Raw genomic sequence first — 71,552 nt, 5'->3', positions numbered from 1 at the left:
AAAGAGAGCCAGGGCATTATATAAGCAGAGCCCTTGGCCAGCAGGGAAACCTGATCCGGTTTTTAAAAGACCCATTAGATAGGATCAGTAGGAGGAGATGGGCAGGCGCCAAGGCAAGAATTCACACAATAATCTGAAAAACAACATGAAAACACCAGAACCCAATGATATTACAACAGAAGTATTTGAACAACCTAACACAGAAGAAGTGGAAAAAATTGACTTTATGAAGGCAATAGAGTCCCTTAAACAACATGTAAAAAATGCCCTTATAGGAATGGATGAGAAGTATAACAAAAAGTTTGAAGAAATGAGTAAATACGTACATGATACCCTGGGAAACCAAGAAAAAACGATCAAACAGGTAATGGAAACAGTTCAAGAATTGTAAGAGGAAAGTTCATAGCACTAAGTGCCCACTTAAAGAAAACGGAGAATGCATATATTGGGGACTTAACAACACACCTGAAAGCTCTAGAAAAAAAAAAGAAGCAGACACGCCCAGGAGAAGTAGAAGACTGGAAATAATAAAACTGAGGGCTGAAATCAACAAAATAGAGACACAGAAAACAGTCCAAAAAATCAATGAAACAAAAAGCTGGTTCTTGGAGAAAATCAACAAGATCGACAAACCCCTATCCAAACTAATTAAACGACAGAGAGAGAACACGCAAATAAATAAGATCAGAAATGAAAAGGGGGACATAACCACAGACACAGAGGAAATTCAGAGAATTATTAGATCTTACTACAAAAGCCTGTATAACACAAAACTGGAAAATGTAAAAGAAATGGATACTTTTTTAGATAAATACCATATACCAAAGTTAAACCAGGACCAGGTGAACAATCTAAACAGACCTGTTGGTCGCGAAGAATTAGAAGCTGTTATCAAAAACCTCCCTACCAAAAAAAGCCCAGGACCAGATGGTTTCAATGCGGAATTCTACCAGAACTTCCAAGAAGAGCTAATACCTATACTCCTTAATGTATTCCACAATATAGAAACAGAAGGGTCATTACCAAATTCCTTTTATGAAGCTACAGTTACTCTGATACCAAAACCACACAAAGACTCAACCAGGAAAGAGAATTACAAGCCAATCTCACTCATGAACATCGACGCAAAAATCCTCAACAAAATACTGGCAAACCGAATCCAAGAACACATTAGAAAAATTATCCATTATGATCAAGTAGGCTTCATCCCAGAGATGCAGGGCTGGTTCAACATACGCAAATCTATCAATGTAATCCACCATATAAATAAACTGAAAGAAAAAAACCATATGATCATTTCATTAGATGCTGAAAAAGCATTCGACAAAATTCAACACCCCTTTATGATAAAGGGCTTGGAGCGAATAGGGATACAAGGATCCTACCTAAATATAATAAAAGCTATTTACAGCAAGCCAACAGCTAACATTAAATTGAACGGAGAAAAACTCAAAGCCATCCCACTAAAATCAGGAACACGACAAGGATGTCCACTCTCTCCATACCTCTTCAATATAGTCCTTGAAGTTCTAGAAATAGCAATAACACAACATAAGGAGATCAAGGGGATTCGTGTTGGAAAGGAAGAAGTTAAGCTTTCGTTATTTGCAGATGATATGATAGTATACATAAGTGACCCCAAAAATTCTACCAAAGAATTCCTACAGCTGATAAACACCTTTAGTAATGTGGCAGGATACAAGATCAACTCCAAAAAATCAGTTGCCTTCCTTTACACTAAGGATAAGGAAGCAGAGAGGGAAATCAGAGAAGCATCACCTTTCACGATAGCCACAAATAGCATAAAATATCTTGGGGTAACCCTGACCAAGGAAGTGAAAGATCTATTTGACAAGAACTATAAGTCTTTGAAGAAAGAAATTGAAGAAGACACCAAAAAATGGAAGGACCTCCCTTGCTCTTGGATTGGGAGGATCAACATAGTAAAAATGGCAATTCTATCAAAAGCAATCTATAGATTCAATGCAATCCCCATCAAAATCCCACCAAAATTCTTCACAGATCTGGAGAAGACAATAATCAACTTTATATGGAAGAACAAAAAACCCAGGATAGCCAGAACAATCTTATACAATAAAGGATTGTCTGGAGGCATTACCATCCCTGACTTCAAACTCTATTACAGAGCTGCAGTATTGAAAATAGCTTGGTATTGGCATAAAAACAGAGAAGTCGACCAATGGAATCAAATAGAAGACCCTGACATTAACCCACAAACCTATGAACACCTGATTTTCGATAAAGGAGCTAAAAGTATACAATGGAAAAAAGAGAGCATCTTCAACAAATTGTGCTGGCAAAACTGGATGTCAATCTGTAGAAGAATGAAAATAGATCCATATCTATCACCATGCACAAAACTCAAGTCCAAATGGATTAAAGACCTCAATATCAGTCCGAACACACTGAACCTGATAGAATAGAAAGCGGGAAGTACTCTACAACACATGGGCACAGGAGACCACTTCCTACGTATAACCCCAGCAGCACAGACACTAAGGGCATCATTGAATAAATGGGACCTCCTGAGACTGAGAAGCTTCTGTAAAGCAAAGGACACTATCATTAAGACACAAAGGCAACCCACTTACTGGGAGAAGATCTTCACCAACCCCGCAACTGACAAAGGTCTGATCTCCAAAATATATAAAGAAATCAAGAAACTAGACCGTAAAAGGCTAATCAACCCAATTATAAAATGGGGCACTGAGCTGAACGGAGAATTCTCAACAGAAGAACTTCAAATGGCCAAAAGACACTTAAGGTCATGCTCAACTTCCTTAGCGATCAGGGAAATGCAAAACAAGACAACTTTAAGATACCATCTTACACCTATCAGAATGGCTAAAATAAAAAACACCAATGATAGCCTTTGCTGGAGAGGTTGTGGAGAAAGGGGGACACTTACCCATTGCTGGTGGGAATGCAATCTTGTGCAACCACTCTGGAAAGCAGTGTTTTGGTTTCTCAGGAAATTCGGGATCAACCTACCTCTGGATCCAGCAATACCACTCTTGGGAATATACCCAAGAGAGGCCCTATCATACAACAAAAGTATATGCTCAACTATGTTCATAGCAGCATTGTGTGTAATAGCCAGAACCTGGAAACAACCTAGATGCCCTTCAACGGAAGAATGGATGAAGAAAGTATGGAATATATACATATTAGAATATTACTCAGCAGTAAAAAACAAGGACTTCTTGAATTTTGCATACAAATGGATGGAAATAGAAAACACTATCCTGAGTGAGGTAAGCCAGACCCAAAAAGAGGAACATGGGATGTACTCACTCATATTTGGTTTCTAGCCATAAATCAAGGACATTGAGCTTATAATTCATGTTCCTAGAGAAGCTAAATAAGAAGGTGAATCCAAAGACAAACACATAGGCATCCTCCTGAATATTAACCTTCATCAGGCGATGAAAGGAGACAGAGACAGAGACCCACATTGGAGCACTGGACAGAAATCTCAAGGTCCAAATCAGGAGCAGAAGGAGACGAAGCAGTAGCAAGGAACTCAGGACCGCGAGGGTTGCACCCACACACTGAGACAATGGGGATGTTCTATCAGGAACTCACCAAGGCCAGCTGGCCTGGGTCTGAAAAAGCATGGGATAAATTTGGACTAGCTGAACATAGCGGACAATGAGGAAGAATGGGAACTTAAGAACAATCGCAGTGGGTTTTTGATCCTACTGCACGTACTGGCTTTGGGGGAGCCTAGGCAGTTTGGATGCTCACCTTAGGAGACCTGGATAGAGGTGGGCGGTCCTTGGGCTTCCCACAGGTCAGGGAACCCTGACTGCTCTTTGAGCAGATGAGGGAGGGTGACTTGATCAGGGGAGGGGGAGGGAAATGGGAGGCGGTGGCGGGGAGGAGGCAGAAATCCTTAATAAATAAATAAATTAAAAAAGAAAGAAATAAGAAAAAAAAAGATCTAGAGTGTACACACAACTCAGAAGGCTAAATACCAAGAAATCAAAAGACTCAGTCGGTAAATCAGATACTGAGATGGACGGACTGGTCCCGGGAGCTGAAGTATACCTGTGTGCAGACCCAATACAAGATTGGGTGTGGAAATGGGTGCTGTGTGACGTCATTCATGTGCTTAGAAAACTTCGAAGTTCAGAACTTTGGATTTTAGATTTTGGGATTAGGAATGTTTGCTCTGTGGCCCACATGCCCTCACCAAAGACAGTCCCTAAGAGAGCCACCCTGGCTACAGGCAACGGCATGTGCCACCCTCCCCTCCCCCCCTCAGTCTTCCTGCTCTAGACCAGCGCTTCCTATCACTGTACGCTGGCAAATCAGTCACCCGGAAGCCTTTGCCTTGAGCTCTCAGTTCCTGGATACATCCAGCTGACATCTGAGCTAAGAAGACATAGCTCTGGGTCAGTTTTGCCCCTGGTCACTTAAAATACCATCATCACACAGTATTATTTAATAAATAAATATTTATGGATGTAAACTAAACCTGCCTCTGTCCTATCTACACTGTCATTTCACACACCACACACCACACACACACACACACACACACACACACACACACACACACACACACCAGTATAGATGCTATTCTTTTATTGCACTTTCCAGATGGGGACTCAGGCTCAGAAACATCAAGAAGCTTACCCAAGGTCACTCAGCTCAGGTCGCCAGTGCTGTGTTCAGATCTTACACCTGTCAACCTCTCATTCACAATAGATTATTCAAAGATTTTATTTCTATTTTTAGTTATGTATGTGGATCTGTGCAGATAAGTGAAGTGAACTCAGAAGCCAAAGACGATGCTGGATCCCTGGAGCTGGAGTTACGGGTGGTTGCGAGCTGTCTGATATGGGTGCTAGAAGCCAGCTGAGTTCAGGTCTTCCGAAAGAGCAGCAAGCACTGTTAACTGCCAAGCCACCTCCTGTCCGAGTCGCCTCCTTGCTTTCTTAAGTGTAGTCTGCAAACCTGACAATGGCCTGGAAGACAGCTCAGTGGAAAGGAGCTTCCCATACACGCATGGAGTTTGGTCACACATGAAAAAGCCAGGCATAGTGTCACTGACCTGTGGTCCTAGCACTGGGGCGTGGGAGCAGGGAGGGGGGAAGGGAGAGGGAACCAATCCAGAGCCCTCCCTGCTCTCCTTGGAGGTTGCTATTCTGAGACCCTCAGTCAAGCTTTCCAAGGCCTCCTACAACTTGCAGCCTGGGAGGCCTCAGACATGAAGATCAGGGTGTGAGAACGACCTGCTGGGAAAGCTGGTGCCTGGAGTTATTGTGAAGACCTACCCAGTTGAGTACGCCAGACGCTGCAGTTTCTGTCACAGACGCTGCTGTTGAAGGAGCCTCAGCTCTTCAGGGGAAATGCATGACTTTATCCCTGTGCAGAAGAATCTCCCACTATTAGCAGCTTTCCTCACCCAACGCCTGACTTCTAGACAGCTCTCAGCCAAGTCTGATAGCTGCCTGGCACAAGCAATGGTGGTGGTCACTGTCAAAGATGCAAGGAAACTTCGAGAACGGTGGCCAGTTTTATTGGGGGATGTGGTGTTTATGACATCCATTTTATTTTTGAAGGCAGGGTTTCTTACTGAGCCTGTTACTCACTGAATAGGCTAGGCTGCATGGTCAGTGAGTCCCAGATACCACATGTCTCAGCCTCTCCAGTACTGAGACTGCAAGTGCACAGGACACCCAGCTTTGTGGGTTGACACTGGGGACCTGACCTCAGCAACCTCACACTTGGGTGGAGCAGCAAACTCCCAGGGCTTTCTCCTCATCCCCTGTCAGCCTCAGAGAGCAACATATCTCTCAAGCATTCACTACTGAGGTGAACTGTGGCTTCCTGTGGTCACAGTGTTTCCTATGCATACCTTCCCTTCCGGCTTCTCATTCCCTGCAGTGTCCGATGACTCCACTGTCAGTCACCTCTCGGTGTCATCCCAGACCTCTCCTAAGAACTGGGGCAGACCCCCACGCACCGTCTTTACCTAGACAGAACCCCACGCTCTAAGTTGTGTCCACTGAACTCTGAACGTCACACATTGGCAGAAGAGGCTGGAGCCAATGTGGAGCCTATGGTGCTGAGCTGCTGAGCGGAAAGTTCTGAAGGGAGGAGGCTCTAGCACCTTGGTAAGTGTGGGAAGGCACTTCCCGTGTGAGAAGACTCAGGGAAGTGTTTCAGGAAGGAACATGGCTTGTGGCTAAGAGCTGCCATGCCCAGGGACCAAAAAGACTTTTCTCTTTAACCTGATGTGTTTAGACGAACCATTCCCATTCTGTCTGGGGTTTTCTGATTAGTTGGTTTGTTTTGCCATGTTTTTGCATTTTAAAAATATTTATTTTATTTTAAATGTGTGTGTGTGAGAGAGATTGGTGTGTGTGCCACATGGAGCAGGTACCCATCGAGGCCAGAAGAGGGTATGGATCCTTGCCGCTTGGTCCTCTGCAAGAGCTCTTGCCCACTAAGCCATCTCTCCAGCTGGTCTTTTATTATTATTATTATTATTATTATTATTTATTTTCATTTTGGAAACAAGATCGCACAGTCACAGCCCAGACTAGCCTTGAACTCAAAGCAATTCTCCAGCCTCTATTTTCCCAGCCCTGGGATTATAGCACCACCTTGCCCAGCTCCATTCTGATCTGCCTTCCCAGATAGTCTGCTTATAAAATAAGGAACTTGGACTTAGCCATAGGTGGGAAAGTCAAATGCTATCAGAAGCCAGGAGAGGAGAGCCAGCGGGTTTGGAAAGCAGGACCCAGAATCGAGGGCAGCCATCGCTGTGGACAGCGCTGGAACATGGGCCTAGCATGTGCAAGGCCCTGGGTTTCGTGCACAGTGTGGGTCTGTTTTCCTGGAGGGAGGCTGCATGGAGAGTCTAGAAAATTTTCGAGAGATCATGGATCACCCAAACAGCATGAAGATCCACATACCAACTTAAAATGAAATCTGTTTGTGCCTGTTGATAGGTGTGGGCATGGGTCTGTCATGGCACCGCAGGTGTGAAAGGGACAGAGGATGACAGCGGGTGTTAGGATCCCTGCCAGGCTGGCTGTCTCCTCTCCCATCCCACAGGAGGAGCAATGGGAGCACAGATCCCGGCTACCTGGGAGCTTTAGCTCAGGTCCTCTCATTGTGGGGCTGGGGCTTTATCCAGTAAGCAAACCCCTCGCTCCTGCCTCCACAATCAGGATCCAGAACTTGAGCTGAAGCGCTTTTCCCCTCCCCAACGCCCTCAGGGGGCAAATGTTAAACTTAAAGGTAAAACTTTACAATCCAAACTGAACAGCCACCAGTGCTCTAGAATGGGCCCCAGTGATGGTCTCCTCAACCTTCGAATGCAAAAGAACCAAAAGATCCATAAAGAAAATTTCAGAAAGGAACGAGATGAGTTTGATTGTTTTCTCTTACATTCTAAGAGGCTTGAACTTTCGCCGGGCCTCACAGCCGAGTTAGTACTACACCTTGAGGTCACGTAAGACTTAAGACTGCTGCCCTACTGTGAGCTCGGCCTGCCTGTTTAATATGTCTTTATGAAAGCAGTGTAATTGATGGATTTCCCATGGATCAACATGTGCAGTCTAAGCTAACGGAGAACTATAATCTTAAATTACATGCTCTTTCATGGCCCTGGCCTGGAGTAATACACCCAAGTTCTAGTAAGCGATTTGCTGAATGTGGCAAAAATAGAAGTTAAAATGAATGTCCACCATAAATGTTAAACATAACCCTTGAATATCAGTTCATCAACTGCTTATTAACAGTAATATTAACAGTGATAATTGTTATCTGGGTTAGTTGGGCTTAGTTGGACCCACTGATTTTTCCCTTGTAAAACACTGCTAAAGATTTCTAGAAAGTTTCCCATTCCTTCCCCACGGGATGCTTGCTTTACTGTAAATAAAGACAGAGTGAAGCCCTTCTTGAGGAACAGACACACAGACAGATTCTCAAACACACAGGGACAGATTCACAAGACAGCCTGAGGAACAAACGCACAGACAGATTTGCAGACACACAAACACAGGGACAAATTCACAAGACAGCCTTCAGGTAGGCACAGATTAAGACTCCTGCAACAGACAGGGAACAGAAAGAAGACACACAGAGAGCGAGGTAGAGAATTTCACAATCTGGGCTCAATCTTGGTTCAATGACCCTAAGGGAAAGAGCTTTGATTTCTTTTCTTAACATTATTGGCAACTCTTCAGTTTAGTGTAAATGCGTGGAAACCAACCAGGTTTTTCTTCAACAGTGACACTGAAGCACCCCCATGCCTCCCTTACAAAGTGATGAGGGTCACAATCAACTAAGACTCTCCACCACCTCCCTCCATGATATCCCTGCCCACCCCAGGACCCTCGGTTGTGACCCCATCAAGAGCGCCACACTTCTGCTTTCTCTGTAGCACACTTGGCAGGAACAGAAATGTTTCTATTCCCAAGATCCTCCCAGGTTCACCAGGGGACAATTCTCAGTGATGTCTACAGGTATTTCCCTGATCAGGGATGGGAAGTGGGTACCACAACCCACTGGCCAGATCTTGGCCATGTGTTCATCATGGAACAGAGGTAAAAATGTAGTAACAGTCCCTGAGGACTGAAAAGGGCAATTTACAAGAGAAAAATCTGGTTATTAGCAGAGTTGTGAGGTAGCACGTGAACCCACACTATCACATTAAAGGTCACATGCTACACTGCACAGTGTAGGCAGAATCCATTTAGGGACTGAAAGTGCAAGAGGCTGCAGAATCAAGAGCGTAGAAGAAGTCAGGAGGCAAATCCTAGCCAGTGACATTTACAAGGGATAAGTATAAGCTTGTATTTAGGCCTTTTAAATGGCACACTGTATAGATGGATTTACATCTACAGAATAAAAAAAAAGCACACCGAAATAAAATTAACAGATTCCTGTTGTAAGAAAATGAGATATGAATTGGAAGAGAACCTCCCAATCTTGTTCAAATCATATGAGGAGGTGTGGGGGGAGGTGTCCAGCTGAAAGAGGCAGTGCCATCAAACCTGGTGTTGAACCAGCTTTGTCTTCCCATTGCAAAGGAATGTGTACCGGTCAGAGGTGGGAGCTGGGGACAGTCTGTGAGGTGTGGTTGAGGAATGTGACATGTTGGTGGGAGCTGGGGACAGTCTGTGGGGTGTGGTTGAGGAATGTGACATGTTGGTGGGAGCTGGGGACAGTCTGTGAGGTGTGGTTGAGGAATGTGACATGTTGGTGGGAGCTGGGGACAGTCTGTGGGGTGTGGTTGAGGAATGTGACATGTTGGTGGGAACTGGGGACAGTCTGTGGGGTGTGGTTGAGGAATCTGACATGTTGGTGGGAGCTAGGGACAGTCTGTGGGGTGTGGTTGAGGAATCTGACATGTTGGTGGGAACTGGGGACAGTCTGTGGGGTGTGGTTGAGGAATCTGACATGTTGGTGGGAAGTGGGGACAGTCTGTGGGGTGTGGTTGAGGAATCTGACATGTTGGTGGGAGCTGGGGACAGTCTGTGAGGTGTGGTTGAGGAATGTGACATGTTGGTGGGAGCTGGGGACAGTCTGTGGGGTGTGGTTGAGGAATGTGACATGTTGGTGGGAACTGGGGACAGTCTGTGGGGTGTGGTTGAGGAATCTGACATGTTGGTGGGAGCTAGGGACAGTCTGTGGGGTGTAGTTGAGGAATCTGACATGTTGGTGGGAAGTGGGGACAGTCTGTGGGGTGTGGTTGAGGAATCTGACATGTTGGTGGGAGCTGGGGACAGTCTGTGGGGTGTGGTTGAGGAATCTGACATGTTGGTGGGAAGTGGGGACAGTCTGTGGGGTGTGGTTGAGGAATCTGACATGTTGGTGGGAACTGGGGACAGTCTGTGGGGTGTGGTTGAGGAATCTGACATGTTGGTGGGAACTGGGGACAGTCTGTGGGGTGTGGTTGAGGAATCTGACATGTTGGTGGGAACTGGGGACAGTCTGTGGGGTGTGGTTGAGGAATCTGACATGTTGGTGGGAACTGGGGACAGTCTGTGGGGTGTGGTTGAGGAATCTGACATGTTGGTGGGAGCTGGGGACAGTCTGTGGGGTGTGGTTGAGGAATCTGACATGTTGGTGGGAAGCGGGGACAGTGTGTGGGGTGTGGTTGAGGAATGTGACATGTTGGTGGGAACTGGGGACAGTCTGTGGGGTGTGGTTGAGGAATGTGACATGTTGGTGGGAAGTGGGGACAGTCTGTGGGGTGTGGTTGAGGAATGTGACATGTTGGTGGGAAGTGGGGACAGTCTGTGGGGTGTGGTTGAGGAATGTGACATGTTGGTGGGAAGTGGGGACAGTCTGTGGGGTGTGGTTGAGGAATCTGACATGTTGGTGGGAGCTGGGGACAGTCTGTGGGGTGTGGTTGAGGAATCTGACATGTTGGTGGGAAGTGGGGACAGTCTGTGGGGTGTGGTTGAGGAATGTGACATGTTGGTGGGAGCTGGGGACAGTCTGTGGGGTGTGGTTGAGGAATGTGACATGTTGGTGGGAGCTGGGGACAGTCTGTGGGGTGTGGTTGAGGAATGTGACATGTTGGTGGGAACTGGGGACAGTCTGTGGGGTGTAGTTGAGGAATCTGACATGTTTGGTGGGAGCTAGGGACAGTCTGTGGGGTGTGGTTGAGGAATCTGACATGTTGGTGGGAACTGGGGACAGTCTGTGGGGTGTGGTTGAGGAATGTGACATGTTGGTGGGAGCTGGGGACATCTGTGGGGTGTGGTTGAGGAATGTGACATGTTGGTGGGAGCTGGGGACAGTCTGTGGGGTGTGGTTGAGGAATCTGACATGTTGGTGGGAGCTGGGGACAGTCTGTGGGGTGTGGTTGAGGAATCTGACATGTTGGTGGGAGCTGGGGACAGTCTGTGAGGTGTAGTTGAGGAATGTGACATGTTGGTGGGAGCTGGGGACAGTCTGTGAGGTGTGGTTGAGGAATGTGACATGTTGGTGGGAGCTGGGGACAGTCTGTGAGGTGTGGTTGAGGAATGTGACATGTTAGTGGGAGCTGGGGACAGTCTGTGGGGTGTAGTTGAGGAATCTGACATGTTGGTGGGAGCTGGGGACAGTCTGTGAGGTGTAGTTGAGGAATGTGACATGTTGGTGGGAGCTGGGGACAGTCTGTGGGGTGTGGTTGAGGAATGTGACATGTTGGTGGGACCTGGGGACAGTCTGTGGGGTGTGGTTGAGGAATCTGACATGTTTTGCTTGCAACATAGACGCTTAGACCCTGTGAAGCAGGAGTTAGAGTGACTGTCAGATCCACTGTGTAAGAGAATGAGGGCTGGAGAGATGATTCAGCAGGCAAGAGCACTGGCTGCTTCCATATGAATGGGGTTCAATTCCCAACACCCATGTGGCAGCTCAAAACCAGCTGTAATCTAGTTCCAGAGGATCTGGCGTCCTCTTCTGGCCCCTGAGGGTGTGGCACACATGTGGTGCACAGACAGACAAGCAGGCAAAATACCCACACACTTAAAAACTGAATAACATGTTTAAAGAGAAGTTGGGTCCACTAAGGGGTCCAGCTGTTGACTGCATTAATGACGGTCCCACCAGTCATCTGAGCAGACGACTCCCAGCAGAGAGTCAGGGTGGCCCAACCACTTCCGAGAACAACACAGATGGACCCACATTCCAGCAGGATACAGCCTTCTCCAAAGTGCATCTGTCTCAGTCAGGGTTACTATTGCTGCAACGAGACACCATGACCAAAAGCAACTCGGGGAGGAAAGGGTTTATTTCACTCACAGTTCCCCATGACAGTTCATCATCAGAAGCAGTGAGGGCAGGAACTCGGGCAGGGCAGGAACCTGGAGGCAGGAGCTGATGCAGAGGCCGTGGAGGGTGATGCTTATTGGCTTGCTCCCCATGGTTCTCGGCCTGCTTTCTTATAGAACCCAGGAACCAAGGATACAGAGCAGTTACAGGGCACAAGCGCTCAGGTGGCCAAAGAGCCTCATCAGTTGAGCACCCTGAAAAAGAAAGTTCCAGAAATGCAGCAGAGTGTGCCTCTCAGAGCGCTACTCTGTAAGACCCACAGGCAGGGGCCAGTGCCTTAGCCCCTCTCCACTGTTTCATTGCTGACTCAAAATACTTGTCAAAGGCACCTAAAGGAAGGTGGTTTCTGTGGCTCACGGTTTCAGGGCAGAGTGACCTGGGGGAAGGCACGGTGGCAGGAACGAGGCAGCTACTCATGTGCCATCACAGTCAGGACGCAGAGCGAGACTACGCAGGTGCCCACTCAGTTTGATTCCCTTTCTTATTTGGCCCAGGCCCCAGGCCCAGAGATAGTGCAACTCACAATAAGGGCGGATCTTGTCTCTGCAGTTAAGCCTTCCCGGAAACCCCCTCTCAGTCACAGCCAGTGTCTCCTAGGTGACCCCAAATCCAGTAGGTTACTACGTTAACCAATTGTCACCATGTACACAAGGTCAGTATTGCCAACTTCAAGTCTCCACAGAGAGAGTCTGAACTACCCCTGTGTATGGCAGACAGACTCCTGTGTTCCCATGCGTGGTAGCCTGGCAGGGCGCCAAGTCAGAGTTCCAGAAGTCAGCTTCACCCACTGTTGCTTCCATTTCAGCTTTTTGGGCCATTGCATCTTAGAACAGGGCCTGGGGCCAGAGGCTCCACTAGTGACTGGTGCTCTGCAACCCCTTTGGAGATGGGAGACACAGTTCAGAGGGTACCCTGGAACGGAGGGAGGCAAGCTCCGCCTCCAGCTCTGCCCTTGACCTAGGGCTTGGAGGCGCCCTTTCTGTTCTCTTTGGAGCGAGCGCACTCAGCAGGGCTTTGATGGCCCAGAGTCAGACAAACGCAAATGCCTCCAGCTCAGGCCAGTTAAAAACCAGGCCACATGCTTTGTTGGGCGGGCACCAGAGAGGGCAGTGGAAGAAACTGTGAGCCTGGTCGGGCTTTCTGGGCAAACAGAAAGGGAAGGGCATGCCAGACAGAGGGCACAACCTTCCCAAGGGCACTGAGGCAGAAAACTGTAGCGGTGGCAAGAGAAGGTGCAGGGAGGAATGGGGATAGGAACCCAGGGCCAGGATTGTAAGGGGTCCTGGGTGCCCCACAGTCAAGCTCACCCGCTTCCTGGGAGTCTCAGGAAGAGTCCAGAAGGCATTAGGTGGAGGCTGGAGGCAGTCTAGGGTTGAAGCAAATAGAGGCAAACTCTGGTGCAGAAGGTTTTGGGGTTGAGGGGGCGAGAAAGGACTGTGCTGAGATGTTGGTGCCCACCTAGGGGGGGCTGTGGCACATGGGTGGGGTCGCTCCTCTGATCTAGAAACTCCAGCCCAGTGTGCAGCCCTCAGAGCTCACACAGGCCCGGAGCCAAGCCTGCCCTGTCGTCTATGGTTTCATCACTTTCCTATTTGTCCCAGATGACACCTCCTCCAGCTCAGACAGAATGGAAGCCACTGAGAAGTGGGACATCCAGCATTCCCCAGGGGAAGAAGGAGCTGAGGGGGGCACAGCTCTTCACACACAAGCACTTAACTTCCCCAACACAGGCACAATACCATGCCCACACACACAGGCACACACATGCACACACAGGCACATAGCCCCCCCCAACACAGGCACACAGAGGCACACAGAGGCACACAGAGGCACATAGCGTCTCTCTCTCTCTCTCTCTCACACACACACACACACACACACACAGGCACACACATGCACACACAGGCACATAGCCCCCACCCAACACAGGCACACAGATGCACACACAGGCACATAGCATCTCTCTCTCTCTCTCTCTCTCTCTCTCTCTCTCTCTCTCTCTCTCACACACACACACACACACACACACACAGAGGCACACAATACCCCCCACAGGAAAACACATGCACACAGAGCCTCCACTAGGCACATATCCTCACACACACACAAGACACACAGCCCCCCTGACATCACATAGCCACCACACACAGGCACATGTACCCCTCATACAAACATACAAGCACAATTCCCCCCTGTGGGTACAGGAAGGATACACACATACACAGTCATATACATGCCTACACAGGTGCACACACCGGCATATAGACATGCACATGCAGGCACACAGGTACACATACAGGCATACACACATGCACATACAGGCACACAGGTGCACACACAGGCATATACAAGGCTTACATATGCACACAAGTGCACACACAGGCATATACACATGCACATACAGGCACACATGTACACACAGGCATACATATGCACACACGTGCACACACAAGCATACACACATACACATGCAGACACACATGTATACACAGAATATGCATATACAAGCACACATAGGTGCATACACAGGCATATACATAAGCACATACAAACACACATCCCCCTATGGGTGCAGGCAGGATATACACATACACAGGCATATACATGCACACATAGGTGCACACAGGCATATATACATGCGCATGCAGGCACACACACATGCACATACAGGCACACATATACATATGCAGCCATACACATCACACAGGTGCACACACAAACATACACACATACACATGCAGGCACACATGAACACACAGAATATGCACATATACAAGCACACATGTCCACATAGACACACATGCACATACATAGGCACAGACACAGGCACACAGATGCACTCAACATGCATGTTCACATACAGGCACACACGTACACATGTGCACATGCAATCACATACGTACACATAAGCACACACGTGCACAGAGGTGTACACACAGACAGACACACATGCACACAGGCACACAGCACATACATGGGCGCACACACAGGCCCACCTCCCTCCACCACCATCCAGTCTCCCAGCAGATCTGGTTTCCTCCCGGGGCCATCTGTCGCTGACTCCGCTCTAAATCTTGCTGTCTCCTTGCCATATTGCATAATTAATTACTTCAAAGCATGGAGGCCCCCACTGCTTGAAGGGCTAGGAGCCAGCTGGCTGGTGGAGAAGCGATTTGCCATGATAGGGCCAGGCCCTGCAGCTCCCACAGTGGGCAGCTTGGCTGAAGCCCTTGCCCCCCCACCCCAGTTTCCACAGAAGCATCTGCCACTAGCTTGGCAAGGGCCAGGCCCTTTCAGTGGCTCGGTGACATGGGTGGCACTTCCAGACAGTGAGGCCACATGTTGGCCTTTACCATAAAAGGGAGTGAACCTAGCCAGCTCAGCTGCGACCCGACATCATTTATCTTTGTCAGTAAGTCACTAAGTCTAGAAGTTGTTCATTCCACTCCCGCTGGGGTGACCAGACTCTATTTTGTGGGGAAAATGAAGAGTAATGCTTAAGTGGCTGTGTCAGGGGTGCAGCTCTGGGTGCAGGGCTTACCTAGCATTCACAAAGCACACGGTATAAAAACAAGTAAGACAGAGTGACTGAACACAGCCCAGGAGCCTGGGCCCAGGAATGCGCCCCGTGCCTTCTGAGGCGGGACCTCGCAAACAGTAAAGTCCACTAGAATTATTTGGCCAACCAACAAATTTACCCAATCAACAATCCCCTTCATACACTGGCCTGCAGGCATACAAGCAAACAGAATAATGTATACCTAATAAATAAATAAATAAATATTTCATTAAAAAATTTTTTAAAAATGCCCTGAACCCTAATATGCAGCTAGAACCTCTTCAATTGCAGGTGGCAGAAAACCTGAGCTTAGGAAAGGGGTTCATTAGCTTCTGTGAGGGCAGATCTTCAGCTGTGGCTCGGGCCAGGGGCCCCAGTGATGCTCCCATGAGCCTCTCTCATTTCCAGTTCACAGGTCCCAGTTGTGTGCCTGTAAAGAGCCCGTACTCCAGCGGAGCTCTGTCTCTATATCCATCCTTCCCTGACCATGGGGAGGAACCCAAGCTTGGCACACGCAGATTGCCCATACCTGGGGTGGTGAATGGCCAGGCCGATGGCTGTGGCAACTATGCCAGATGATCATGACATTCCACACTACATCCTGAGCATGAAGCCAGCTCCCTGGAAGTTTGGGGAATGAGCGTGAGTGAGAGGCTCTGCAGTCTCACAAATCAGAGGCTATGTTTCTAGATATAAAAAAGATAGCATTAATAAGCATGATGTAAAGAGGTGTGTGTGCACGGGACGTTTTACAAACATCCCAAACTTCTGGGCCTCTGAGAGCCAAGTGCCGAGGTTACAGATAGAAGAGAGAAACGGGATCCTGATGACCTTGGGTACTAAGCACAGACCTCAATCTTGGCACTTCCAAGGTAGTAGTAGCCTGGTTCCAGGTGCTCTTTCCTAAGTGGTGTTTGCCCTCCCTTTTCCTCTCTGAACTCTACTCCCTAGGTGCCTATTTGTTTTCTCAATGTCCAGGGTTGGAGGAGAAGTCAGTCACCCTGACAATGTTCCATTCAAATATCCTAGCCTGTTCCTCTCTCGTGGTGGCCATGAGGAACTACGCAGCTATTAACTGTGAACCCAAACTATCAGCACAAACTGACCATCCGTCCCTTCCCAACATGGGCAGAGAGGGCATCTCCTCCCATCGTGCCTTAAGGCATGGTTCTGGGAATGATGAGAACCCTTCCCTCAGGGGTAGGTGGAGGGAGCAGAGGACAAGCACCACAAGAATCCATCCCCATGCGGTCCCTGCCAGAGCTCATGCTCCTGTGCCTTCTCATCCCCACAATAGCCTCCCTGTTTGAAGGTGGCCTGAGCGAGGCTCTTTTTCCTCTGACAAAGAGAGGTGTATCTAAAATAGGCCAGGGCCTGGGCCTTTGGCCAAGTGTGGGTGAAAGTGGGTCAGGCTGGGGAGAAGGCAGGCAGGACGCTGCAGGAATGGGCAGACAGACAGCACCAGCGGACCACACTTCCTTTGTGCTGGGCACTCAGCTACATGTTCAATATCTGTGACCTCCCTGAGTCCTCCCTCATGCTGCCCTAGAATGAAAGCATTGGGATCTACACATTACAGAGGAGGAAACCGAGGCCCGAGGAGACAGAAGGCGGGGCTCCAGCTGAACAGGTTTCCAGACTACACCAAGGCAGCAGATAAGTTGGCCATCTGGCTTCTTGAGGGCAGGCACAGACCAAGCCAAGCCCGAGGGCCTGAAAACAAGTGTGTCTGTGACTTCCTTTGACACTTTAAAAAAATAATTATTTATTTGTTTTTTTTTTACTTTATGTGCATTGATGTGATATTAGATTCTCTGGAACTGGAGTCACAGACAGTTGTGAGCTGGGAATTGAACCCAGGTCCTCTGGAAGATCAGTCAGTGCTCTTAGCTGCTGAGCCATTTCTCCAGCCCCTCCTTCAGCAGTTTCTAAGTGAGATTAAGGGGTAAGAACAGCCAGAGATCACAGCTTCAGTGAAAATGGTCTCAAGCAAGATGCATAAATGTTACTTGCTTCAGGTACGGCTACATCTATGTGTTGACTCAATGTCCTTTCCTCTCTCTCCCTTTTCAGCCTCTATGAGACTCCATCTTCAGGGCAGTAAGAAGTGATGGGTGACTGGGTCCAGGCTGTTGTGCCCTCCTTCTTCCCCCTCTCTCTCCATATTTTTCTCCCTATGTACTTCTCTCTTCCTCTCTCAGCATCTACTAGGAATCCAAAGAAAGATTTGAATTAGCAACGTGTCACTGGTGACGGGGATACCAAGGAAGAGATGTTGCTGTCAAAGCCTGTGCCCCCACCAGGCTCAGGACAGTAGAGTGGGAAGGCTCCTAGCATGCTTTGCTTCCTAAGCATAGCCCTCGACGTGTGTAGCCCAGGCTACCCACTAGAGTTGGGAGGTTAGGATTTATTTCCGAACACACCATGAGAAAGAGACTGTGTTTGGCTTTTTATGTCAAAATGAGACGGGGCAGCTGAGCCAGGTTGAGGAAGATTCTTGCCTTTTAACCTTATCACACTCTGGAGTAGATGGCTTGGAACCATTTGCCTCATCCTAGAGACACTGTGAGTTCCCTGGATGAGAGATAAGGCATCAGGGTGGAGGTATGGTAAGCCCACACCCTGACTTCTACATGAGCAACTCTGCGGAAGACTCCAGGCTGTGAGAGCTGTCAACAGGCATCCTGCCCAGATTCCCAGTGAGGTCTACTGTGGCCTGTGAACACCATGCTGTCTCCAACCCCCTAGACCTGGCTACAAGCCCAAGTCTTAGAAGCCCAAGCCCCAGGCCCCAGCGCAGGGTCTCCAGAACCTGTTCCTGCGTGCTGCTGCACAAAACACTGGCAAAAGCAGCTTCAGGGGGCTTACTGCGGCTCACAGATGAGGTGTAGTCTGTCACGGTGGGAAGGCATGGTGACAGGGTGTGATGCGGCTGTGACATTGCGTCTGTAGTCAGTAGACAGAGAGAGATGCAGGTTGGTTCTCAGCTTGCTTCTTCTTTTTCTTCAGTCCAGGTCACCACCATTCAGATTAATTCTGAGCCTCTCTGGAAACATCTTCATAGACATACCCAGAGCTGTGTCTTCTGGGTGATTCTATCCCAGTCCAGTTGATAAGGTCCATGTCTTCCAGGGTGTATGCTGTAGGATACATCAGGGTGTATGTCTTACAGCCAGTGGTTACCCTCCTCCTCCTACAAACTGGTGCCAACTGATGGACTAAATCCACTTAAAAACCTGAGAGAGCTTAATTCTAGACACAAAAATACAGAGTTTAGCACAGCTTCTTGCTGTTTGCTGGCAGCATGCCATAACTCCTTTAAGAGAGGTTTTCCTGACTCAGCCATAGCAAAAGAAAAAAGCCACACAGTTTTAAAATTCCGGCTTTCTGGGCTATGCTGCTACTGTGACCTCTGGCTCTTGCATTTGGGTGGGATTTGTGAGCAGACTGCTTCAGCTTGCTTAAGGAAAGTGACCATGGCCATGGCTCAGCTACCCTCCACCGCCTCAGCAGGTAAGCAGCAGGAACAGGACTGTTAGGAGTTCACAAGTGGGAGAGCATGGTGGATTCCTGCCACCATACACAGAGATGTTTCCAGGCTGCACAGTGCTTTGCGTGGCAGATTTGGCTGTTACTCAGATAAAAAGGGTTTATGTGCTGCATGCTTATTCTTGGGGTTGGAGTGCTGAGTGCAGCTCCTGCCTGGTGGCCCCACAGCTAACACTGGTGATGCTTCCACCGTTTTAAAATTGGAGAGAGGCAGAGCCAGCATCCAGAACAGCTGTAATCAAGCTTCTTGCCATTTTAAAAGCTCTTCAGGACAGTAAAGAATTACAGATAAGCAGTAAAGACCAGATGAGTCATAGGGTTTGATAAATGTATGTAGGCTTGGAAGAGAGAAGAAAAAGAGTATAGAGAGTCATAAAATGAAGTCAATGCTTTTACAAAAAGGTAAAGTCTTTAATGAGACAGAGTACAGATAGTCATAGACTAAAAGGAGTAAAGAAAAATAAGCCATGTAAAAATGAAAAATTCACAGAGAGTCCGAATTATGTATATTATTATGATTTCTTTGGATTTTTTGACTGTGAAGGAGCTAAGTACAGAAAGACATTTTATTGTATCGGCTGCCAAGCTAAACCAGCATGTATATTATAAAGATATCATGACTTCAGAATTTGGGTCTAAAAATATGGTGCTTTGGAAAAAGGGTTCTTCTTTTGTTTTCACAGAAGACAAGAACCTGTAGGTTGCTTCTAGACCAATATGGTTCAATAGACCATGTATCCCTGAAAGGTTGCCTTGAACACCCTCAAAAAATTACTTCGCCCAACTGCTGACTGAGATGAACCTAACACACAGGATACACCATGAAAGACCTGATTAACAGTGCCCCCAAACCAATATCTATGCCCATATTTTCAAATATTGTTTGCAAATGTTTCTTTAAATTTAAAGGGGGACATGCTATAGAGATGGACAATTTGCATTGGTATGGATCTTGGTTTATGGAGGCAAATTTAAGGTCAGTCTTGTTATATGTATATTTCTGATCTTGATTAAGGTATTATGTTTGTGTAGTTCATTTAAAATGTAATATATAATTAAGAAATATAGGTTAATAGATAGTCCTCTATAATAGTCAAGACTGTAGTTAGTTAGGTTTTCTAGATATTTAGAGCTATATTTCAGTTAGGTATTATTCGAATCTTTCAGAGACCTTCAGAAGATGGCATTTAAAATGTTTAAGAAATTAAGATTTTTCATGACAGTGAGACACGTCTGCTCCTGGCAGCACAAGCTACTTCAAGAAGAAGATGGGCATCGAAGAGGCTCCTTATGGAGTTGGTTAGCCATTTGGGCAAAAACCTGCTCTTGCCTGGACTGTAAAAACTGGACATGTAGAACCCACAGAGAAATGACTACTGAACTTGCCTAAAGGTAAGATGATCCTTTGGGGTTCCTGCTTCATGAAAGAGTCTGTGAGATATTCTACAGGATACAGAAGAAAGTGACTGGCAAAATGCCAATATAGGCAGAACTGTCTTTGAAATTTCCTGCTTCATGGAAAAGTCTGCTAGATACTATGGGCCTGTAGGCTGAAGATGGATGCCCCAACGGTATAAAAAACTTCGGGTGACTGTCCAGGCAAGTGAGATGTCTCTGTCACTTCTAGAGTTTTGGAAGTTGCTTACATTGCACTTCCTGTTTACTTAGGTACTATTATATCCTTCTGGAGTCTTTGAGGGAGTTGAAGAATTTATAGTTATAGATATAGTTTTCCTTAGTTTTGATAAAAAATAAAGTAAATAGAAACATTGTAACTGTAATTCTTGCTTGATACCTGTTTCTTTATATGTAATTTAACTATGTTAAAGTTAAAACCTTTTTTGTTTAAACAGAAAAAGGGAAATGATGAGGGAGGTCCTTCAGTCTTGGTTAATGAATAAAGAACTGCCTTTGCCTGTTGATAGGACAGGACTTAGATAGGTGGGGAAGATGGAACTGAATGCTGGGAGAAAGAAGGGTGGAGTCAGGAAGAAGCCATGGAGCCACCAGAGACAGATGCTGGGAATTTTACCTGGTAAGCTACTGCCATGTGGCAACACACAAATTACTAGAAATGGGTTAAATTAATGTAACAGTTAGCCAATAAGAAGCTGGAGCTGATGGGCCAAGCAGTGTTTTAATTAATACAGCTTCTGTGTAGTTATTTTGGGGCTAAGCTAGCTGGGTGGCTGGGACAAACAAGCGGGCCACCTCTTCCTACAGGTGTAAATATCCCAGGGTCACCAGCAGAGCCTGGGAACCTTGCATCTTCTTCTAACTCACCCCATTTATCTGTGCTCAGATTCTGCACCTCCTTGAGCTCCATAGAGGGACTCCAGCAATGGACTGAGTCTGCCTTGGTGCTTGCTGGCTTGGTCCCCATGCAGCTGTCCCTGTCTGCTAATCCTTTTCTTTCCTTTTGAGATCTGCCCACTCTGGGCCTTTGAGGAGCAGGTGTCCCCTAACAACTGCAGTTTACCAAGGGTATTTTTGGTCCCCCAATCTTAGGAAATTGCAGGGACACTGTTGGCAGCCTGATGAGGAGATGGAACAGCCCCCCTCAATCCTTTGCCAGTCGATGAAGGAATAGGACTCCTTGTCTGCGGCTGCTGTGCGTGAGATGCCTGCAGATGGCAGCTGCGAACAGTCCATAGAGACTAAGGAGTGGCTCAGGCCTGGGGCTCTGATCTGCGGGCTCCCCTGAAGGTGTAGTAGGGACTCCCAGCTTCACAGTGGCTAATACACAGCTGTCTGTGGCTGGAGGCTCCAGGTCCTTACTGTGTGGCCTCTCCATGGGTGCTTGAGTGTTCTCATGGGGTGGCATCCAGTCCTCTACAGGGAGCAAGCAAGGGGATGGGCTGCAGCCCGTGGAGCCTTAGGAGGCTGTGCTGAGTGTGAGGAAGTTGGGCCATAGGGGCAATGCCTCTGAAGGGAATACTGGGGCACACACATGTACATGCATATACATGCACTTGCGCACACGTGTGCACATACACATGCATACGCACACACTTCCTGGCTCCCCTCATCTATGTACTTTGCACCACAGCTTAAGAAGCACGGATAGAAACCTACAAAGCCTTGAGCCCAAACAAACTTTCCCTCTTACACTCTCTGTCTCCGGTGCTTTGTCAGGTTGGTAGAAAGTTGCTTGACAAAATGTCCTATCCCTAAAGTCCCTGCCATCTCCTAGCATGCTCTCTGCAGTCATCTCCACAGAGGACTGACAGTGGGACCCTGGCGGGAGTCCTGTGGTCCTTGTCACCTTCACAGTTAGAGGAAAAAAGTCCAAAATATTTGTAGTCATTATTTTTCTGTTGCCATGGTAAAATACCATGACCATGGCAACCTAGAAAAGGAAGGGTTTATCTGGGATTATGGTTTCAGAGGGATGAGGCCATCATGTCAGGGAAGCATGGTGGCAAGAAGTCATGCAGGAAGTCGAGAGATTCACCTAGAAGTCAAGCAAGGTCTTCAGTTCTCAAAGCCTACCGCCAGTGACGTACCTTCCCCCAGCAAGATTGTGCCCCTCCCCCAAAGCTCTCCAAAGAGAGCCACCTGGGAACCGAGTCTTCAAATGCCCCGGACTGGGTGGGGGATGACGGGGGACAATGACACACTTAGTTCAAACCACCGTAATGTTCAGTACAGATGTGACACTTTCTGTGCTTTGGACTCAACCATAGTTGATTCAGAGGGTATGGGGTCTCAGATACAGAGAGCCTCACAGGCACGGACGGCATCCGTACTCCACTGCAGCTGAAGGCCAGCTTCTCCCTCAGCTACCCTCCATGCCAACCATGGTCATGGATGTTGAGACCCCCACAATTAGAGGTATCTGGCCCCACGGGCAGTGCTCTAGACTCCAACTTTCCTCACGCATGCTTGACTTCTTCATATGTTACTTCACGTGGGCATAGCCAGGGAGCAACCTCTTTCTCAAATGAAGTCCCAAGACCATCAGATGGGACAATCCTCCACAGCTCTGCCTTCTGAGGTTCCATCAAGAAGGGCTACAGAACCACCAAGCTGAGACTCAGAGGTTCCTGGGGCTAAAGTTTATAGTTCAGAGACTGTCCAGCCCTTCCTAGATGCCCCCGCCCAGGTGTTCCCCACCACAGGTGCTCCCCACCACAGGTGCTCCCTACTACAGGTCCTCCCCAACACAGGTGCTCCCTATTGTTAAGGTTCTCACTTAGAGTGGCTCCCACTGAGATGCCACTATTCAGATGTTCCCTGCCTGAGGTGCTCCTGGCCCCCTGGGGATCCCAGTGCCTGCCTGCCCAGAGCCCATGCTCACAGGGACACTGTCTCCTATGCATTTTAAAATATGCTTCCCTGTTCTGGGCAGTCTGAGACAGTAAACACCTTTAGGGTGGGAATGCCTGAGACAGGATTCAGGTCACAGACTCAGGTGCTCCGGCCCCCACAGAGGGTCACTGTGAGGGTCATGGGGTCTAGGGAGTTCTGAGGCCTCTGCCTCCTTTTCCATCTTTCATTCCAAGTTTGTTTTGATCCTGTGGTTGCCAAGAGACCAGCACTTGGTGGCGGTTTCTGAGAAGCCATGTGGTCCAGTTTGTATGAGGTGCACCCCTGTCAGAAAACACAGTGAGGGCCAAGATTGGGGTTCAGGCCAGGGCAGAGGGACAGGGTGTATGGTGAAGACCACAGGATGAGGTGGGCAGGTCCCCTAGTGCTGTGACACTTAGCCCACAAGCAAAGCTCACCCAGTTAACAAATGTGAATGTTCTCTCAGCTCCTCTGAGCCTGTCTCTTTCCTCCTAGATGCCCACAGCACTTGCCCAAGGAGTCCAAGTTCAAGGCTAGCCTGCACAGCTTTCTCCTGTCTGCAAATGAGTTTTTGAAAGAGTAGAAATGGGGTTTAGGAATCTGACTACAGATAAGTTAGCAGTCGAGTGCTTGCCTGGCTTGTTCAAGGCTCTGGATTCAATCTCTAGCCTTGCAAAACAGTAGATAGATAGATGATTGATAGATAGACAGATAGATAGATTGATGATAGATAGATAGATAGATAGATAGATAGATAGATAGATAGATAGATGATGGATGGATAGATAGATGATAAATAGATAGATAGATGATGGATGGATAGATAGATAGATAGATGATAGATAGATAGATAGATAGATGATAGATAGATAGATAGATAGATAGATAGATAGATAGATAGATAGATGATAGATAGATAGATAGATAGATAGATAGATAGATAGATAGATAGATGAGAGATAGAAGATAGATGATAGATAGATTGATGATAGATAGATAGATAGATAGATAGATAGATAGATAGATAGATAGATAGATGATAGAGAAAGCTAACTGAAGCATCATATAGTTTCCCATAGATCACATCTGAGCCTGTTTTATATATCAGTTAACATACACACACACAAGCACAAGCGCACACACACTCAATGTTTTTCTGAACAAACAAAACTGATTACAACAGAACCGAGTATCTGTGGGAAGTCTGTAAATAAAATACCTGAAGCAGAAAACGGAAGAATGCATTCTGACTCACTGGTGCGTGTGCGGGTCAGGACCACAGGGCACAGCACGCTCACACAGGAAGCTCTCAGGTCTCCCACAGAAGCCCTTGAAGGTCTCATTCTGCACACTAGCATCCCCAGACACCACGGTGAAGTCTGTTGATATTTTCCACACAGTGGAGACTGTCCAGACTCAACCCCACCAAATTAGCCATCCTCAAGGCCACGGAATCAGGGGACAGTGTCATTTGAAATTTGTCCAGGGTTCCCGAGTACACAGCAGCCTGGGAAAGGTGGTTTCAAAGACAGGCAGGAGTGGATGTTGTCTTTGTCCCCCGGCACCTTCCTGGAGCCCCGTGTGTGTGTTAGTGTGCTTGTGTGTCCCCTGGCACCTTCCTGAAGCCTCACATGTGTGTTAGTGTGCCTGTGTGTCCCCCGGCACCTTTCTGGAGCCCCACATGTGTGTTAGTGTGCCTGTGTGTCCCCCGGCACCTTCCTGGAGCCCCACATGTGTGTTAGTGTGCTTGTGTGTCCCCCGGCACCTTCCTGAAGCCTCACATGTGTGTTAGTGTGCCTGTGTGCCCCCTGGCACCTTTCTGGAGCCCCACGTATGTGTTAGTGTGCTTGTGTGTCCCCCGGGACCTTCCTGGAGCCCCGTGTGTGTGTTAGTGTGCTTGTGTGTCCCCCGGCACCTTCCTGGAGCCCCACGTGTGTGTTAGTGTGCTTGTGTGTCCCCCGGGACCTTCCTGGAGCCCCACGTGTGTGTTAGTGTGCTTGTGTGTCCCCCGGGACCTTTCTGGAGCCCCACGTGTGTGTTAGTGTGCTTGTGTGTCCCCCGGCCCCTTCCTGGAGCCCCACGTGTGTGTTAGTGTGTTTGTGTGTCCCCCGGCACCTTCCTGGAGCCCCATGTGTGTGTTAGTGTGCTTGTGTGTCCCCCGGCACCTTCCTGGAGCCCCGTGTGTGTGTTAGTGTGCTTGTGTGTCCCCCGGCACCTTTCTGGAGCCCTGTGCATGTGTTGGTGTACTTGTTTATGCTTTTTAACAACTTCCTACATATATTAAGGCTAAAATCCAGTTTTTTCATTAAACAAACAAATAGAGCTGATGCCAAGGAAACAGTTAAGAGGCCAAATGGGCTATCACCGGTCCTCACAAATGTCCCCTTGCTGATGAAGGTGCCTGTTCCACAGATGCTCATCCCACTGCCCACAACGAAAGCTCCAAGGTCAACTATGTGGGCAGTGCCCAAATGAACCAATGGACAAAGGGATGGAGACTGGGGACTGGTGCAGGTGGGGGAGCACACGATGAGTGGCCTGTGTGGATGGGAGAATCAGAGAAAACAGTGGAGCTCCCTTCCGTTTCCTCTTTTTACTTCTTATTTACTTTTTAAAATATTAATTTATTTAACCTATTTTATGTGCATTGGTGTGAAGGTGTTGGATCCCCTGGAACTGGAGTTACAGACAACTGTGAGCTGCCATGTGGGTGCTGGGAACTGAACCCTGGTCCTCTGGAAGAGCAGCCTGTGCTCTTAACTGCTGAGCCATCTCTCTATTGTTTACTTTTTTAAAGACAGAATCTCAAACAATTCAGGTTGACCTTGAGCTACCTCTGTAGCCAAAGATGACCTTGAACTTCTGATTTTTCTGCCTCCAAGAGTCAAGTGCCTGGATTCCAGATACACATCACAATACCGGGTTGATGAATTAGTGGGCTAATATGGGTGGAACCCACGGCTTCCCTCATGTTATGAGTGAGTGATCCACCTGCCCCCTGAACTCCTCTACCTGGAAGCCCCACCCTCATGCACTTGTAAGAGTGGCTGTGTAAGTGCACATCAAACATATATCAAACACACGTGTACACCTAAAAGCATGGAGTGTGGAGGGCAGAGGTAAGACCTGCTGACCCGCCATGCCGGGCAGCACTCTGCCAGGAAGCTGCCCTGAAGCCCTGTCCAGAACATTTCCAGGTATCCAGTTCCCACAGCTCACATAATAACAAGGCTCTGGGCCTTAGTTTCCCCATCTTAGCATTGATAGTCTTGACCCTTGACCCTGCTATTCCAAACAGCTCATCTGAGTGCATACCACATAGAAGGTAGAAACAAGTGTGTGCCTCCTTTAACACGTCCTGAAGTGTCCCCTCCCTCCCTGTAAGCCTGCCTGAACCCTACCTAGTGTCATGCTTAAGTATTTACCCATCTGGCCTAACTACTCCTAACACAGACAGGTCTCGCCAGGATCACTTGTCTAGGGTCAAGTGTGGAGACATTCCAGTTTGCCACCCTGATTTGCAATGCAGGGGACAGGCCCACGACACACAGAGAGGCCCTGGAGTGAAGGATGTCCCTCTCTACACCCCTGGTCTGCCACCATACCCTGTCACCTGGGTTCAGTTTCCAGCACCCACACAGTAGCTCACAACCATCTGTAACTCCAGTGCCAGGAGAACTCATGCCCTCTTCTAGCCTTGGAGGGTTCCAGGCACGTACATGGTGCACAGCATACATCCAGGCAAACACTGACACACTTAAAAATAATGAAATAACTGAAAGGCGGTTGGTTGGTTTGCTTGTTTGCTTCCTATGCGGTCACTGAGTCAAGTCACCAAAATCTCTACAAGAGCTCTCAGAAGGCTTTGATCCCCATTATCCATCCTTCACCCAGTATCCTGCCCCATGCCAGAGGTGCCCAGGGGATGGAGGCTGCAAAGCACCAACGGGCAGTGGAAGAAAAGCTACCTTTCAGCTCTAACTCTGTGCTGTTCTGACCGGGGCGAGGCACCCACATCTGTGAAAAAGCTCTGATGGCTTCCTCAGTGCCTTGCTGGGAGCCTGTGGGTGTGGTGAAGGGTACCGAGGCTGCTAAGTGGAACCAACGTCCCACAAAAGCCATCAGCTCCTTGGGAGGCTGTCTCCACGCCAAAAGGGCGTGTACAGGTGGGAAGGAGAGAAACTAAGAGCAGACTCAGCAGAGGTCGAGGATCCCATCCAGCCAGGGCAGAGGGAGGTCCCTGGGATGTGAGTGAAGACACAACCCACTGCGGACCCTCGGTGGCTGAGAACGTCAACAGCACTCAAAGTCTGGAGGCCTGTGCCCAGGAGGAATGGAGTTCCATCTTCACACCTTTGCCCAGCTAGCAGCTGCCACACACCTGCTGTGTCTCGGGGGCTGTGTGACCAGCTGAGGATCCTGGAGTGAACTGACCTGGTTTAAGTTCACAGTCCAGTGGGGAAGACACAGTTACAGGGGGTGGGTGAGGGGTTGATGAACTCATGGGGTCTGGTGAGGATGGGCAAGCAAGGGTTAATAAGGATGATGTGAAAGCACCTACTGGAGTCTGGAGGAGGGAAAGATTGAGGGGCCGAGAAGATGGTTGCTTAAGGAACCCAAGTTCAATTCTTCTGACTTCCAAGGGAAACGTTTCGGAAGAGGTTAAGATCTAGCTGAGAGCTAAGAGTGCCGGCAGACATCTCCTGACACCTGTGGCAGAGCTGTCCCTGGTCCATGTTGTGAGGGAGAATTTCTGGAAAGAAGCTGTGTCTGGGCACTGCTAGTTTATGTCAACTTGACACAATCTGCAGTCATCTGAGAGCAGGGAACCCCAATTAAGAAAAGCTGTTTACCAACAGGCTGAGGGAGCTGAGAGTCGGCATCTGAGATGCAGCTATGATGACCTGACTTGGCTGTAACCCACCTCCCTGATGTCACCCCCAATATTTAAAAAATGCCTTGATTTGTGGTTTTCTTTTGTTCTGCGACTACAAAACTTTATGAAACCCTCGCCATGTGGGAACGTGGTGTTTAGTTGATGTGTTCCTAGGTCACAAGTCAACTTCTTTTGAACAACATTTTTATATTTTAAATGTTTGGGAGAGGGGAAGGAGTCAAAGAGAGTCATTTTTTTGTATAAGCGAGAATAAAATTAAAATTTCAGATTTCTGAAGTTTCGTGGAGACTGTTTGGCTCTGTAGTTTACACACGTGCAGGGCTTTTCCTGTGGAAGACACCGCCCATCCAGCTCTTTTCTCGGAAGGCTCGTCGGCTTCCACGCGCAGACACCCAGAAGAAGTCGAGCGACCCCTAGCGTTGTGGCCAATCGCGTGGAAGCCAAGAATAAAACATTTTTCATTTTATCTCCGCGGTGGTTTGTGTTCCAATTTTTGGGCGGTGGAATGGAAACATAAGACGAAACACTGATTTTTCCCTGTAGGTACCCTGTGTTTTCAGAGTCGGTGAGTGTACCGCAAGCGCTCCCGCGTGGGACCCCAAAAACTCAGCCTTGCAGCTTTCCGCAGCCAGGGTGGCGCGAGGCCCCGCCCAACTCGGTGACTGACGGCGCGCCGAAGATGGCGCTTTGCTGACACCTGGTGGCTGCTCGGGGAAATGACTCCCAGATGAACTGAGAAAGGTGACTGTCCGTGGGGACCAGAAGAGGCTTCCAGGACAACTAGGGGGATGGACATGGGAGGACAGAAATAGTGGGCAGACAACACCCTACTGCGACAGACAATGGGAGGGGAGGCAGGGACTCGGACCAGCTACTAGTCCTGTGTTGAAGGAAGGCTGCTTGTTGGTTGCCAGCTGCTTAGCCCTGGAATAATCACACAGAAACTGTATTCATTAAATCACTGCTTGACCATTAGCTCTAGCTTCTTATTGGCTAACTCTTACATCTTAATTTAACCCATCTCCATTAATCTGTGTATCGCCACGTGACAATGGCTTACTGGGTAAAGTTCCAGCAGGCTCCAGTGGGGCTACATGGCTTCTCTCTGACTCCGCCTCCTTTTCCCAGCATTCCATTTAGTCCACCACCCCCCAGCTCTGTTCCCCTATAGCTCTGCTATAGGCCCAAAGCAGTTCCTTTATTTATCAATGGTAATCACAGCATACAGAGGGAAATCCCAGACCCAAGAGAGCCTGTGTCCTGCTGAATTCACACACCAGATTTCCACCCTGCCCCACAGAAGCCCATTCTTTACATCCCAAGTGCCTCAATGAAAGACTGTGTTTTCTGAAGATGGCCACCACCAGATGTCCTAATGACTGGTGGGAACTGTGCTCCTTCCTCCCAAACCTGGGCAACCCCACATGACCCTGACGCCTCTAGAGAATGGGGAGCCAGTCACAAAGATGACAGTCAGCTGCATCTTCTTCCTGGGGCACCCACTCCTGGAAACCTTGAGGTGGGGAGGCCAGCGCACCAAGAAACACCCACCTGGGGGTGTCTAAGAGGTCCAGCCGGCAGCCACATTCAGCCTGAGCCCTTCCCTGCTGAGAACCCATGTGAGATTAGCTGACCCCCTGGGTGCCCCCAGATTAGCAGATCTTGAAGCAAAGAATGTCTGTTGAAGTTTGACCACTCACCTTGTGAGAGGCTGACCGGTCAATGAGAAGCCGCGCTCTCCCTGGAGCCACCCACCCCTCCTGCTATCAACACACACATCCCTAATCTCAAGATTCCCACATGCCCAGCGGGGGTGGAGGTGGGTGGGCGGACGACTCGCTATGCCTCTTGCTTGCCCCACTTTCCCATCTGTTCCCTTTGCTGAGACTGTTTCTCACCTCAATTTCACCCGGAAAATTCCATGTCTCTAAACATTTCACCTCTTGGGAAGTCCTCACCTGGTCCAGGGATGTCTCCTTTTTCTTGCCACTGCCATGTGAATGTGCTGGGACAAAGAACAAGACAGGTGTTGTTTTGGAGGCTGAGCATCTGATACTGAAGTGCCAGGGGCAGTCCACTCCTGCAGGCTGCAGGGAGCCTGTCCCAGCAGCTTCGGGACTTCCTTGGGTAATAAAAGCAATGCATCCTTCTCAGTGTAGTGTTAGTCAGGGTTCCCAGAGGGAAAGAATCAACTCTGTAATGAAGTAGTAAAAGACACAATAAAAGAGATTTATCCCTGTTGGCTCACACAGTCAGGCTAAGTAGTATAACAATGACCCCTCACATACTGGACAAATAGAGAACCCATAAGCCACTCAGTCCACAGGGATGCTAGAGAATCCCTGGTACAGCTCTGCAGTCCAGGAGGGCCTGTGGTGAGTCTTCAGAGGAGGGCTGAAGCCGCCGGAGTCTGGTGTCCATGCAGGACAATGGCAGCAGCAACAGACACCTGCTCAGATGGACAAAAGCAGGTGGGCCTCCCGCAGTGGACCTCTTATTAGGAGGCGCTGCCTCCCCTTAGAGAGTGGCCATCATCATTTTCAATTGTTCCTTCCTGGACATTCCCGCACAGACTCATTCAGAGTGTGTCCCGTGGGTGATTCCAGTCCCATCAGGTTGATCATGAAGACCAATGATCACACACAACCCGCCATGAATTTGTGTGTTCATGTCTGTGTTTCCCCTTTGCATAACGATGCCCTCATGTTGGATTAGGGACTCCCTACTCGGGCACTGTTGTGTTACATTTGCAGCAACCAACTTCCAAAGAATGTCCCCCATTATGAGTTCCTGTGGCCAGATTTGCACCTCTTGAATAATGCAGCCTCATCCATAATAATTACTGTGGCTCAACTCCCATCTTTAGACCCAGGAAGAAAGCAGCGCCTTCACAGCGGTGCTTGAAGAAGGAGCAAGGACATGAGCGTTATTAGAACTCACTGATTTGCTCCTGCTGTGGGTTGAATGGCTCTCCCACAGCTCAGGCGCTGCAAGTGAACCTCCGGTATGGTGCTTGGACCTTTAAGGAGAATCAGGGCTGAGAAACTCGAGAGGCTCAGTGGCTAAAAGCACTGGCTGTTTTTGCAGAAAACCTGGGTTTGATTCCCAAAATCCACATTGTGGTTCCAACCATCTGTAATTCCAGTGTGGGGATCCAGTGCCCTCTTCTAACCTCCTCAGATACCAAGCACACATGAGATGCACACATGTGCATGTAGACAAACACTCGTACACATAAAGTGAAATAAATAAGGCTAAAAACATTTTTAATCTTACAAAAAGAGGCAGGGTTTAGAGCGGGGTGCTAAAGCTACTGGGACTCCATCATTGGAAGCCATGAATCATATCTGGTAGGGTTAGGGACATCATTCACAGAGTGAGCTTGGCCCCTTCTGTACACAATTGGCTCCCTTCCATTGCTCGACCCTGTCACCCTTCCAAAGGAACCCTGTGTCCAGAGGTGCTGCCTGGTCTTGAACTTCCAGCCTGTGGAACCACTGTCTCTCTTCATGAGTAGCTCGCCTCTGGCATTTTGTTACAGCGACAGATCACAGAATGATACGCCTCCGCTGTTTCTCATTTTTTCATGTTGGAGGAGGTGCTTCAAAAGAGTGTTTAAATGACCAAGAGTGTCCAAGCATTTTCCAGACTAACCTTGGGGGCTGTCACCCCACCTGCAAAGCAACGGTCTGATACCAACAAGGTCAAAATATACAGGAGATGACAGGGACAGAACAAACAGCCTATGAACAGAATCCTGTGGGGTTCTTCAGTGCCCTGCACTCTTTAGTGGCTGCTCCGAGTGAAGGAAAACCAAAGGAGAAGCTGGGCTTTAATTCATTCAAGGCACAGAAATGGTAAGAACGTGAGCACCGAGAGCAAAGGCCTCAAACACTCATGGGCACTGGAGACTGGCTCTGTGTCCTGGGGTTGGGAAGAACATTTAAGGACTATGAAAACCGTGGGACGGGGGCGGCTTGAGATTTGAGCTCGCCATGTTCTACCAGAAGAGGTGAAGAGAGACCCAGCATCCACCTTGAGAAGGAGACACTGCCCTCACACACCTGTTTTCTCCTTCCCTGCTCATCCCTCATGGGAACAGCACAATTCTTAGAGGTCACCTGGGATAGAGCCTGTGAGTGAGGCCTTCACAGCCTCCCTCCTCCTGTGATGTGACCTCCTAGCTGGACTCCAGGACAGCCACACTAGAGACCAAACCAACCCAAGGACAGAGTGAGGAGCAGGGAACCTGAGCACGCGCAGACATGTGGCTGAGCTTCTCCCCAGATGTGGTGGACACGGCAGGGCCTTGGATCCACGGCAGATACAAAAGCCAGTGCCCTGGTCTGTAGTGATGACAGACAGTGAGGGTGACAGAAAGTGGACCAGGCACCCGTCACCCACCCCGGGGAGGACCATACAAGGCCACACTGAACTTGGCCATGGAGTGGTAAACCAGATAGACAGAGGCTCAGAGAGGTTGCCAGTGTGTTCTAGGTCACACAGCTGTGGAATGAATGGCAGAGATGTAAGATTCCATGGAGGCTTATCACAAACCTCAGCCCAGAAGCCTGCTATCTGCTCCTCTCCCTCCCCTCCATATGCACACGTGCACACACGTGTGCCCCAGGTACACCATCAATAAAAGACCCACAGCAGACATGTTGCAAGCCACACTTTATTCACTCTGGTATCAGGAGGCCCCGGGGTGGTGGGCCTGGCCCCTGGGGAGGGGGAGGTTGGGGCTCTAGCTGGAGGGGTGGAAGGTGCCTCTCTGGTGCCACTGCATGTCACGGATGCGACGCACAGACTGAACCTGGGGGTGAGGGGCCCCGAAGTCGCTGTTGTCCTTGTAATCCCCCTTCTCCAGCAGGTACTGTAGCCCACGGTAGCCAGGGTACTGGTACCCAACCCACCTGCAGGCAGAGGTGTGGGGCATGTGAGCTGAAAGGAGACACAGGTGGGGGCGTCCTGACACCAGGAGGAGGAGGAAAGGCCTGGATGCCACTCTCTGCCCCACCCTTTGACCCTGAACCTGCGCTTACTTCCTTCTCCTGAGAGGAAGCTCACTACCTCACACCACAAACCTTAAATTCCACAAAATCTTAGAATTATACGGGCCCCAGCATCTCCTCGGGACATTCCCATCTTGACCCAGTGCCTAACAGCAAGGCCTGAGGAAAGGGAGAGAGGATGGAACTCCATCACCCACCCACCTTTAGAGCCTTCTCCAGGCAGCGTGTCACTAACTCCAGAGCACTCGATGAAAATGACAAATCTTCCCCAGCCCAAGCTGAGGGACTTGTCCAGAGGACTCTTCCCTCCGTCCCTGCCCAGCATCCCTGTGTTCCATCCTCTGCATCAACCTCAGAGAGCAAGAACGCCCTCGAGGGCCTCCTCTCCCTCTCACCGCAGGGCCGCCTCACACAGCTTTCTTTGGATGCCCTTCGGGCCCTCTCTGCCCCGCAAGTCCTACTCCTGTCTTCAGATACCAGCCCAGGAGCCTCACAGAAGCCCCTTAGATCTGTGTGGACTCTTAGATGACTGACAGTTGTACCTCTGGAGGACCCCATCTGCCTTCAGATCTGGAGTACCTGGTACAGGGTATGACACTTGGCAGTGGTGAGCAAATTAAATCAGCCAAGGACAGATGCCGGCTGTATACAGAGGTTTATATTGGTGGAGCTTGACAAACTCTAGGAAACCAGGGCGCATGGTCAAGCTCGCTTTGTTGGGGAACCAACACCATGATTTAAAGCGTCCACCAGTTTCTGTGGTGTGAACAGTCAAGAAGGATGACTGCAAACTGCCACTTGCTAGGGACCTGAGTCCAGACAAACTGATCATCACCCTGATTCTCTCGCAAAGGCTTCTGGGACCACAGCACTCAGCAGCAGTGGCGGAGTGGGCCAGGGGTGGGCCGGGAAAGCACAAGGCAGGACGCTAGGAGAGAAGCACTGAGGGTAACATATGGAAGAGGCAGGCTGGTGACCCCTGAGAGCTTAGGCTGCATGGCCTGAGGAGAGACGCCTGGCACTGGAATGTGGGGTGACTCAGGAAGAACCAGACCCCCCATCCCACCCTGCCCACTCCCATTTTTAGAGTGCTCTGCTCTTTCTTAGTACAATGCTTGTTTCTACCACAAATAACTCCACTCCCAGGCGTGTGTATTGGTCCTTGGTGTCTGTGAGCATGACCTAAGGTACGGATCCAACACTGACAGACTCTCGTGTGTGTGTGGGGGGGGTATTCACCCATGTGCAGATGAGGCTCTCAGAAGCCACAGAAGGACATTGGGTGACCGGCTCTGTCCTCCTTGTTCCCTTGATACAGGGTCTCTCAATGAACCTGGAGCCAAGCTGACATCCAGCAAGCCTCAGGCATCCTCCTGTCTCCACCTTCCACAGCTCTGGGGTGACAGGTATGATGTGGGCCACACTTGGCCTTTTACACAGTTGTTGAGGATTTGAACTCAAGTCCTCATGCTAATGCAGCAAGTGGTCTTAACCGCACCACCCTCTAGGTGACTTCTTATCCCTGCCCTACTGTCCTTACAGTGTTATGAAAACAGTCATTACACTGTGTTGTTGAGGGCAGCAGCAGAAAAACTCATCTGTGTTTAGTTTGGGTCCACTGTGTATGTGGGTTCATGTGGATGTGCATGTGTGTGTTTCCAGAATGTTTCACCCATGGCTGGTTAAAGCTCAGCAACAGAGCCGTGGGTATAGGATGACGACTGTATGCGCCACCCAGCACACATTGCCTGAGGATCCGCCTAGTGAGATTTCCGCTCACAGTGAGATTTCCACAGCCAAGGTCATGTGTCAAAGTGGAATTCCTCCTTGAGTCTGTTCACAGGCTCAGGGGTCTGCAGGGGCAGAAGCTCCAACTTCTTCCCTCTGAGCTAAGATCTTTCCATTCATGGCACCTGCTGCTTCCACCTGCCCAGGTAGATGCTGGGAGTTGGGATGGGCTCACAGCCCAGGACAGAACCTCCTACAGCCCACAGGCTGGTGATTCCCACCCAGGATCTGAGGGTGGGTGCAAGACAAAGCAATGACTCTCCCCAAACCCAGTGAGCTCAGGGCAGAAGAGGACTCGGGGTCCTAGAAGCTAAGTCTGGGGTCACACTCACGTGCCGCTCTGCACCCGCACAGAAGACACCTTCTCCTGGTACCCATGGGCATGGAAGCTGGGCACATCGTCATCTACAATCTCCATCTTCTTACCAGTAAAGTTGGGGTTCTCATACAGGATGATCTTGTGCTCTTGGCTGTCCTGTGAATGGAGGGGTGGATGAAGCCTACCCCCTTCACCCACCTCTGCCAATCACCCACCTCATGGTGGGAGGTGGGACGAGCATCCTGACTGGATGCTTATGGAGTGACTGGCATGGGACAAGAAATCTCAGATCTTGCGCTCAGGGAGCATTTGGGCCCTGAGATTCCAGGTCCCCTCCCTCCACCTTCGCTTTCTGTTTTATAAACAACAGCACCTGCCTGCACACAGCATGCAGCATGCAGGCTTCCGGTGTCCCCAGCAGGTGCAGGGTCTCCCACCATCTCCAGATCTACTGTCCCAGTGAAGTTTTTCTCAATTATTATTCCATCCTCTCTGCAGCTTTTATACCATATGACACACAAGAAAACTGAGGCTCAGAGAGGTCAAGTGACTCTCCCAAAGTCACTCAGCTAAGAGGAGCAGAGTCAACATAAGAGCTCACGTCTTGGGAACATCCGATCTTCTACAGAGCTCTGGGAGGTACAAATCTGGCTTTGGAAGGTTTGGGCACATAAGTGAGCATTGCTGAGCCCTTTTGCTGCCCAAAAGTTCACATGCTAGTAAGAATCATGATCAGAGCCGGGCGGTGGTGGCGCACGCCTTTAATCCCAGCACTCGGGAGGCAGAGGCAGGCGGATCTCTGTGAGTTCGAGACCAGCCTGGTCTACAAGAGCTAGTTCCAGGACAGGCTCCAAAGCCACAGAGAAACCCTGTCTCGAAAAAAAAAAAAAGAATCAGGATCAGAAATAGATTAGAAGCTCACGTTAACTGAAGTATCTTCTCCTTCCCCCAAACCCCAGGATTTCTTTAATACTCATGATTGCTAACTGAGCCTGGCCCTAAGGGACACACCCACAGGAGTTGTCCTGGGAATGGCAGCCCCTGGAATTGTGCTAGGAATGAGGGAGTCTCTGGTAGCAAGAACTGAAGTCCTAATCGCAGGTGATCAAACAGAGGTTCAAGGAGGCCAAATGCCTTTGACCACACCCCACAAAGGAGGTCCTTGGCCAGGGCACAGTGTAGGCGGAGAATCTCCCGGACCCCGTTCCTCTGGCTCCAGTGCAGGTGTAAGAGAAGGCAGGAAGGGCTTACCACTTTGATGGGCCTCAGAGAGCTCAGGGAGTCTGTCCTCCGGCTGCTGGTCCAAGAGTCCCAGCGTGGGTATTCGCCCTTTTCAAACACAAACTGCTCGCCCTTGCAATTGGCCTGCTCATAGCCCACCCAACTGCAAGACACAAGAAAAGGTCTTTCGCTGGGCATTCCATGGCCAGCAGGGCCCTGGCACTCAGCTCCTCTGCACTGGCCCCACCGAAACCCAAATACAGAGAGGCTAAGCACAAGGGGACCTCGGTTATCCAGAACCCAGGCCCCACTGCCCTTGACCTCCTGCAGCACATGGGAGAACTAAGTGACCAGTCTGAAGGACAGCTTGGCCACAGATCACAGTGCATACACCCAGTACCCTAAGACCAAGAGGATGCTGGGAAAGTAATAACCAGTTTTGAGTGTAGAACAAGAGCCCCACGATCCTATCTATCTAGTGCTGCTGGCCAGTGTCCACAGTGTGCATGCCTCAGCCTAGAGACGACAAGGAGACAGGGTGACCTCAGCCAGGCGTGGAGAGGGGAGAGCACCATCAGCTGGCCACTGAGCACAGCTCTGGGACTTAAGGTCATGCAGGTCACAGCTTCTTCCACAGCAGGTTCCAGACTCAATTCTTCCCGCTGTCTCTCTACTTGCCTTTACACAGGGTTCTAACTTCTAGATTCATGGTACAGAGATGTCCAGTGACTGCTCTGTGCTGGTGAAAACCTGGACTGCAATCTAATGAAGCTCGAGTTGCATCTCTACAATGGCCACAGCCTCCTGTGCACCCTAAATCACCTTCAGGGGACCTGGGACACCAGATGCCTTGCAGGCACTGTGCAAGGACTACTGTACCCCACTTCAGGGAACAGAAGACTGTGAGCACACGCTTGCTTGGAGCAGATGGGGTCCCCCCCCCAGATACTCTCGGCTGTGTGACACCTGTGGATGTAACAGGGTTCCCTGTAATCCACAGCACTCTCTTGGGAGGGCAAGACCCACAGGATAAATAGGGAAAAGGAAGGGGGGACCTCGAGTGGGGAGTTTCCGGGGCTCTCCATGGCAGAAAGAGACACTCTCCTCCTGTGTGGCGATGGTGGCTGTTCAGATGTAAGTTCTCGGTGAGGGAGGCAACTGTCTCTGTCTCACGCACTTAAAGGATGACTTACAGCAGCAGGTCCTGTGAGCGGCTTTAGGTACTGTGTTCTTAAGAACAACAGTTAGAGCTCAGGCACGCTGAACAAAACTATTCATTGTGGCGATCTTACAACACCCAACAGCCTGGAGGGTGGATAAATTAGGGAACACGTACAAAGCCACCATACACAACAACAGACAGTTTGGGTTCACAAACTCAGCTGGACATAAATACAACCAGGATTTGGCTTGAGGTGGCTTCCTGAGCCCTAAGCCCAGGAGTCTGCGGTGGAGCCCAAGTAAGTACCTTAAACAGACTGTTCTGCCACCGTGAAGGGTGACTTCCGACAGGGAGGCACTGCTGCCTCTGTGCGTTCCACAGACACCGCACGATTACCACCCCAATGTACTATTTTTCAAAAAACTCACAAATACATGCACAGGAAAAAAAAATCTACATTTATACCAAAATCTTAATGATGGATATTTCTGATGGGTAAGCTGAAGTCAAAATTGGGAGGGGGGGGGAAACACAACTCTTTGCTGAGTTATTCCTTCCTAATATTGGGTACAGATTTTAAGCAAAAATTATTTTTCTTCCCAGAATTCTATTACCAGGGACTTCAAAACCCACCTAAACTAAGTAGTGAGACCCTCAAAAACAAAACAAAACAAACCCAGAAAACAATTTTAAAATAGTTTTAAAAATCAAGACATATTGTATATAAAACAGTTTTATAGAGAAGGGATAACTCGGTGGTGGGGCTGCCTTGCATAGGTGAAGCCCTGGGTTCCGCCCTCCATTACCCCCCTCAACACACACAAGTAACCAAACACGCTAAAACTTACTTTCAATTTTAAAAATATGTTTGGGAAATTCTTCCATCAAAATGGCAAAAGGGGATGAGGTCAGACGTGCTTGAAATGGTGGAGGCCCGTGTTCCAGAGAGGCAGAGCCCGGCTCCCTGTGCGTGCTAACAACTCTGCCTATACAGGGCCATTAGACTCAGACATCACACTCGACACCTGGCTGGTACAGGACTCCTGTACCCTGAGAACTCACAAGACATTTACAAAGGAGGGCTGAGGAGAGGAGAGACACACGGCCCTCATGCACCTCGCGGATGGTGAGGAGAAAGGCAGTCCCCAAAATTACATCCCCTTTCTCTTGAGCAGAGACAGGGCAAAGGTGTCCACTACACAAAGGAGACTGAGTATCAGAGAGGGAAGTCCATGGTCAGACACATCACAGCCTAGAAGTTTCCTAGTGGGGGTTTTAACCCAGCCTCCTAAGCACAAACTCCCTCTCGGATGCCAAACCCCAAGTCTTGCCCCCATCATACACAATCTAGGAGCACAGGAATATCAGACACCCCCAATTCAACATCCCAATTACCAGGCTGACAGTTCTAGGCTAGGTAAGAGCATTCAGACACTCACGGTCCAGCCTGCACCAGGATGGAGCCTGCCTTCTCCATGCCAGTCTCCTTGAGGTTGGGGCAGGGCCCGCTGAGCTCGTGGGAGTGACCCTGGAAGTTCTCCTGTTCAAAGATGATGATCTGGAAGGAACGGGAAAGTGGGAAGAACAAGAGATGAGCAGCCAGCTTGGAGAGCCCTGGGACTGCAGGCCTCCGCCCCTCTGAGTCAGAACAGGCACAGAGCATAAGTGAGGGCCAGAACTCGGAGCCTGGAGGCACTGCTCTGTGAGCCTCAGTCTCCCTGATGACTGATGGGTGGAAGAACCAACCAGAGGTAAGGAAGCGGTCAGAATGGCAGGCACAAGGGGCAGCTCAGCCGTGAGAGACATCATGGTGTTCTCTCATTTATATCCGTGGACTGCTAGAGATGAAACCAGGACCACTCCACACATCCAGCAGCCGCTCTTCCGCTAAGCAATACTCCAGCTTCCCACAGCGCATCATCTAGGGTAGCTGCTATGGATCAGGGGTGAGCACACGGCCCGGACTTGTGTGATGCAGCAGAAAGCAGTGGGCAGTATGCAGACTGAGCATGAGAACCAACCTAGGATCTTGACAAAAGGGAGGCTCAGGGCACTGGTTCTAGGGTTCTGTACCCCATTTTCCAGATGCCACTCAGCTTCCAGGAGTGCCCCTCTGCCTACACCACACACATTCCTGGGCCCCTTTCCCCATGCCTCTACCCATGGAGGTTTCCAGGTCTCCCCATGGCCTCCCATATGAGATGGCTCTTACTAGAAATCCTCCCCCTCGCCTCACCCTGTTTCCCTGTCAGCCCTAGGCAGGGGCCTGGCAGGAATCCAGACAAGGATCCTGAGATTTGCAGAGTGAAGGGACCCACTCAAAGCCTCGCAATCATGAGCTAAACATGGACAGAGTCCACATTTACAACTGTACTGAGAACAGAGACCCTTTCCAGCCACTCAGCTCTGTCCCCCAGAGACAGACGCTTGCAGCCACCTCTGGATGAAGAAGTGGACAGGAGAGGGGTGAGGGGTGGTGCAGGGCCTGTGAGTCAGCACTGGCTGGAGAAGGCCCTTCCGTTTCCCAGGCTGAGGATTAGCGGGATAAAGGGAGCAGAAGCAGTGGCTGGGAGGGCTCATGGCAGATTCCTGGGCTTAGTTCAGCCTTCACAGTCCCTGACCGCTCCAGGCACAGCAGCAGGCTTTGGTTCCCCTGCTCTGTGTAGTCCAAGGAGGAACTGGGCAGAAACCTGTCTGCAGGGGTATTGAGAAGACTCTAGAATATGGAAGTCAGCGGGGGAGGGGGGCTCAGTGGCTATTACCTGGCCTAGGCTATAAGGGCCAGTGGGGAAGGGTCAGGCTCCCTTCGCCACACACTACCCAGTGCAGAGCCACCAGCTGCATGACCCGGGACATGCAGTCAGTGCTAACACGTGCTGTTCAGAGGAAACAGGGATCTGAAGACAGCCAGAGTGGGAGTGAACTGTTTAACTAAGGAGACTATGAAGATTAATCACCTGTTGCTTTTGACAATTTCTACTGTGACTGTTGGAAGATCTTAATTACATGTGTAATTCACAATATACATGTGATATCTCCGTGTATCTGTGACATCATAAAACGTGGGTGACATCCCTGTATATGTATGTGATGGTGCAGTGTATTATGACATCACAGTGCATGTGTGACATCACAATATGTGTGTGTCATATCATAGTACTGCACCCAGCCACATCATTTTTCTTTAAAGTCAACCAACCCATTGGTAAGCTCAGGGCCTTTGCCCATGCTGACCCCACTGCCCCGCGCCCTCACCATTCCCTGTCCCCTGTTTTCACGTGGTTGCTCCCTCACTTGGCCCCCAGGGAGGTCCCCCCCTTAAGCACCAAGCTGACACACCAGTTGCCGTGAACCCTAGCTCTAACCAACTAAGTGTTTAGTATTTTTCCTTCCTTGAGGACAGTCCACCTCAAGACAGCTTGCCGACTGTCACTCAGGGAAAGTCAAGTTCAAGAAGATGGAACGAGAAGGTGGGGCTGGGCCAGACTGGGTGTGACCAGCCTCTCAGAGGCTGGAATAAGCTTTTCCCGCCTCAGGAGTGTGGGAGTCAGAAAGTGAAGCAGTGGTCTGAGCAGGCAGAGACAGTGGGCACGGGTGGAGGGCATAGGTAGAGGCTGAGCCTGGTTTCTGGGCCTGCACAATTGTTCTGTGTAGAGCAGACGCTCCCCATTGTGCCAAGCCACTGGCCTGGGCTGCACAGCAGGAGTGGGGCTGGGAATCCTCTCTAACTGGCTCTTAGTCTCTGCCCCATCTTGGGTTGCCCGTGGGTAATAGCACACTGGGCAGCAGATAAGGAGGGAAAGTTAACTCTCTAAAATCTGAAGCTGATACTGAGCACTCGGGTGCAGAGGGGCGCAGGGACTCAGCCCCACGGAGTGTTCAGCGGAGAGAGACTGAGTCCCCTGGGGGTCAGGGTACAGAGGGCACCAGGGAGGATGCCTGCCCCTCCCTCCAGCAGGGTACCCACCTTGGGGTTGAGGGGCTGGGGCTTGCCCGCCTGTGTCTGGTGGTCTGAGGCCATGGTGGACTCTCTGGTGTCGAGGTGACCTGGAAAAAATGAGGAGGCCACATGAGAACCTTGCTGGTTCTCAACCTCAAGCTGCCAGAGGAGTGTGGGCCAGCTCTGGTACAGCCCTCAGTCCTCTTCTTTTGCCTGGTTCCAGATTGTTCCAGAAGCAGCCACCCGGCCTCTGGCCTCCCCTTCACTATGATCCAGCCCTGCCCCAGGTGGAAGAATCCTCCCCCATGGCTCCTCCCCTATTGCTAGACAACTGCTCTCTGGAGTCCCGCTGGAAGGCTCCCGCGTCTACTTCCAGCTCATCATTGTCTACCCTTAGGTCTTGAACTCAGCTGAGCCAGTCCAAGTGCTTGCTCTGCCTCCCAGCAGCTGAACGGCCACCCATAGGTCCCACCCTCTCCCTGTGCCTCAGTTTCCTACTCTACACCAGGCACACAATGGAGGTGCCTCACCCTCTCTGTGAACTAGGACTCCATACAACTGTGTGCATCTGACAGGGCCCTGGAATGCTCTCTGCACCCAGGAGGAGACAGCCAGGGTGGCATGATTAGGGTCATTTTCAGTGGGATTTAGTGACACTGAAGTCATGGTGCCCAGAAGCAGGTACAGCTGGGTCCGGCCCACAAGGTTTCCCCGAGGCTTGAGCCACAATGATTAGACCCAAGAAAGCTGGTTCAGCAACCTAGTCATGGCCAAGGTAGGACCACCTCCGGTTCACAAGCCAGGCGCGCCTTCCTTCCCAATCTCCAGCAGAAGAAAGGCTGTACACAAGGTTAGTCTACTATGCTGTTTCCTAGCCCATGACAGAGGGGTTTAGACCACCCCTCTCCCCACTTAACAGAAGGGAAAACCAAGGCCAGGTGCTGGTCTCTGCACGATTTCCAACAAGAGGAAAAGAAGAGCAAAGGGCAGAGTAAGCAGCAGGACCTTCTTACCAGATTGCCAGCCCCCGCAAGTGCCGTGAAGCCCAGGCAGTGGGAGGTGGTATTTATACCTTCCCCAGGGGAGCTGCTGCCAAGATGGGTGACTGGTTCATCCCTGTGGAAAGCAGGGTGAGAATGCAGGCTAAGCTGACACCAAAGCCGGGTCAGCAAATGCCCACAGACATTGTGTCTCCACACAATAATGTCATTAGCTTTCAGATTTGGCTGCGCCAGTGTGTGCCCACTTTGCATGCATCAGCCGTCCCGCTGCCAGGACGGGGCCATGCCAGGTTCATGGGTTGCAGTCACCAGGCCCTGGGGCACAGCAGACAGGGGCCTTCTCAGTGATCCTGGGGGAAACCAGCAAAGAGGGACTTGAGGAAGAGGCCAGCCTTCATCCACCCACCCACCCACACACTCGATGCCAATCTACCTACCCACCCCCACCCACCCACCCACACACTGTCCTGGATAGTTTTATGTCAACTTGGTACAAGTTAGAGTCATCTGAAAGGAGGGAACCTCAATTGAGAAAATGCCTCTATAAGATCCAGCTGTAGGACATTTTCTTAGTGATTGATATGGGAGAGGGCCTAGCCCATTATGGGTGGTGCTATCCCTGGGCTGGTGGTCCTGGGTTCTATAGAAAGCAGACTGACCGACTGAGCAAGTCATGGGGAACAAGCCAGTAAGCAGCTCCCCTCCACAACTCTGCATCAGCTCCTGCCTCCAGGATCTGGCCCTGCTTGAGTTCCTGTTCTGCAGGGACAAGGCAGCCTGGAGGCTGGCTTAGGAGACTGAACTTCCTAGGGATGCTGGCTGCCACACCTACCGTGCTTAATTGGATGTGCCTAAGAACTGGGTCCCAGTGTGGGAAAAAGCTCTCAGAACTCCACTGCTGGCTCATCACTGCCCTGGGCTCACGTTCTTGAGAGTGTGTATCCAAGACCGAGGAAGAGAGGAGATGTGCTGAGTCCAAGATGGCAGATTCTCTCTCTCATCCATTTTCCATTCTCTTAACAGCCACAGATGCACACACACACACACACACACACACACACACACACCACAGTACACATATATGTACACATACACACATATGCACATCACACACCCCCACACATAATACACATATACATACACGCATATCACATTCACATACTTGTGCGTCTCAAGTCCCTTACCCGTGCTGTTTCTCACTTGTGCCAACACTCTGTTGCTCATGCATTTCCCACCTGCAGATCATCATGCTGTCTCTGGCATCTTCAAAGCCTGGAGCCTGACACAGACCAAGCATTTCAAAGTAGACAACTTGAAAGCACCAGGCAATCGGCATGCAAAAGGGTGTAGCCACTATGGGAATCATTTACATGTGGCTGGTGATGGAATAGGGTTCAGTTGACAGAGTTGCCTGTGGGTTCCCAAGTCAGATGAGGGGTGGTAGAGCCTTGCCCACACCCCAAACATCTCTCAGAGAGCACGGCAGGAGTGGGGCTGCTCTCTACCCAAATCAGGCTTGGGCCTACACAACTCTACAGAAACAAAGGCCAAATCATGATGAAGTCAGTCAAGATTCTGTTCCTCCCCCGGGAAGGGGCTTCTCAGAAATCATGTGGATGGCAGTCTGCTAATCTGACTGAGGGCCTGGAGAGTCCCTGTCCCCACTGCAGCGCTTCCTCCTTGGCCTCTTCCCTCCCCTATCCCCATTTAAGCTAGCCTCACCATGTTAATAAGTGAGCTGTCCTCTGAAACCGTCTCTAGGGTCATAGCTGCCATCCTCTCTGTTGTCCAAGACCCTGATCTCCAGCTCCTCCGCATCCTGGGACCACAGGTGCACAAAAGGCCAGTGGGGCTTGGGGACCCACACTTGTCTACATACACTTGAGCCCTGAGCCCTGATATGTAGCACCAACGACAGAAATACACACCTGTAATCCCAGTTACGGAAACGTGGAGACAAGAAGATCAGAAATTCAAGGTGATCCTCAACTACAGAGCAAGTCTGAGGCCACTCCGAGCTACCTAAGACTCTGTCTTTAAAGACATGTTTGTTTTGGTTGCAATGGAGAAACCAAGTTGGAGCTCACTGAAAAACTCCATCCCTGCTGGTGTGTCAAAGGTGCCAAGCAGGCCGCTGCAGGGGAAAGTGGCCAGAACTTATTTGCTGGGAGAGCCTTCACACCACAGCACAATCTGTCGGGGCCCATGGGTACACTAGGACATGCTGGCTATGGGATAACCTGCTCTCAACTGAGTTCAGGGTCTGCTCCACAGAAGGAGGTCAGCCTGGGAAGGTCACAGGCTCCACAGGGGAATGTACTACTGTTGTTTTGGTAAGTGGACATAGTCAAACTGCTGAGGTATTTATATTCATACCCACAGTCCTGGGTGTTCAACCTCAAACGAGCTGCTCTCTGTAGTGAGCAGAAGTCGATGCAGAGATGCATAGCTGGTCAGCGTGCTAAGAAAAGTGACTGAGGGCTCCGGCCTAAAGGGGCATCTGTGTTTACCCCCACTCAAGACTCAGGAAACTGGGGGCAGGGAGGAGCTGTAGAATGCCATGCTGTGGACATGGCATGGCTACTGTACACACGAGCCCACAGCAGCTGTGGTTACCTACACAAGATAAGGACGTTTCAGCATGCTTAGGGGAAGGCCATAGGAAGCACCACCCTTAGCTGAGGAAATAGTGGCATTTGATGCTAATTTAATTTAATTGTGTGGGTACTGGTGGGTTACCCATTGTCCTGGTGACTTTTTATTGTCAATTCCACACAATCTAGAGCAGTGGCTCCCAACCTGTGGGTCATGATCCCTTTGGCAAGCCTCTGTCTCCAAAAATATTTACATTACGATTTTCATCAGTAGCAAAATTACAGTTATGATGTAGCAAGTAAAATAATTTTATGGTTGGGGGTCACCACAACGTGAGGAACTGTATTAAAGAGTGGCAGCATTAGGGAAGGCTGAGGACACTGTGCCTTCACTGTGTCCCTCACCTGAGAAGAGGGAACTCCAAATGAAGAACCGCCTCCATCAGGATGGCCTGCGGCCATGTCTGTGGGGCACCATCTTGACTGCTAGTCGTTGCAGGAGGATATAGCCCACTGCGGTGGTGTTGCCCCAGGCAAGTGGGCCCGAGCTGTGTAAGAAAGGCAGCTGAAAACCAAGGACATTGAGCCTATAATTAGTGATCCTAGAGAAGCTAAATAAGGAGAACCCAAAGAAAAACATATAGGCATCCTCCTGAATATTAACCTTCAGCAGGTGATGAAAGGAGACAGAGACCCACATTGGAGCACCGGACAGAAATCTCAAGGTCCAAATCAGGAGCAGAAGGAGAGAGAGCACGAGCAAGGAACTCAGGACCGCAAGGGGTGCACCCACACACTGAGACAATGGGGATGTTCTACTGGGAACTCACCAAGGCCAGCTGGCCTGGGTCTGGAAAAGCCTGGGATAAAACCGGACTTGCTGAACATAGCGGACAATGAGGACTACTGAGAACTCAAGAACAATGGCAATGGGTTTCTGATCCTACTGCACGCACTGGCTTTGTGAGAGCCTAGGCAGTTTGGATGCTCAACTTGCTAGACCTGGATGGAGGTGGGGGTTCCTTGGACTTCCCACAGGACAGGGAACCCTGATTGCTTTTCGGGCTGAGGAGGGGGGGGACTTACTTGGGGGAGGGGGAGGGAAATAGGAGGCAGTGGAGGGGAAGAGACAGAAATCTTTAATAAATAAATAAATTTTAAAAAAAGCAAAAAAAAAAAGAAAGGCAGCTGAAAAAGTCAGAGGGCAAGCCAGCAAGCACCAGCCAGCCCTCCACGGGTGGGGAGCAAGCCAGCAAGCACCAGCCAGCCCTCCACAGGTGGAGAGCAAGCCAGCAAGAACCATTTCTCCATGGGAAGAGAGCAAGCCAGCAAACACCAGTCCTCCACAGGTGGGTTCTGCTTTGAATTCCTGGCCTAACTTACTCAGTGAAGGACGGTGGCCTGGAAGGACAAGATGAAATAGACGTGTCCCTTCCTTATGTCTGAGGGCTCTATCACAGAGGCAGAAGAGAACACTAGAATATCTATGTAAAAATGACAAACATGGCCAGGGCGGTGGTGATGCACACCTTTAATCCCAGCACTGGGGAGACAGAGACAAGCATATCTCTGTGAGTTCTAGGCCAGTCTGATCTACAGAGTAACTTCCAGGACAACTAAGGCTACACAGAGAAACCCTGTCTCGAAAACAAAACAAAAGACAAACACAACCTGATATACCATAGAGGGCTGATATCCATGGGAAACCTGCCAGTATCTGAAGAGAAACAGTGGAGGAGGAATGGATGTGGGGAGAGACGAGGGAGGAGGTAGGAGAGGAACTGGGAAGAGGGGAGGGAGGGGGAACTTTGGGATGTAAAAACAAACAGAAATAAATAAATAACACAAAAATAGACAAACACATCACCCCATGAGCATGCAAAACTGCTTTTATTTATAATAAATCTCAAATTTACACACACAGAAAGTACTGTGTTAAATTTCTTTATGATTCCTTATCAGGAATATTTGTCTGTTTATGCACCTTTAGACCTGTCCTCATCCATCCCCCATTCATCTCTGGTGAAAGGGGTCATGGGTGGAAAACATCTCAGAAACCTTGGGCAGCTCCACAACCCTCCTTTCCCCTCCACGCAGCCACAGTTTCCTTCTTCTTCAAAGGGTAGGGGTGTGGGGGGGGGTTGGTACCTAGGGCATGGCTGTTTTAGAGCTGTGCCAGTCCCTCTTCAGAGGAGCCAGCCTGGCAGCTGTGGTGGCCTCACCCCTTCTGGAAGGCATCCACCGCTGTTACATTCAGATCAAGCACTGTTTGCAGAGCCTTCTATGTTCTGTCATTTTTCAGCCCGTCATCAAAAGAGGACATGGTGGGACAGGGCTGTCCAGTGGCCCGAGCCTGTCTCTGTATTCAGCCACTCACTCCAGCGTCACCCATTTATTTCACAGAGCCTACGGGGGACTCGGTGGGGATTAACTTACACACACCGCATCTGGGTGCAGCTTACAACTGACAAATACACAGGTTCGCAAAGCCCTTTGCTATGGCATGACCCTTGTGTGGATGATAGGCCCGGTACAGGGGAAGGAGCCACTGCTTCTCAACCGCTACGTCTTCTGGATATGCTCAGCCCATAGTGGGTCCTCTGAAATCGTGTGTTGACTGCCTTTAAGAGAGAGAAGTCTCTACCAGAAGGAAGTTCCAAGACCAGAGCTCCAGCTGGACCATTTATTGGGGACTTGGGAAACACAGGTGCAATATATTTGAGAGCAGGTTGTCATCGGGGCTTCCTGACATCATTCGCAGGCATATTAGGCCATGTGACTCCTTCTAGCCAAATAATAATCAGAGGCCTTTTAAGGCTCTCTTCCCGTGTGGTTCTGAGATGGTGGCGGGGTGACATGACAGTCTTTATACACCTTGAACGCCACGTGCAGCCCAGCTCATGCTGGCCAGGACACAAGGACACCTGTCATTACAACCAGCTTGACCAATGCCCACGGCCATGCAGACAGCAGGTTCTGGGGTCCCTTTTGAACCATCACAATGTAGTCCTTAGATGCAAAGCAGTCAGGAGTCAATGTGCCTCTCAGCCTATCCAACTGGAGGAATTTTCAAATCTATCAACAGTTGCCCATGACTGTCATTTGTGACACCCCTTGGTCTCTTGAAATAAAGTCAACTATAACCCACACCTGCATACAAATTTGCAAATTAAATCAGTAAGAAGGCCTTCCTTTAACTATAGCATAAAGAATGGTGTGATACAATGTTGCCATAGCTGAGGGCTTTGTGGGAGCTGGGGCAGGGTGGAGAGACAGGCAGGCCTAGGCTTCTATTTTCAACAGGCTCAGCCCTCTGGACTGAATGTATTCTGTCCTCCGCAGGTGGAGAGCAAACCAGCAAGCATCCATCAGTGTGGTTAGGGGAGGGACAAAGGAAGGACATGGCTAAGTTTTCTTTAATTGTGTGGCTACCCTAGACAGAAGCACTTCTTTAAACACCCTGAAAGAAACTGCTTGGGTGCCAGGATTTGCCAAAGTGGTAAGGAGGTTCTACCCGAGGGCTGGGGACCCGGAGCTGTTCAAGAGTCAGCTCTGGTGAGGTTTACTGTGGTCAACAGGAGACCCCAGAGCCAGTTGCCACATTGCAGAGAATGCTCACTGCATAGGCAAGGCAGACATGGCTGCCTCAGGTCAGCGATGGTCATCCCAGCACTGGCAGCCCTTGTGTGGGGTCAGTGGGCATTACAGTAGCTGAGGAGCCCTGGTCCTTCCCTTGAAAGCTGTGCTTCTCAGGACAGCGCACACCAGCTCTCTGCACCTCTGTTTCTCTGCAAATGAGAATGGTTTCAGCCAGGGCAGCCCTGTACTCAGGTGGCTTGCTTCCCGCAGAATGAAGGGCAATGGGTTTGACTGATAGGAGGACAGAGAAATGACACAGGGAAGTGTGGGAGAAAAGGAGGAAGGATGGATGGAAGGGCAGATGAGCTGACAGATGGAAGGGGAAAATTAGCTAATGGACAGATGGATGGATGGATGGATGGATGGATGGATGGGTAGATGGATGGGTGGGTGGATGGGTGGATGGATGGGTGGGTGTGTGGGTGGATAGGTGGGTGGATGGATGGGTGGGTGGTATCAAGGATGTATGAATTGATGGAAAGAAGAGAATATGGAAGGGAAGAAGGGTGGAAAGATGGGTAGATGATGATATATGAAGGGCGGGCAGATGGATAGGAGAATGGGTAGGAGGGCAGATGAATGAATGGATGTGTGGGTAGGTAGATTGACGAACACATAGATGGGAGGATAGATGGATAGGTATGTGGGTGAATGCATGGGTGGCTGGCTGGCTAGCTGAGTGGATGGGTGGGTGAATGAGTGTGTGGGTGGATGGGAGGGTGGGTGAGTGGATGGGAGGGTGGGTGAGTAGGTGGGTGGATGAGTGGGCAGATGGTGAATGGATGGATGGGTGAATGGATGGATGGACAGATGGACAGTTACTCAGATGTAGGCACTGGTGGTGAAAGCAAGCCTGTGGCAGAGGGGGCATGATCTCAGCTGATAAGACTGAGGCACACCACTCTTCCCCTCCTTGCAGTATTGGCCCCTCCAGCCCAGCCTCCACAGCCCCACCACAGGAAGTGACACAGACAGAGCGGCGTGGCTGGTGGGCTTTATTGAGCAGGATCGGGAGGGACACAGGCGTTGGGCACTGGGATCCGCATCCTCAGCTGCTCAGGAAGCAGCCGCGCTTGTGCCATTTCTGGTCGCGGATGCGGCGCACCGACTGCAGCTGCGGCTGGTTGGCATCCCACTCGTTCCAGTGGCGGAACTCGCCGCGCTCTAACACGTACTGGCGTCCGCGGTAGCCAGGGAACTCGTAGCCCACCCACCTGCCGAGAATAACAGGTGAGTCGCGGTCCCCCTGTCGCCCTCCTCTGGCCAGGCACCTGCCTTGGCTCCTCCTTGGCTCCCAGCGCCCGTGAGACTCTTAACTATCTACTTTTTTCAAGGCTCCCCCTACGTCATCTCAGCACCGATCTATTCTCCCAGGTCAGGCTGAATCCAAGCTTCCCCGCCTGCCGTTCTTTCTGACTGGAGTGTTCTTCCTTAGCTGATCCTGCCTCACACACACCCCGGGGACTCACAGAAACGCCTTCCCCAGTGTTCCCATCACACTCATCATCAGACTGGCAGACCTGAGAAGAGCTACTCAGCTCTAGCTGACCGTGGGACCCCTATCCTTGACTGCTCAGGAAGCAGCTAGAGGACGTTCTCACGGCCATCTTGCTAGGCGCCAACCCACAATGGACAAGGAAGGCAAGGTGGCCCTGAGGTAGTGGCCCTGAGGTTTCTGTGACCCCAAAATCACATCAGCAGAGATAGCAAGCCTGCTCAGAGCTACACTCACTCAAGTTCCTGATAGTTACAGAGAACATGAGATGAAGGTCACTCTGAGGGGCTGGAGAGACGGCTCAGCTGTTAAGAGCACTGACTGCTCTTCCAGAGGACCCAGGTCCAAGTCCCATCATCCACATTGTAGCTAACAACTGTTTGTAACTCCAAGATCTGACACCCTCCCACAGACATGTATGCAGGCAAAATACAAATGCATATAAAATAAGAATAAATAAATAGAAAAAGAAAATATCACCCTGAGAATCCATCAGTTTGAGTTAGGACAGCCATAAAGACCTGGGTAGAGACCTTGTGATTCACTGAAATAGAGCAAAACTGTCTAGGGGGCCTAAGCTGCCTAGAAACTGTAATGGGGCAGAAGCAGGGTGCTGGAGCATTTCCAAGGGGTGGGGGGAAGGAAATTAAGGAGAGACGGGGTTAAGAGAATAGGGAGAGAGGGGGCAAGTAGCAAAGAGAATAAGGAGGAGGGAAGAAGGAAAGGAAGGAGGGAGGGAGGGAAGGAGGGAAGAAGGGAAGGAGGGAAAGAGGGAAGGAGGGAGGGGAGCTGTGAGTATGTGCACAGTGTTGTTCTGAACATATTTCCTTTAAGACAGGATTTCTCTGTGTATCCCTGGCTGTCCTGGAACTTGCTCTGTAGACCAGGCTGGCCTTGAACTCAGAATCCACCTGCCTTTGCCTCCCGAGTGCTGGGATTGGAGGTAGCTCCACCACTGCTGGTGCCGCAGTTCTTGGATTTTTTGAGGCAGGACCTGATTCTGGAGCCTAAGCCACCTTCAAACTCTCGCTCTTCCTGCCTTAACTCCTGAGTGCTAGGGTCATGGACTGGGCCCTACCCTTTTGGCTTTGAGTGAGAATGGGTTCAGAGTATGGCTGAGTCTCTCATGTGTGGGGCTGGCAGCTGTGGTAAATCTGGTGCTAAAGACGCAGCCGCCAGGGGGTGGAACTGGAGCTGCAGGGCTGGGGGGCTCCCTTACGTCCCGTTGATGACTCGGATGCTGGCCACACGGTCCTGGAAGCCATGGGCCCACAGGCTGGGCACATCGTCATCCACGATCTCCATCTTGCGCCCACTGAAGGCTGGGTTCTCAAACAGGTGCAGCTTGTGGTCTGGGCCATCCTGGGGGCAAAGCTTAAGGGTGAGTGGGCCCCACACCCAGAACAGAAAGATTGAGTCACCCCACCCCTCTTCAAGAGACACCCCAGAGCTGAGCAAGACAGAGAAGGGGGCTGGACAGAGCTCCTCCCACCAGTCATCACCACGAGAAAGGGAAACTGAGGCTCAGAGGGGACCCCAAGACTCATGCCCCAGCTTCCCCTCTCTTAGGCTGACTCTAGCGTTTCTTTCCAGTGTCCCCTCGGTTATGTAAAAGGAACTCTGCTCAGACACTGAGGAACACTGGGTGGCTTCTGTATTAATGGGGGTGGTGGCATTTCAGTGATTTAGCATCCTTGTGGACCACGGTCCCCTCTGGAAGCACCAGAGATGAGTGTAAACTGCCTTGAAGTGATCTTCTGGGTTGCTGAGGTTTGTGTTTCTTTGAACAGCGTGGATCTGAGCTTGAACTATGAGGGTTCTCAGGTTAATTGGATTACTATGAAAGGGTTGACAGGCAAGTCTGCCAGTTCAAGACAAGGACTCAAGTGTTCTGTCCCCGTGCCCACTCAGGAGCCAGCTTCTTCTCACTGCACACCATTGTTGAGGTAAAAAACCTGATGCCTGTCCAGGAAGGATCGCAATGGCCAAACTGGCCAGAGCAAGGTGCACATGCACACACACAGACACACACTTGGACAGCAACAGTCCTGACTCACAATGTGCAAAGGCCGGAGGGACAGGAGAATGTCATTATGTCGGCTGCTGGACCAGGCATCCCAGCGTGGGTAGTCCCCCTTCTCGAGAACAAACTGTTCCCCACGGAAGGCCCTGCGCTCGAACGCCAACCACCTGAGGGAGGAAGGGACAGGGTCACCGTTGGTGTGGCTGAGCAGGGACCCACATGCAGGGAAAAGAACAGGAAGGAGAGACATTCCACCCCTAACCGAGTACAGACCCTTGTGCCTGCTATTAGGGGACCTGCAGGAACTTGCTTGGGACTGATGCCCTGGGCCGAAACCTATCCTAGGACATCCTGAGAATTGTGTGCAGCTAAGTTGGGGGCCTGAGGCTTGGTAAAGCCCCCAACAGTGCCTGCCTGCCATAGGTTGAGCAAGAGTTCCATGACTGAGGGGCTGTCAAGAGCACTGGCTGCTGTTACAGAGGACGTGGGTTCAACTCCCAGCACCCACAGGGCTGCACTGAAGCCTCTGAACTCCAGTTCTGGAGATCCAGTGACCTCTTCTGGCCACCAGAAGTACTGCATGTACATGTACAGAGACATGCAGGCAAAACACTCATATATATAAAATTAAACAGAATTTTAAAAATACATTTGTGGGTTAGTCCTGCTATCATGCTTCCTCCTCCCCTTCTCCCTGTCACTCTCCTCTTTCCTTCCTCCTCCCTGCCCCTCACTTCTCTCTTTGTATGTACTGTCTGTGTCCACGTCTCTGTCTATCCTCAGATGAGGAGACACAGCCGCAGACATGCTGCCTGAGATCACAAACAGTCTCAGCACTGGACTCAACCTGCAGGCCAGAACTCAGTGAGTGCAGCAGGGCCGGCTTGCCTTGGGGACGGGCTCCAGACACCTGGTTTTCTGGCCTCGGTTTCCTCTGCGATGCCAGTTACAGAAAGGGGTGTGGCTCTCATAGGATGAGGATTCATGATATAACTCATAGGAAACTTCACAGGGTCTTAGTTCCCAAGGCTATTTAATGGTATCATTTCTTCTTACATGACTTTATTGTTTTTTAGTTTTTAAAGAACTTTCATGAGGCCGTGGCAGCGCACGCCTTTAATCCCCGTACTCAGGAGGCAGAGGAAGGGGGATGTCTGTGAGCTCTGCAAACAGTTGGTGCTCACTTGGTGTTTCACCTTGGAATATGGCCCCCGCTGGCCTCCTTTCTGTTCCTCCCATCCACACTGGAATCTAAAGCCCCGAGTCTGTCATTTTATGGATGGGGAAACGGAGGCAAAGAAGGAGGGGGAGCTGCACAAGGGCCCAGGGCAGATCTGAGGCCTCCAGTTGCAGAAGGTTGGGGCAGTGGGCACTGCCCAGGTACTCACGGTCCAGACTCCACTTGGATGGAGCCCACCTTCTCCAGCAGGCTGTCAGTGAGGTTGGGACACTCGGCCGAGAGCTCACATCGCTTGCCCTGGAAGTTCTCCAACTCATACACAGTCACCTGGAAGAACAAAGACGAAAGGCTCGCCCCTGGTGGGCTCCAAGGGCCTTGAGTGTCCTTAGAACAGCAGGGAGGCCCCACCTGCTTTCCCAGGTGAGTCACACAGGTCTGCATCGCCCCCTGGAGGCCAGAGTGAGAAATCACAACAATGCCACAGGCCCTGTTTAAAATCACCAAGACATCCACCTCAGATGTTCCCTCTAAGGCCTCAGCATGTTTTGGAAGGGACAGAGTCAGCTATGTCACACTGCCCATGCTTCTTCCAGCCCATGTTTCTGCCACCTGCATTATCTCATGACAATTCTGGGACTGGGGACATCACTTCCGTTTTAAAGATGTCAATGCCCAGAGACATCAAAAAACTCCAACAAAGTCACACAGAAAAGAGGCTACATCCCTTGATTCCTGGTGGCCCTGTGCTCCACTGAGTCAGCTGCTGTCCTCAGTCCTGGGCTTGAGGTTCTGTGAAGACCCCTGTACCTTGTAGCTGCCCCCAAGGCCTCCATGGCTCTTGCCAGCTGCAGCCTGCTCTGGTGCACTGTGCGGCTCTGCCATGTCTCCAGGAACGCTTCTGCCTCGCACTGGAAGGGAACGGGGTCACAGGCTCCACGCAGCAGTAACAGTAACAGCCACATAAATGTGGCTGGAACCAAAACGTAGTGAGGCCTTTGCTGCCCACATCTCATAGCCACGAATCAAGATCTACAGTCATTCATTCAGCCATTCAGCAAACACCCCCTAGGTACCTGCTTTGGGCCATGCATCTGAGCCAATTAGTGAGACTGGGGAGTCTCATGAGCTCAGAAAATCAAGACCACTTTACTGAGGCCACAAGGAAGAAAGCACTCAGATTGGATCGGCAACCCCCCCCCAAATGCCCCCTTCACAGGGCTTGGTATCTCCATGGGCTCTCTGAAGCCTCATTGCCCAAGACTGGACACCACAGCCAGTGTGAAGAGCAGACCACAGCAGGCAGGAGAAACAGACAGACAGACCAAGCAGTTGTGAAACAGGCTAGGTCTGTGAAACCATTCTAGGGCATAAAGCTGGCTACCCACGCCACAATCTTATTGAGTGCTTGCTGTGTTCCAGGCACTTGCATAGTGGACCCTGACAATGTCTCTTAGCTTATGGGTGCAGAGACATGGAACCCAGGTTTTGTAGACACCAGCATGGGTGTACAGACACACACACATATACTGTCCTGCACATACTCCTGTCCCTCGCCTTTGCCTCCCTTATGACCTGTCCTGGCACAGTGGCGTGAGGGCCGTCGTGCCCAGCAGCTTTGCTCCACATCCAATTAGCATCAGTGGACACAGGGCTCAGCCCACCTCGTGGGAATGCCTCCACTATACCTTCCCTTTCTTGGAGCTACCCAGTCCTTGGCAGCCTGGTTCTGAGCCCCCACACAGAGCTGGGATCCAACCTCATGCTTAGACACGCAGACACTACAGGTCCCCATCTGTAGCCAGGCTTAGAGGCAGTCGTGGGTCCTGGAGGTCAGCCCCACCCTCAGATGAGTCAAGCACCAGCCACGCGCACTCATAGAGACCCGAGGTTACACCCTGCACGATGCTGCACATCCCCCAGCCTCACCCAGTCCGGAACAAACCTGCCTCCAGGACCAGCTGTCCCCAGACTGGCCTGCCTCCAAGGCTGGCCTATTTATGGGTGTATTCTGTTGGCCCAGCACATCATGGCCTGCTGAGATAGCGTCCTGTCCACCCGATCCTGTCCGGGCCATTTCACCCTAATAGTAAGCCTGTGGAGGCCCCCAAAGCCAGTCTCACATCTGACGCAACTCTGATGACTTCCTGGGGACCCACGGTCTTTGCTGACTTTGTGGAAGGCTTTGCAGGCTAGAAAGGGGGCATGGAGCACAAGTCCCTCTAGTGAGCCTCGATTCCCCTTTGGCTTCTTGATGCCTCTTTCCTACTAGAGTTCTCAACATTCCCAGACAGGCTCCAGGTCTTGAAGTGGGGGATCCCTGGATCCATGTGCTGGGCAAGGGGACTGAATTCAGATCACCACAACTGCTTTTCCAAATCCACTGTAAACCCATGTAGCCGTTTCCAAGGCTGTGACATCAGGGCAGACATGTTCCTCGTGAGAGTAGCATGTACGAATGAACCACAGCGCCAGCTGTGTGCAAGGCACTTTCTGTATGATGATCTGTTTCCCCACATCTTTGAGGGGGAATTTTGATTGACATATTAAAGATGATGAAGAAACTGGGCTCAGAGAGGCCATGCCAGCTACATAGGGTCACAAAGCTGTTTTCTGTAGGCTAAAATCCTCGAGTCAGCCTCAGATCTGATTGCTGGATCCATAGGATGTTGTCAGTGACCCTTGAACTCTAAACTTTGTGGATTCCATGACTGGGGTGAGTCCCTGAATTCTCATAGTCGTAGCTACAAATTGATTTGGGTTTTTTAATGTATGAGTGTGTATTGTATGATGTTTATTTTTTTAATATTTATTTATTTATTATGTATACAATATTCTGTCTGTGTCTATGTCTGCGGGCCAGAAGAGGGCACCAGACCTCATTACAGACGGTTGTGAGCCACCATGTAGTTGCTGGGAATTGAACTCAGGACCTTTGGAAGAGCAGGCAATGCTCTTAACCACTGAGCCATCTCTCCAGCCCTGTCAAATGTTTAATGTATGGGTGTGTATTGTACAATGTTTAATGTATGAGTGTGTATTGTACAATGTTTAATGTATGAGTGTGTATTGTACGATGCTTAATGTATGAGTGTGTATTTTACGATGTTTTTAATGTATGAGTGTGTATTGTACAATTTTTAATGTATGGGTGTATTGTACAATGTTTTTAATGTATGAGTGTGTGTTGTACAATGTTTAATGTATGAGTGTTATTGTACAATGTTTTTAATGTATGAGTGTGTACTGTACGATGTTTTTAATGTATGAGTGTGTATTGTACAATGTTTAATGTATGAGTGTATATTGTACAATGTTTAATGTATGAGTGTGTATTGTACAATGTTTAATGTATGAGTGTGTATTGTACAATGTTTAATGTATGAGTGTTATTGTACGATGTTTTTAATGGATGAGTGTGTATTGTACAATGTTTAATGTATGAGTGTGTATTGTACAATGTTTAATGTATGAGTGTGTATTGTACAATGTTTAATGTATGAGTGTGTATTGTACAATGTTTAATGTATGAGTGTTTATTGTACAATGTTTAATGTATGAGTGTGTATTGTACAATGTTTAATGTATGAGTGTGTATTGTACAATGTTTAATGTATGAGTGTGTATTGTACAATGTTTTTAATGTATGAGTGTGTATTGTACAATGTTTTTAATGTATGAGTGTGTACTGTACGATGTTTTTAATGTATGAGTGTGTACTGTACAATGTTATTAATGTATGAGTGTGTATTGTACAATGTTTAATGTATGAGTGTGTATTGTACGATGTTTAATGTATGAGTGTGTATTGTACGATGTTTAATGTATGAGTGTGTGTTGTACGATGTTTAATGTATGAGTGTGTATTGTACGATGTTTAATGTACGAGTGTGTATTGTACGATGTTTTTAATGTATGAGTGTGTATTGTACAATGTTTAATGTATGAGTGTGTATTGTACAATGTTTAATGTATGAGTGTGTATTGTACAATGTTTAATGTATGAGTGTGTATTGTACAATGTTTAATGTATGAGTGTGTATTGTACAATGTTTAATGTATGAGTGTGTATTGTACAATGTTTAATGTATGAGTGTGTATTGTACAATGTTTAATGTATGAGTGTGTATTGTACAATGTTTAATGTATGAGTGTGTATTGTACAATGTTTTTAATGTATGAGTGTGTATTGTACAATGTTTAATGTATGAGTGTGTATTGTACAATGTTTAATGTATGGGTGTGTATTGTACAATGTTTAATGTATGAGTGTGTATTGTACAATGTTTAATGTATGAGTGTGTATTGTACAATGTTTAATGTATGAGTGTGTATTGTACAATATTTAATGTATGAGTGTGTATTGTACAATGTTTTTAATGTATGAGTGTGTACTGTACGATGTTTTTAATGTATGAGTGTGTACTGTACGATGTTTTTAATGGATGAGTGTGTATTGTACAATGTTTAATGTATGAGTGTTTATTGTACAATGTTTAATGTATGAGTGTGTATTGTACAATGTTTTTAATGTATGAGTGTGTATTGTACAATGTTTTTAATGTATGAGTGTGTACTGTACGATGTTTTTAATGTATGAGTGTGTACTGTACGATGTTTTTAATGTATGAGTGTGTACTGTACGATGTTTTTAATGGATGAGTGTGTATTGTACAATGTTTAATGTATGAGTGTGTATTGTACAATGTTTTTAATGTATGAGTGTGTATTGTACGATGTTTTTAATGTATGAGTGTGTATTGTACGATGTTTTTAATGTATGAGTGTGTATTGTACGATGTTTTTAATGTATGAGTGTGTATTGTACGATGTTTTTAATGTATGAGTGTGTATTGTACAATGTTTAATGTATGAGTGTGTGTTGTACAATTTTTAATGTATGAGTGTGTATTGTACAATGTTTTTAATGTATGAGTGTGTATTGTACAATGTTTAATGTATGAGTGTGTGTTGTACAATGTTTAATGTATGAGTGTTATTGTACAATTTTTTTAATGTATGAGTGTGTACTGTACGATGTTTTTAATGTATGAGTGTGTATTGTACAATGTTTAATGTATGAGTGTTATTGTACGATGTTTTTAATGTATGAGTGTGTATTGTACAATGTTTAATGTATGAGTGTGTGTTGTACAATGTTTAATGTATGAGTGTTATTGTACGATGTTTTTAATGGATGAGTGTGTATTGTACGATGTTTTTAATGCATGAGTGTGTGGCTGAGTGGGTCTGGTGTGCTGCTGTGATACTCTCTGACTTATGCCTTTGAGACAGGGGCCCTCACTGAGCCTGGAGCTAGGCCCCCAGCCAGCCAGGCCCAGCAATACTCCCATCTCCATCCCCAACACCACTGAGGTTACAGGAGCTTACGGGGCCACCACGGCTATCCATGGGGCACTCAGCAATCTCCCCGGTCCTGTGCACGAATGTATTCATTATTACTGCCACTGTGACCAAAGTACCCTAAAGAACGAGGCTGGGCAGTTTATTTTGGCTGACGGTTTCAGAATGCCACGCATTCCTGCTCCATGATGTCCTCTGCCAGTGGACACCAGCAGCCACCGGATTCTGTCCCCCAGAACCCACACCAATGGCCACTTTCTGCCACAGGGGAGGAAGCCATGATAAGCATCTATGAGCATTGACTGTCACCTAGTCAGGACCTAGAGCCACCCACAAAACAAGCCTCTGGGCAGACCTTGAGATAATATTGTCAGTCTCTAGGCACCTACAAAGGGTTACCTAGCTTAGGTCATTGATGGGCACACCTGTGAGGGTTATATAGATCAGGTCAGTCTCTGGGCACACCTGTGAGGGTTATATAGATCAGGTCAGTCTCTGGACACCTGTGAGGGTTATATAGATCAGGTCAGTCTCTGGACACCTGTGAGGGGTTGTATAGATTAGGTCATTCTCTGGGCACACCTGTGAGGGTTATATAGATCAGATCAGTCTCTGGACACCTGTGAGGGTTATATAGATCAGGTCAGTTTCTGGACACCTGTGAGGATTATATACATCAGGTCAGTCTCTGGACACCTGTGAGGGGTTATATAGATCAGGTCAGTCTCTGGACACCTGTGAGGGGTTGTATAGATTAGGTCATTCTCTGGGCACACCTGTGAGGGTTATATAGATCAGATCAGTCTCTGGACACCTGTGAGGGTTATATAGATCAGGTCAGTTTCTGGACACCTGTGAGGATTATATACATCAGGTCAGTCTCTGGACACCTGTGAGGGGTTATATAGATCAGGTCAGTCTCTGGACACCTGTGAGGGGTTGTATAGATTAGGTCATTCTCTGGGCACACCTGTGAGGGGTTATATAGATCAGGTCAGTCTCTGGGCAACCTGTGAGGGTTATATACATCATGTCAGTCTCTGGACACCTGTGAGGGGTTATATAGATCAGGTCAGTCTCTGGACACCTGTGAGGGGTTATATACATCAGGTCGGTCTCTGGACACACCTGTGAGGGGTTATATACATCAGGTCGGTCTCTGGACACACCTGTGAGGGGTTATATAGATCAGGTCGGTCTCTGGGCACACCTGTGAGGGTTATATAGATCAGGTCAGTCTCTGGACACACCTGTGAGGGTTATATAGATTAGGTCAGTCTCTGGACACCTGTGAGGGTTATATAGATCAGGTCAGTCTCTGGACACACCTGTGAGGGGTTATATACATCAGGTCGGTCTCTGGACACACCTGTGAGGGGTTATATACATCAGGTCGGTCTCTGGACACACCTGTGAGGGTTATATAGATCAGGTCGGTCTCTGGACACACCTGTGAGGGTTATATAGATTAGGTCAGTCTCTGGACACCTGTGAGGGTTATATAGATCAGGTCAGTCTCTGGACACACCTGTGAGGGGTTATATACATCAGGTCGGTCTCTGGACACACCTGTGAGGGGTTATATACATCAGGTCGGTCTCTGGACACACCTGTGAGGGGTTATATACATCAGGTCGGTCTCTGGACACACCTGTGAGGGGTTATATAGATCAGGTCGGTCTCTGGACACACCTGTGAGGGGTTATATACATCAGGTCGGTCTCTGGACACACCTGTGAGGGTTATATAGATCAGGTCGGTCTCTGGACACACCTGTGAGGGGTTATATAGATCAGGTCGGTCTCTGGACACACCTGTGAGGGGTTATATACATCAGGTCGGTCTCTGGACACACCTGTGAGGGTTATATAGATCAGGTCGGTCTCTGGACACACCTGTGAGGGGTTATATACATCAGGTCGGTCTCTGGACACACCTCTGAGGGGTTATATACATCAGGTCGGTCTCTGGACACACCTGTGAGGGTTATATAGATCAGGTCGGTCTCTGGACACACCTGTGAGGGGTTATATAGATCAGGTCAGTCTCTGGACACCTGTGAGGGTTATATAGATTAGGTCAGTCTCTGGACACCTGTGAGGGGTTATATAGATCAGGTCAGTCTCTGGACACACCTGTGAGGGGTTATATACATCAGGTCGGTCTCTGGACACACCTGTGAGGGGTTATATACATCAGGTCGGTCTCTGGACACACCTGTGAGGGTTATATAGATCAGGTCAGTCTCTGGACACACCTGTGAGGGTTATATAGATTAGGTCAGTCTCTGGACACCTGTGAGGGTTATATAGATCAGGTCAGTCTCTGGACACACCTGTGAGGGGTTATATATATCAGGTCGGTCTCTGGACACACCTGTGAGGGGTTATATACATCAGGTCGGTCTCTGGACACACCTGTGAGGGTTATATAGATCAGGTCGGTCTCTGGACACACCTGTGAGGGGTTATATAGATCAGGTCGGTCTCTGGACACACCTGTGAGGGTTATATAGATCAGGTCAGTCTCTGGACACCTGTGAGGGTTATATAGATCAGGTCAGTCTCTGGACACCTGTGAGGGGTTGTATAGATTAGGTCATTCTCTGGGCACACCTGTGAGGGTTATATAGATCAGATCAGTCTCTGGACACCTGTGAGGGTTATATAGATCAGGTCAGTTTCTGGACACCTGTGAGGATTATATACACCAGGTCAGTCTCTGGACACCTGTGAGGGGTTATATAGATCAGGTCAGTCTCTGGACACCTGTGAGGGGTTGTATAGATTAGGTCATTCTCTGGGCACACCTGTGAGGGTTATATAGATCAGATCAGTCTCTGGACACCTGTGAGGGTTATATAGATCAGGTCAGTTTCTGGACACCTGTGAGGATTATATACATCAGGTCAGTCTCTGGACACCTGTGAGGGGTTATATAGATCAGGTCAGTCTCTGGACACCTGTGAGGGGTTGTATAGATTAGGTCATTCTCTGGGCACACCTGTGAGGGGTTATATAGATCAGGTCAGTCTCTGGGCACACCTGTGAGGGTTATATACATCATGTCAGTCTCTGGACACCTGTGAGGGGTTATATAGATCAGGTCAGTCTCTGGACACCTGTGAGGGGTTATATACATCAGGTCGGTCTCTGGACACACCTGTGAGGGGTTATATAGATCAGGTCGGTCTCTGGACACACCTGTGAGGGGTTATATAGATCAGGTCGGTCTCTGGGCACACCTGTGAGGGATATATAGATCAGGTCAGTCTCTGGACACACCTGTGAGGGTTATATAGATTAGGTCAGTCTCTGGACACCTGTGAGGGTTATATAGATCAGGTCAGTCTCTGGGCACACCTGTGAGGGTTATATACATCATGTCAGTCTCTGGACACCTGTGAGGGGTTATATAGATCAGGTCAGTCTCTGGACACCTGTGAGGGGTTATATACATCAGGTCGGTCTCTGGACACACCTGTGAGGGGTTATATACATCAGGTCGGTCTCTGGACACACCTGTGAGGGTTATATAGATCAGGTCGGTCTCTGGACACACCTGTGAGGGTTATATAGATTAGGTCAGTCTCTGGACACCTGTGAGGGTTATATAGATCAGGTCAGTCTCTGGACACACCTGTGAGGGGTTATATACATCAGGTCGGTCTCTGGACACACCTGTGAGGGGTTATATACATCAGGTCGGTCTCTGGACACACCTGTGAGGGGTTATATACATCAGGTCGGTCTCTGGACACACCTGTGAGGGGTTATATAGATCAGGTCGGTCTCTGGACACACCTGTGAGGGGTTATATACATCAGGTCGGTCTCTGGACACACCTGTGAGGGTTATATAGATCAGGTCGGTCTCTGGACACACCTGTGAGGGGTTATATAGATCAGGTCGGTCTCTGGACACACCTGTGAGGGGTTATATACATCAGGTCGGTCTCTGGACACACCTGTGAGGGTTATATAGATCAGGTCGGTCTCTGGACACACCTGTGAGGGTTATATAGATCAGGTCGGTCTCTGGACACACCTGTGAGGGGTTATATACATCAGGTCGGTCTCTGGACACACCTGTGAGGGTTATATAGATCAGGTCGGTCTCTAGACACACCTGTGAGGGGTTATATAGATCAGGTCAGTCTCTGGACACCTGTGAGGGTTATATAGATTAGGTCAGTCTCTGGACACCTGTGAGGGGTTATATACATCAGGTCAGTCTCTGGACACACCTGTGAGGGGTTATATACATCAGGTCGGTCTCTGGACACACCTGTGAGGGTTATATAGATCAGGTCGGTCTCTGGACACACCTGTGAGGGTTATATAGATTAGGTCAGTCTCTGGACACCTGTGAGGGTTATATAGATCAGGTCAGTCTCTGGACACACCTGTGAGGGGTTATATACATCAGGTCGGTCTCTGGACACACCTGTGAGGGGTTATATACATCAGGTCGGTCTCTGGACACACCTGTGAGGGGTTATATACATCAGGTCGGTCTCTGGACACACCTGTGAGGGGTTATATATATCAGGTCGGTCTCTGGACACACCTGTGAGGGGTTATATACATCAGGTCGGTCTCTGGACACACCTGTGAGGGTTATATAGATCAGGTCGGTCTCTGGACACACCTGTGAGGGGTTATATAGATCAGGTCGGTCTCTGGACACACCTGTGAGGGGTTATATACATCAGGTCGGTCTCTGGACACACCTGTGAGGGGTTATATAGATTAGGTGAGTCTCTGGACACCTGTGAGGGGTTGTATAGATTAGGTCATTCTCTGGGCACACCTGTGAGGGTTATATAGATCAGATCAGTCTCTGGACACCTGTGAGGGTTATATAGATCAGGTCAGTTTCTGGACACCTGTGAGGATTATATACATCAGGTCAGTCTCTGGACACCTGTGAGGGGTTATATAGATCAGGTCAGTCTCTGGACACCTGTGAGGGGTTGTATAGATTAGGTCATTCTCTGGGCACACCTGTGAGGGGTTATATAGATCAGGTCAGTCTCTGGGCACACCTGTGAGGGTTATATACATCATGTCAGTCTCTGGACACCTGTGAGGGGTTATATAGATCAGGTCAGTCTCTGGACACCTGTGAGGGGTTATATACATCAGGTCGGTCTCTGGACACACCTGTGAGGGGTTATATAGATCAGGTCGGTCTCTGGACACACCTGTGAGGGGTTATATAGATCAGGTCGGTCTCTGGGCACACCTGTGAGGGATATATAGATCAGGTCAGTCTCTGGACACACCTGTGAGGGTTATATAGATTAGGTCAGTCTCTGGACACCTGTGAGGGTTATATAGATCAGGTCAGTCTCTGGGCACACCTGTGAGGGTTATATACATCATGTCAGTCTCTGGACACCTGTGAGGGGTTATATAGATCAGGTCAGTCTCTGGACACCTGTGAGGGGTTATATACATCAGGTCGGTCTCTGGACACACCTGTGAGGGGTTATATACATCAGGTCGGTCTCTGGACACACCTGTGAGGGTTATATAGATCAGGTCGGTCTCTGGACACACCTGTGAGGGTTATATAGATTAGGTCAGTCTCTGGACACCTGTGAGGGTTATATAGATCAGGTCAGTCTCTGGACACACCTGTGAGGGGTTATATACATCAGGTCGGTCTCTGGACACACCTGTGAGGGGTTATATACATCAGGTCGGTCTCTGGACACACCTGTGAGGGGTTATATACATCAGGTCGGTCTCTGGACACACCTGTGAGGGGTTATATAGATCAGGTCGGTCTCTGGACACACCTGTGAGGGGTTATATACATCAGGTCGGTCTCTGGACACACCTGTGAGGGTTATATAGATCAGGTCGGTCTCTGGACACACCTGTGAGGGGTTATATAGATCAGGTCGGTCTCTGGACACACCTGTGAGGGGTTATATACATCAGGTCGGTCTCTGGACACACCTGTGAGGGTTATATAGATCAGGTCGGTCTCTGGACACACCTGTGAGGGGTTATATAGATCAGGTCGGTCTCTGGACACACCTGTGAGGGGTTATATACATCAGGTCGGTCTCTGGACACACCTGTGAGGGTTATATAGATCAGGTCGGTCTCTGGACACACCTGTGAGGGGTTATATAGATCAGTTCAGTCTCTGGACACCTGTGAGGGTTATATAGATTAGGTCAGTCTCTGGACACCTGTGAGGGGTTATATACATCAGGTCAGTCTCTGGACACACCTGTGAGGGGTTATATACATCAGGTCGGTCTCTGGACACACCTGTGAGGGGTTATATACATCAGGTCGGTCTCTGGACACACCTGTGAGGGTTATATAGATCAGGTCAGTCTCTGGACACACCTGTGAGGGTTATATAGATTAGGTCAGTCTCTGGACACCTGTGAGGGTTATATAGATCAGGTCAGTCTCTGGACACACCTGTGAGGGGTTATATATATCAGGTCGGTCTCTGGACACACCTGTGAGGGGTTATATACATCAGGTCGGTCTCTGGACACACCTGTGAGGGTTATATAGATCAGGTCGGTCTCTGGACACACCTGTGAGGGGTTATATAGATCAGGTCGGTCTCTGGACACACCTGTGAGGGGTTATATACATCAGGTCGGTCTCTGGACACACCTGTGAGGGTTATATAGATTAGGTCAGTCTCTGGACACCTGTGAGGGTTATATAGATCAGGTCAGTCTCTGGACACACCTGTGAGGGGTTATATATATCAGGTCGGTCTCTGGACACACCTGTGAGGGGTTATATACATCAGGTCGGTCTCTGGACACACCTGTGAGGGTTATATAGATCAGGTCGGTCTCTGGACACACCTGTGAGGGGTTATATAGATCAGGTCGGTCTCTGGACACACCTGTGAGGGGTTATATACATCAGGTCGGTCTCTGGACACACCTGTGAGGGGTTATATAGATTAGGTCAGTCTCTGGACACCTGTGAGGGGTTATATACATCAGGTCAGTCTCTGGACACACCTGTGAGGGGTTATATACATCAGGTCGGTCTCTGGACACACCTGTGAGGGGTTATATAGATCAGGTCGGTCTCTGGACACACCTGTGAGGGGTTATATACATCAGGTCGGTCTCTGGACACACCTGTGAGGGTTATATAGATCAGGTCGGTCTCTGGACACACCTGTGAGGGGTTATATAGATCAGGTCGGTCTCTGGACCCCTGTGAGGGGTTATATAGATCAGGTCAGTCTCTGGACACACCTGTGAGGATTATATACATCAGGTCAGTCTCTGGACACCTGTGAGGGGTTATATAGATCAGGTCAGTCTCTGGACACCTGTGAGGGGTTATATAGATCAGGTCAGTCTCTGGACACACCTGTGAGGGGTTATATAGATCAGGTCAGTCTCTGGACACCTGTGAGGGTTATATAGATCAGGTCAGTCTCTGGACACCTGTGAGGGTTATATACATCAGGTCAGTCTCTGGACACACCTGTGAGGGGTTATATAGATCAGGTCGGTCTCTGGACACACCTGTGAGGGTTATATAGATCAGGTCGGTCTCTGGACACACCTGTGAGGGGTTATATAGATCAGGTCAGTCTCTGGACACACCTGTGAGGGGTTATATAGATCAGGTCAGTCTCTGGACACATCTGTGAGGGGTTATATAGATCAGGTCAGTCTCTTGGCACACTATTTCCAAGGCATGGTGTCCTGAACTGCATAAATTATGAGAGTCTCAGATGAGCAGGAGCAAACAAAGCTGCACACACACATGCACCTCTCTCTCAGCTTTTGACTTAGGCTGTGAGCAGTCAGTTCTGATGTCCCACTTAATGGACTCTCTGTGGGATTATGAGGATGTCCCCATTGATGGACTGACCCTGATATTTTAAGGATATCCCCATTGATGCACTGACCCTGGGATTATAAGGATGTCCCCATTGGTGGACTGACCCTGGGATTATAAGAATGTCCCCATTGATGCACTGACCCTGGGATTATAAGAATGTCCCCATTGATGCACTGACCCTGGGATTATAAGGATGTCCCCATTGATGCACTGACCCTGGGATTATAAGAATGTCCCCATTGATGCACTGACCCTGGGATTATAAGGATGTCCCCACTGATGGACTGACCCTGGGATTATAAGGATGTCCCCATTGATGGACTGACCCTGGGATTATAAAGATGTCCCACTGATGGACTGACCCTGGGATTATAAGGATGTCCCACTGATGGACTGACCCTGGGATTGTAAGGATGTCCCATTGATGGACTGATCCTGGGATTGTAAGGGTGTCCCATTGATGCACTGACCCTGGGATTATAAGGATGTCCCCATTGATGGACTGTCCCTTGGATTGTAACGACGTTCCCACTGATGGACTGATTCGGAACTGTAAGTCAAATAAACCTTTTCTCACCAAGCTGCTTCTCATCAGGGTGTTTTATCCAAGTAACAGAAATGAAACCAGGGCACCCACCTTAAGAATGAGCTGCCTGGAGAGAATGGTGTCTAAGACGAGCCTTTGCTTTGCCTGCTTGCTGTTCTCTGTCACTGCTGTTTTTCCTCACTGGAGACCAGCGATTTTCTAGTAACCCTGCAGGTCTTCGGCTCCAGCCACAGCTCTCTGAGGTGTCCAGCTTTGTGGACTGAGCAGTAGCCATCCTCAGTTTCTCTGATGTGAAGACACCTAATGTTGGGTTGCCTGGGTCATACTGTGAAAGTCAACCTAACAAATGACTTCTGAATATATATTCATTCTATCAATCCTGTCCCCTAGAAAACACGAATGTAGTATTCCTGAGACTTGATGAGCCTCCAAGATATGTTATCAATTAGCAGTCCTAGGTAGTGTCCTCATTTCCTTAACTGTCAGCTTGAGACAACACAGAGCCATCTGAGAAGGGAGTCTTATTTGAAGGATGGTCCAGTCCAGGATGGCCTGTGAGCACCTCTGTAGGGAATTGTCTTTTGTATTATTTCATGTAGGAGGGCCTGGTTCACCTCTGCAGGGAGCTGTCTTGAGTATTGTTTTATGTAGGGGGGCCTGGTTCACCTCTACAGGGAGTTGTCCTGGGTATTATTTATGGAGGAGGGCCTGGCTCACTGTCGGTGGCACCACTTCCTACTCAGGTGGTCCTGCTGGCTGACTATGAGCCTGAAAACCAACCAGTAAGCAGTACCCTCCATGGTTTCTACTTCAAATTCCTGCTCAAGTTCCTGCCTTGGCATCCTTCAATTGAAGCTGGTGAAGTGGAAGCGTTAGTCAAATAGACATTTCTTCCCTTAAGTTCCTTTTGGGCCCAGGGTTCATTGCAGCAGCAGAAAGGAAACAAACAACTAAGTTATTAACATCCTTGGGTAGGTTGTTGCTGCATATCTAGGTTGGCTATCAATTCCACCCCTGGCATCATTAAGTAGGCTGTTGATTAACTTCCCTGGATAGACTAGCACTTGCCATCTTGGGTAGGTTATTGACTATCATTGGGTAGGCTGTTGATTAGCATTCCTGGCCTCTACTCACCTACCTCCTGTAATAACCAAGAGTGCTTCCACCATTGCAGAAGGTCTCTATGGGACAACCCCCACCTCCCGGCTATCATCCCACCGGGATTCTTGCCACCAATGCTGCCAGCACAACCTCTCATTCTGTTGCTAAGAAGAGCCAACACGGAGAGATGCTACAATAGGAAGGAGGCAGGGTAAGGATTCCACTCTCTTGGGCCTCAGTGGTCATTGTCTCATTTCCATGTCTCCCATGATGGATGGCCACCCATCTGGGGCTCCCTCCTGCTGCCTAAACCCAGCTCAGTACAAAACCAGTGCGTGTGTGGGAAACCCATCAACCTGCGAGGCCCTGTCTCTCACTCACGGACACACGGCTTCAGCAGCATACCTGCTGTGAGAGCTTTATTTCTGCAGTCGGGGTGTGCCCCGTTTGCACATGCAGAGTTCACCCCATTTGGTGCAGTCAGCTGGATTCCTGACCGCTTGTCTGCACCAGAAAACCTCTTACGGTGACAAAATAGAAAAGCACAGGGACATCCGGTCACTGGGAAGTCCGGGAAGTCCCTTTTGTTTTGACAGTAAAAATATAGGTTTTTATAGATGAATTCTCAGTCACGCAGATAGGTCCTTCCTGGGACTGGCTACAGTGCCCCGTCCGCAGTCATTCCAAAGTTCTCCAGCTTGTGGATTGGTAAGGCAGCTGTCAGAATGCCACAGACAGGACGTGTGTCTTGCGAGTCCTTACCGATCATGTCACAATATCCCAGGCAGGACCCAGAAGAACAGTTAGGAAAATATACCCTATATTCACATATATAATTCCATTCTCCCACCCCAGCATACAAAGCATGTTGAGGACCATGATCATTCTAGAACAGAGTAAGAAACCACTTGGTACAAACACCTTCTGCATATCAATATATGATCTTTGTGAGCCCCATATAACAAGATCTGTAAGGCGACACGGGACAAGAACATTAAAAAGCATGGATTGTCCTCTAGAGGATAGGAGAGATTCTAGCTGGCTCAGTGTTGCCAGGGATTGTCACAGCACTGGTGACATTAACAGTTTAAAGAGACTCTTGGACAGTGAAGGATGCAGGCTGTGAAGTGTCCTCATAAAAGGATACTCCAGGGTGTGATAGGGGTCACAGGACAGAGACAACTAAAACCTTTCCTCCTGCCTGCTAACTCCTGATATGGCTTCAGGCTTTTGGAACGTGACATTCCTAAAATGTCAGTGGTGTCCTCTCTCACTGAGGGGCTTGAGGCCAAGGCAAACTCAGAGGTATGGAGCGGACCCTGTTAGTCTCCTGCAGCTCCCTCCACCTCAAGACTGTCCTCAGTCCCCAGCAATGTGGAGATCTACTTCCTGTCAACACGTGGTGGGACAAAGGCACACTGGGAGGGCACACCATCTCTGTTGCCCCAATGACTTGCCAGAACCATAATATTAACATGGGTGGACGTGGCTTCTCACGTTTCAATCAAGCCTAGATCTAGGGGTGTCTCTGGGCACCAGAATGAACCATCTTAAAGCCAGGATTGACAGAACAGCCCTTACCCCCCACCACCACCACACAAACATCCCAGGATTGGCCAGGTTTCCCTCAGGAAAACCACTCCGGGATTTTTCCAATCTCTGCTCAGCAGCTAAGGTTGAAGGCCTGAGCCTGTTTCTAGAGGGGATTTTACTGTAGGAGGAAAACGTACATCTAGACAGAAACCTTGCTCACTTCCCTACAATACAAACCCCTCTGATGATCCCTGCATCCTGCCAAACCTGAGGCCATCAGATAAATTTTACACTAAGCTCCTTGGACCACCTGGCTTCTCTGCTGGGCCGAGGACTGCCCACAGTTGGTGCTGTATGATTTCAAAGGACAAGCCCAGAGACTATGTAGGAAAACGCCTGTCTATGGGAGCAGGTATCCAAAGGCCAGATGGCAAAGCAATGATGGGCAAAGAGGGGTCAGATGTGGCATTGTGGAACTCTGCAGACAGCCAGTTCCCAGAAGAGGGGCTGGGGAGACCCGAGTGTCTGAACTGCACCACTTCAGGCATATTAGATTCCTTTAAACAGAGGGTCCTGAGAAGCCCAAGGAGTAAGCATACAGCACACCACCTGTCTCCCAGAGTCTTTGCCTGGTTTAGAAGAGGGGGCTAAATGAACCACTTGCTCAGCTCGGTCAAGGGTCCGAGCATGGGCCTCTGCACACTGCACTGCACCAGAGGGGTCACTCCTGACCCAATGAGATTGTCAGTATGTGGATCTTTCTGTGGAATCAAATCGATTTCTTGTCAATTAAACAAGAAAGGTTAGGTAATGACAGGCAAGGTGAGCTCTCTTTGATTCTACTGTGTCTTTCAATACTTAGGACACTTCCTGCCACCATGGCTTCTTTCTCCCAGAACAAAGAGAGCAGTGGAGAGAAAGTTGTTGCTTTGTGGTTTTGTTCGTTTGGTTTTTGTTATTGCTCTGTTTGAGTGGATTTTACAGCCCAGGCTAGCCTCCAGCTTTCTTAGCCAAAGATGGCCTTGAACTACCAGCCTTCCTGCTTTTACCCAAGTGCTAGAATCACTGGTGTGCACACCACACTTGATTTATGTGGTACCTCCCGCGTGTCAGGCACATACTCCACCCACTGAGCCACACACATCCTCAGCCCTGCCACTGTGTTTAAAAAGGAGTCCCTGGCAAGCCACTGCTGGGTCAAAAGTGCTGCAGCATACAAAATGGATCTAAAATCATAACATAACAGAAAACAGGAAGTATGAAAGAGTCTGCGGGGAGACAGAACCCCAAATGATTTCAGAGGATGGATGCCCCTACCACTAGTCAGGGAAGAAAGGGAAAGCAGTGAAGTGTTAACATTCTGCTCTCATTGGTGGCCAGAGCACAGGGTGGGGTGTGGGTGGGGCCTGCAGTCTCCTGGATGCTGACACCTCAGCCCCCAGGCACAGGTGACTGTCCTAACCTAGTGACACCAAATACAGCCACCCTTTCCCACCACACCCTTCCAAAGGGAAAACAGGCAGAGAGGATAACGACAGAGGAGCGGAGGCGGGAAGACAGAGAGGCAGGTCTCAACACCATCTGCAAGTAACAGATTTACAGAGAGCAACTTTTGCCACTGGGGAGGTCAGGGCAGTGGTGGGCACACGTGCCAGGCAGATATCTGTCAGAA

At 49.4% G+C, this 71,552-nt stretch overlaps 3 protein-coding genes across 6 annotated transcripts in view; all 3 read right to left on the bottom strand.

The window, feature by feature from the left end:
- Window positions 1–32,853: 32,853 nt before the first annotated feature.
- On the bottom strand, window positions 32,854–39,529 carry Crybb2 (crystallin beta B2). Its single transcript, XM_075976514.1, has 5 exons — window positions 39,469–39,529; window positions 39,051–39,249; window positions 36,480–36,612; window positions 35,242–35,384; window positions 32,854–33,022 (listed from the first exon to the last, which is right to left on the bottom strand). The coding sequence occupies exons 1-5, from the start codon at window positions 39,527–39,529 to the stop codon at window positions 32,854–32,856; spliced, it is 705 nt and encodes a 234-aa protein (XP_075832629.1).
- Window positions 39,530–49,772: 10,243 nt separating this feature from the next.
- Crybb3 (crystallin beta B3) lies at window positions 49,773–54,475 on the bottom strand. Of its 2 annotated transcripts, XM_075957793.1 has the most exons (5): window positions 54,291–54,475; window positions 53,692–53,810; window positions 52,338–52,470; window positions 51,500–51,642; window positions 49,773–49,999 (listed from the first exon to the last, which is right to left on the bottom strand). In XM_075957793.1, exons 1-5 carry the CDS (start codon window positions 54,363–54,365, stop codon window positions 49,834–49,836), a joined length of 636 nt encoding a protein of 211 aa, XP_075813908.1. In that variant the 5' UTR covers window positions 54,366–54,475; the 3' UTR covers window positions 49,773–49,833. The 2 variants fall into 2 exon arrangements, with proteins under 2 accessions (XP_075813908.1, XP_075813901.1); XM_075957786.1 differs by lacking the exon at window positions 51,500–51,642.
- A 14,264-nt stretch (window positions 54,476–68,739) lies between these two features.
- Window positions 68,740–71,552, bottom strand: part of Kiaa1671 (KIAA1671 ortholog) — a 108,884-nt gene continuing 106,071 nt past the window's right edge. For all 3 annotated transcript variants that reach the window (XM_075983354.1, XM_075983372.1, XM_075983363.1), the window contains one exon: window positions 68,740–71,552. This exon is cut by the window's right edge and continues 1,272 nt beyond it. The gene's annotated coding sequence lies outside the window, so the exon portion shown is untranslated.

Source organism: Microtus pennsylvanicus, chromosome 1 (genome assembly GCF_037038515.1).
Source record: "Microtus pennsylvanicus isolate mMicPen1 chromosome 1, mMicPen1.hap1, whole genome shotgun sequence".
NCBI classification, from domain to species: domain Eukaryota; kingdom Metazoa; phylum Chordata; class Mammalia; order Rodentia; family Cricetidae; genus Microtus; species Microtus pennsylvanicus.
This window is presented reverse-complemented; position numbering and strand designations above follow the sequence as displayed.

What these genes read in the sequence shown, in the direction of transcription:
- Crybb3 (XM_075957793.1), bottom strand. Translation starts at nt 54,365, where the DNA reads ATGGCAGAGCCGCACAGTGCACCAGAGCAGGCTGCAGCTGGCAAGAGC. An exon ending in GCCTTGGGGGCAGCTACAAG is followed by an intron (nt 53,811 to 54,290) that starts GTACAGGGGTCT and finishes TTGTTCTTCCAG; the next exon opens with GTGACTGTGTATGAGTTGGA. An exon ending in CCCTCCGGCCTTTGCACATT is followed by an intron (nt 51,643 to 52,337) that starts GTGAGTCAGGAC and finishes CTTTGCCCCCAG; the next exon opens with GATGGCCCAGACCACAAGCT.
- Crybb2 (XM_075976514.1), bottom strand. Translation starts at nt 39,529, where the DNA reads ATGCGCTGTGGGAAGCTGGAGTATTGCTTAGCGGAAGAGCGGCTGCTG. An exon ending in CTCTGAGGCCCATCAAAGTG is followed by an intron (nt 35,385 to 36,479) that starts GTAAGCCCTTCC and finishes CTCCATTCACAG; the next exon opens with GACAGCCAAGAGCACAAGAT. An exon ending in GTGCGGGTGCAGAGCGGCAC is followed by an intron (nt 33,023 to 35,241) that starts GTGAGTGTGACC and finishes CTCTGCCTGCAG; the next exon opens with GTGGGTTGGGTACCAGTACC.